This window comes from Ischnura elegans, chromosome 1, assembly GCF_921293095.1.
Source record: "Ischnura elegans chromosome 1, ioIscEleg1.1, whole genome shotgun sequence".
NCBI classification, from domain to species: Eukaryota; Metazoa; Arthropoda; class Insecta; order Odonata; family Coenagrionidae; genus Ischnura; species Ischnura elegans.
Genome location: NC_060246.1, coordinates 168,904,512 through 168,976,600, shown reverse-complemented (window position 1 = coordinate 168,976,600; position 72,089 = coordinate 168,904,512). Strand labels below are relative to the sequence as shown.

Genomic DNA, 72,089 nt, shown 5'->3' with positions numbered 1-72,089 from the left:
CTCGGAGCGTGTTCCTGAAAAGCCCCAATAACCATTCGGACACGGTGAGCCCCGTATGGATGAGCGTGCTACATTCACCAAGGGCCTTTTATATCCTGGGTCCTCGTTTTATGGGCTGTTTGTTAGCTGGAGTCAGCAGCGACGTAAAAAACTATATTGTCATTGGTCTCCATGGCTACACCCTCGGGCGCACGGCACCTTCCATGCAGGTAGAGCGAAGGTGCACGCACCTCGGACGCCTCAATTCAAACGAATGGCCCGCATGGAAACGAATGGAATCGCAGGAATGAAAAAGAGAGGAAAAAGGATGTTCGGATGCAGTGGATCAGGGGTCGAACGAAAGTCACCTCACCACTCCACTGCTCCTCACTTGCATTTATTTACAATAAGTTAAAATTACCTTGCTGGGGTTAAGTCCTCGCCTACTACTCCGAAGGTCGTGGGTTCGAATACCGCGCAAGCCTCCACACGGGGAAGTTACCCCTCTCTAAGGGTGGGTATGGGTGTTCGTGAGGGTTCAGTTAGTTAGTTGTTGTTATCTTTATACCTTCGCGGTGAACGAGTTTCATGGATCTATACACCCTGGGTCGGAGCTCACACTGCCTACATGAACGTATACGTGCTATTCATTTTTTTATATCGTAAAATCGTATCAGTATGTATGTATTTTATTATTTCACATTTGTCGACCATGTCGTGTGGATGTGGGGAAGCTAATCCATGCTGGTGATTTCTCACCCCCCGCCAAACACCCCAGAGGTGGCTCGAAGGGCATTCTGAAGGTGTAGACGAATGCAAAGGTAGACCAGCTCATTTCGTGCTTTCCATTCCACCTGTCACTCACCCACTGCAGTGCGACCACCAGCCAACCACCGCTCTCGCCGGCAAGTTGGCGAAATTCCAGCCTCGCTCCGCTACGGGTGACGACTACAGCGGCAAAAGAGCGGCAAACGCAGGGAGGGAGGCAATTGGAATGCGGGGTCGGGGGCAACCCTTTTCTCCTCGCGAGGGGTGGTCTCCAACCCCTTCACCACACTCCCACCCCCTCCTCCCGCCCCCGACAGACGTTTTTGAATAAGCAGGTCTCCGTCAAGAAGCACCCATCAATCCTGTGGGCTAGCCGTCCAAGGCGCATGCGCAGATATATCCAACGCATGCTCTGGAGTATTGAGAGAATCGTGCCAACCACAAGGTTGTTTCACAGCCAAGAAAGACCCAATCAATTATTGGAAGCGTGACACTGCCATTCGTCGATGGAAAGCGGCTTCGATGGAAAAGTTGGCGGTGGCATGGGCGTGGGTTTGGATACATTTTGATTAACGGGAAAATAAGCGTAAAGACGCGCAGCATCCTAGTAGTCATTTACATAAATGCTTGATGCGTTTTGCAACCGTGTTTTGTCTGCGACACCTCCACAACACCTGCTACAAATTCTCCTACTTCCCTAAACCCTGAAAATCAGCTCCACATTCCAAAGCCAAGAAAATCACCTTTGGATCCAAACAACTTTCGACCGATCAGCCTGCTATCGGCTTTTGGAAAAATTCTAGAAAAAAAAACATTTTGAATCGGCTACTTCGAGAAATCACAGATTGCAAACTAATTCGCAAAGAACAGGCATCCGGCCACTCTACGACACGTCAGATCACATTGGAAAACATCCAATTCAGCTTCAATATCAACAAATATGTTGTTGGTGTTTTCCTGGATCAATCCAAGGCCTTCAATCGAGTCTGGCACAAAGGGCTAATTCAAAAACTCCACTCCTCACCCATTTCATCATACAAAATGTATCCAATCATTCCATTCAGACCGCACCTTCTTCTCATCAGTCAACCACTCCCGATCCGTTCTGCACCTAATCTCATCCGGCGTCCCACTATCTACCTGATATTTGGGTAACAATATAGACATACGCTTAACTCCGGCAATTCACATCTCTAATACCATAAAGATAGCCACTGGAATCAACGCATCCCTCTTCTACGACCAAAATCCCCTCTGCCCTCCGAGACGAAACTTGTGCTGTAAAACGCCACCATTAAACCGTTCCTCAGCTATGCCCCACCCGCTTGACTACACGCAGCCGCAACTCACCTTAAGAAGATTCAGACAACGGAGAATAAAATTCTTCGAAAAATAATTGGCGCGCCGTGGTTCATTCGAAGCCAAAACATCCGCAAAGATTTAAAAATTACTCAAATTATAGCTAAGCTCGAAATTGCTCTGGAAAAATTATCCCTCTCATTCAATAGAACTGGCAAAGCAGTTTTGAAAAACCCCTGATACTATCAGCCTCCATTAAAACCTGAACACCGCCTATCCAAATGAGCCCTTCTCTCATTCCTCTCCATTAATCCTTGAACGCACTTCCACTTTTAAAATGCCATGACTCAAATTAATCCGAATGTGATGAAATTTTTTCTCATGAAACGAAATTCTAGCGAAACGCCGAGGAGACAGCCAAAGCAGCTGGGAACCACTGCGGCATTAAGAACACGGTGATATCTACTCGGACATGCTCTTGTATCTACTAAAATTTGAATTTTTTGAGGACGGCGCTGTGCCTCACAGAGATATGAACAACGAGTCCGACAGAATTAGGCTTAAGAAATATCTCAATACATTAACGGACTGGTTTGACAATCGGCGAAGACAGTATAATGTTCTCAAATGTGTCGAAACGAAAAGACGCACTTTTTCAACGAAAAGTGTTCGAAGCACCGCAGGAACAATTTATTGTACAAAGTTATAAAATGTAGCTGCACCACTATCACATAATACCTGGTGAGCCACCTCCAGGGTGTTTGGCAGTGGGTGATCACTGATCAATCACCAGCATGCCGCGTGCAAACCGCGTGCCACATGCACACCACACGGTCACAAAAATGTTACGCATACGAACAAATAATACTCCCCCATTCATACAAAGGGAATACTTGCCAACTACTTATGCAGGAAATCTGCCAACAAAACTAGAACACTCAAAACATGATCTTAGAATTACTAAGAACTACATCCAACCTCTCATATTATTATTAACACGCTCTTTTATAATAGATTTCATGTCATTTCCACGTTTTAACTTGCTCGCTTTCTTGTTTGTCCTTCCGGGAAAAATCTTGCACTCAAATTTCGATCACTTCCCTGATTAGCGCTGAAATTTTCAGAATAGCTCAGAACTGAAAATGACAATGCAATGTTCTTACACTTTAACCACGATTGGAAGAGTGCCTAGAGTAATATTCAGAAATAAAAATTATATGTGCTTCTAAAAATGGCCACTCAAATCCAACGGAGGCGCTGCAATCATAGTAGGTGCGTTAAAGTATCTGTTTACAAAGCGTAAAGTACCTGTACATTTTTTCTGTGGTTAATCTTCAACAGAAGCCTCCGCTTTACCCTTTAATGACTTGCTCTGAAAGTTGTATATTGCTACGTGAAATTTTCGACTTCGGAAATAACTTCCGCCGTATCAATGCTCCAATCAACATTTGAATAAACAAAAGTTTTGTTACAAAATAATTCAAATTAAAGAAAGAAGTGATCAAATTGAATTTGGAGATGAAAAGATGTTAAAGAAAAGAAAAAAATGAGGAACTGCATAATAATACCGTTTTTTAAGACATCAATTTCAAGATATTTGACAAGGTACGTTGGCAAGATGAACAGTTTCATTAGAATCCATTACAAAAATTTTAACGGCTCTTGATGAAACTGTTGCATTGGTTCTTGAGATCTCCAGTCGATTTAAAAGAATGGGAATGAAATGAGTCCAGAAGAATTGAAAAAATAGGTAAAATAGTTTAAGTGCAAAATGCATGGTGACGTGAAAGAAAGTAAAGAGAGTTAGGAGCAGCACGATAGTACAGCGTGTTAACATTTATATTTCAGGACACCAGGACAAAGCAGGTTGGCAAGATGAACAGAGTAATTAGAATAATTTGATCAGATAAGCGCTCTCAGGCCAACCTGTTAACATTAATCTTAACATAGCAAATGCAGCGCGTGATGATTCCTTTACGGAATATCCATTACGAAACTTGATAGCTCTTGATAAAACTGCTGCATTAGCTCTTTATTTCTCTTGTCAATTTAAGGTAATGGAATTTATAAAAAAAATACTTCTAATTTTATAGTTGGATAAATTATGAATGAAAGTGAAGAGAAATCTATCCATATTATTTAAAGGTAAATGGAAACAAATGTTCTTTTACATGTTTCAAAACATGAAGTGTACGGAAGTAAATAGTGTAATTATGACAATAATAATTTTCCTACTTGATTTAATGTGCTTGTATCATTTAAAGACCATCCTTTCTTGCCAACCAAGTAGGCACACGCATTTTGTTTTAAATAGATTAGTAAACTTTTCTTGCAGCTTGAAATTATAATCATCGTTATCACTGTCGAGTATAAAAGACAATATTTAAAGATAATTTTAAATCGATTGCAAAATTCTCTCTAACAAAACTAAAAAGTCCAAAATAATACTTTTATAGAATAAAAATAACATCTTTTAAACCACGGTTTGTTAAAAAGAAGATAATAACCACCTATGGCCTCTTATATTATTGAAAATTTCAAATGTGATTAATGAAGAGAGAATAATAATATGAGAAAGAATAATAAGTTTTAGAAGAACATTCCAGCTATCAAACACGAAAAACGTGCTGTGTAAATTTAAGATTACATTCGCTTTCGCTAGAAGACAAATCTGATCGATATTGGCCAGCAATCATTAATTTTATAACCTTACATGTGCACCATGTTTTTCGTTTTTGAGAGCTGAAATGCTCTTCTAAAACTTATTACACTTTCTCATCAATCATATTTGAAATTTTCAATAATGTAAGGGGCCGGAGGCAGTTATTTTCTTCTTATTATTAACAAAACGCAGTTTTTATGAAAATAATATTTTTATACTTTAATATCATTTTTCTACATCTCCTATATTTAAAAGACGCACCTTGTCATTCTTCTTTATTTAAACGCCCGAATAGAAACAGCTGGAAGATCATATTGGAGCTTTTTCATTGTGTCTTCACTAATTTCACGCATCAACACAATAATAATTTCAATCAATACATCAACACCTTCACCTCGACTGCACCGAGAACAAATACGTCAACCTATATTTCAATCAGTGGTTTGGAAATACAACTCAGCTCAATTAATCCAAGGAAATCGCCAGGCACTGATCTCATTCCAGCTCGAGTATATAAAAAATCGGCATCAAATACTTGAATACAGTTTTTGAAAAATCCTTAACAGAACAAATAGTCCCTAAAGATTGGAAAACAGCGAACTTCATGCATATATTGAAGGTTGGGGTTAGGGAAAAGCCTAGTAATTACAGGACCATCTCACTTAGTTCCATTTCTTACAAAGTATTGGAATATTCAGTTCGATAATGGGTCATCTAGGTAGCCGAAATCTGTTGGCAAAAGAACGGCACGGATTTAGAAAAGGGAGATAATGAAGAATGCATTTTTCCGGGTTTCACCGCGTCGTCGTTGTCATGGAGACAACAGTTTCTCCTGCATTCCAGCAGGCGTGTTCAGGTCGAAGTGCCGTGTCGGAGAGCCGTGATACGTGGTCTGATTGTGAGCAAGCACTTCGGCCTTTTGGAACTCAACTCACTCTCCTTATTCACGATATACTTACTTGCCGTGGGTGACAGATATGTTCAAGTCGAGCCCTTATTTTTATACTCATTTTTAATCATCCTTAACCGACTTTACTACTTTACTTCTCCCTTTCTCTCCCCTGATCAGCACGGCTTTCTTCCGGGTCGCTCTTGTCTTACAAACCTATCCATATTTCAGCAACATGCCGTACAATCGATGGCCGAAAAGTCCCAACTTGACGCCATCTTTCTTGATTTTTCCAAAGCCTTCGACACCCTTAACCATAAACTTTTCCTGCATAAACTCGCCTCCGGCTTTAATATCCATGGCAACTTCCTCAGTCTCTTGTCCAGTTTCCTCCGTGACAGATCCCAAAGAGTAATACTCGCTGGTATCTCATCTTCCTGGTCTAACGTTACCTCCGGAGTGCCTCAAGGTAGCATTCTTGGACCTTACCTCTTCAACCTATTTATTGATGACCTTGCCCCCATTGTCCGTTCTTCCCAAGTCAATACATTACTCTATGCTGATGACTGCAAACTATTTAAAAAGATAAATAATCTCGCAGACTGTAATATGGTACAGGATGCCGTAAAAAAGACCACAGAGTGGTGCATTCTCTGGAGGCTGCAATTGAACTTTAAAAAGTGCACCACAATGACAATATCTGCGAAGAAAACTCCTATCCTTTTTGATTATGCAATTAACTCCTTGCCTCTTAATCGTGTGTCATCCATGAAAGATCTTGGAATTATTGTGGACCAAAAACTTCTCTGTTCTCTGAACACATTCATGCGATCAAATCTAAAGCCATGTCACTCTTAGGACTACTCTACCGGTTCACGTATATCTCCAGTACAAAGGCACTCCAATCCTACTTCTCAACCATAGTTCTTCCGGTGATTAACTATTGCTACCCAATTTGGTCAATGTCTGCCCCCACTAATCTTGCCACCCTTAACAATGTTACAACTTTTTTTGCAAAAATTGTAAAATTTAGAAACCCAAATATCCGCGAGTCACCTACTAGTGCCGTTTTATCCTCTTTATCCGTCCCTAGTCTATCCCTTCTCCGACTTCAATCAGACATCAAATTCATTTATACATAATACCCTTAACTCCCACTTCGACAGTCCTGACATTGTTTCCTTCCTCAATATTAGAGTACCTTCCCGCCACACCCGATCTACTTCTTTACTCCACATTCCTACACCCAGGCTATCTGTAATTAAGCGCTCACTTTTCCATAGGCTTTCCCTTTTAATAAATACTCTACCCAGTGATATTGATTCGTTTGGTCTGGCACTTAAAAATTTTACTCATCGGGCATTAACATATTTATCGCATATATGACTAGGTAGCCGGATAAATGTTTGTTTTTCTTTTGTATTCTATTTGAATTTGTAATCAAATAATTATTCTCTTATTATTTAATATTTGTTTTTATAAGTGCACTTTAAATTGGCATTATTGCTGTATGTGTACCTATCTCTTTATTAAAATAAAATAAAAATAAATAAATAAATACTTCAGAAAGGCATTTGATAATTTTTGCATTTCTGCATTCAAAGCTCATTCTAAAGTTGGAAGCATACGTTTTAGATATTCGAATCAGAAAATAATAACTCTTTTTTTACATTTGCATCAATAACTAATGTCATAAAGGGCGAAATAGCTTCCTATAGCTTCTTTTGAAAGCCTATAACTACAGCATGTGGCAATATTTATCCGATTTGTTCTTACAAAGCCGTAAATTTGATAAATCCGTACAGTGACCAGAAATGGATGCACTGAATTCCGTTTCCGAGCATTTATAACAGTAATCATTGAAATCAAAATAATTTGCTTGCCATCACTCAATGGTCAATTAAAAGAGCTGTAATCTGCTATACGTTGCTTTAAAATGATAAGACGGTCTTTTAGATATTTGAGTTCAAACTCGGGAGACAGAATTTTGCGACGGATGGAAGTGAGGTGCTATTTTCTCCCGGAGAAGCAAGGACAACGCCACAACCACGGCGACAACAATAGCGAAGGGCCGGCAGTGGGTGAAGGGGGAGGGGGTGAAGTGGGCGCGGAGCAATCTGGGGAGACAAAGGAAGGGAGAGGCGCGCACTACGAAAGGCCTTTCCCTAATCCGGCCCAAACTCTTCTGAAAAGCGTTCGCAAAAATACTTGCGCCATCCCCTCGGGAGCAACCCTTTGGCCGCCCCTTTCACCTGCCCCTACACTCCACTCCTACCTGCTGCCCACCAGCCTCCTCGACACTTTGACGACTCGAAGGGAACTCACTCATATTTCCTTTCCTAAGAACTTCCAAAGGTTCGGAGAAACCGCGGACACGCAGTCAATTTCCATCGCCCAGTCCATGTGCGTACTTGATGGCAGAACCTATGCGTGATTTCTTTTGCCGTCGTATCGGAGTGGAAGTGATGATAAACGAGGTACACCAGAGGGATTTCATTCTTTCCTCGCATCTACCGACAGCGATAGTTTCAAAACTCATCAAATGAATCGCTAAGACGACTAAATGCACATTTTCTTCGTCCATTCACATATATTCTTTTTGCATTTTCACCGAAATTTTAAAACATTTTCACTTTAGAGAATAGTCTTTACCTTTATTTCTTCGAAACAATATATTTAATGCTAATTGTCATGGATTTCATTTTTAACCACTGAAACGGCATGTAAGATTTCCCAAGAAAACATACCCTTTTATAACGTAAGGGCGCCCAAACTTGTTTCGAAATCTCTGAAATTAAGTCAAAACGGAGGAGTATGGTATTAACAGATGATACCATTTTTCATGGCATTGAAATATTCCAATAGCGTCAACAAGTACGTTACTTAATCTGTAATATTTTCCAAGAGAACTGAAAAACCTTAGAAAGGTTAATTCCTAATAAAGTTTGGCCGAGTTAGAATAGCAGCGAATTCACATGAAAATTGCCAAGCCGTTCATTAATTTCCAACAATTTGTAATATTGCTGCAAAGATTCGATATCCCGTCCCAGCGTTTCGAATGCGCTAAGAGATGGCGCGAATGGAATTATGTAGATGGGCCTCGAACACGCCATTCATAATTCTGCCCACATATGTAATTTCAATTTCAGCGCGCTGTGCGCTGGCAGATCTTTCCCAGTGTGTTCGCGTTGTGGTCTGGTGCTGCGCGCACGATGGACCTCAAACCACCAATACCTTACTTTTATCATTACATTCATATCTCATGCGGGGTACGAATTGCATAGTGCATGCTGGCGATATCCCACTCCCTTCATCTACATCTACAAATTACCCTGCGAGCCACCTCTAGGGTGTTTGGCAGGGGGTGATCAATCACCAGCATGCAGCATGCATTTGGACTCCCACATGCACACCACACCGTCCAAAAAACGTCCCGTATAATAACAAACTATACTACTATATGCTGTTAGAAATAGAATATAGAATAGAAATTCAGAAACATGCAGTAAGTTTTACATTGGTTAGTAGGCTACACTACAAGTCATGCAATCTATTTACGCGTTCTATTGCTGCCGTTATAATCTCTTATTGATCGTGGAAAAAATGACATTCGGAATCTGTCTGTTCTGCAATCTATCTCTCTTATTTTATTTATATGATCTGATCTTCCGTAGTACGTTGGCGTCCGCATGATATGGTTAACTTCGTCAGAAAAGACACTGCTCTTGAATTTATCTAAAAGGTTTAGTCTATTTTTCAATCTACGGTCCGACAGAGATTCCCATCCGAGTTTATGTAAGAGGTCAGTTACACTAACAAGACTATCGTAACGACCTTTCACATACCTGGCAGCTCTTCTTTGCACGCGTTCTAACTCTGTTATTAAGCCTTTTTCATGAGGGTCCCAAACACTGGCAGCGTATTCCAAATGTGGTCTAACGAGGGAAAAGTAGCTAATTTCTCTCACTTTGTCGTCGCACTTTCCTAATATTCTTTTAACAAAACCCATTTTACGATTAGCTTGACCGGTTATTTCTCGAATATGTTTATTCCACGATAGATCATTATTGAGTCTAACCCCTAGATATTTCACAGATTCAACTGCCTTTAACTGCGTGCCCCGAATGACATAGTTACGCTGTAGGGAGTTATTCTTCTTCCAGAAATTCATTACGACGCATTTTTCCAAATTTAATTCTAACTGCCAAGCATCGCACCAAGCTTGGATAGCAGCAAGGTCATTCGTTAGTTCATCTATATCTTTGCTGGAACGAATTTCTCTGTAAACTACAGCGTCGTCTGCAAATAATCGTAACTTACTCTGCACTACTTCGCCAATGTCGTTTATATAAAGTAGGAATAGGAGTGGGCCAATGACACTACCCTGAGGAACGCCAGAAGTGACTCTAACCTCATTGGAGACTGCACCGTCTAATACTACTCTTTGGACGCGGTCGCTCAAAAATTCTCTAATCCAGGAAATGACATCTTCGTCTAGACCATAAGATTTCAGTTTTATTATTAACTTTCCGTGGGGTACTTTATCAAATGCCTTTTTGAAATCAAGAAAAATCGCGTCTACTGGAATGTTGTCTTCCCCGGAGACTAAAATATCGTGGGCGAAAAGCGCTAACTGAGTTTCGCACGATCTGCCTGAATCCATGTTGATTTCCCATTAATAAGTTTTGCGCGTCTAGGTGTTTCATTACCGAGCTGACTACGATGTGTTCAAGGACTTAAACACCCTTCTAAACACCCTGGAGATGGCTCAAAAGGTATGTTGCGCATCTAGATTTTGTTCCGTTCTTTTTGATGACGACAGACATACATGCAATGAACGGATGGCTCATTCCGTGTCAATTTAACCCTTTCGAGACGGCTGAGTTTTCGTCTTAGCATGACTGCTGTACCGAGCCCTAAGAAACTCTTCTTTCTCGTGGTACGGAGCATTTTTGAGGGTATTCGTTAAGAAGGGTCTAGCGGATTATTACACCCTCCGAGCTCCAACCTTTTTCGCCCCCTCGCAGCGGGGACTCCGCATTATCTCGGGCAGCGAGGGTTGATGTGCTCCCTCCTTTCCGGGTTTACGACCATACCTGCGGCATTGGTTCGCGGTCAACTTATGGATTGCTTATATGGATTTTTCAAATGGATAATTGTTGATTGCACGTAAATTGCAGACTTTGAATTGAATTCCTCATTTTTTTCTGAGCATTGTCAAATTTAAAACGAAGTTCTACGGTCAATTTTAACGGATTTAATGCATCAATCCTTTCAATGCCAAATATATGCTTCTTAAATTTTTCTTATCGAATTCAAACCTTTCCAAATATCTCATTAGCTATTTCTCCGAAATGCATTACTCGAGGTAAAAAAATCCTTGCAAGAAAAGCTCTTTGTCTGTCACAGGGCAACCTTGGTATCCCTTGGAAAGTACGCTCCACTCGGGCATTCAGAACACCCGTGGAGCTTCTCTGGAATTGCATCCATCAGTATAATTATGTTTTTTCTCGGAATTTTTTAAATCCCTCATTTTGTTTGAAAAATACGCTCCACCACGGGCTGAAATAACTCATGAAGACCTTCTCTGGAATTCCACCCATCAGTATAGAAACGTATTTCTCAGAATGGGTAAAGTTCATTCTCGTTCACATACCCACAATTCTTTTTGATTATAAAGTTTCCCTTCACTTCTGTCTCAGTCGTTCTTGGGTTCAGACGTTTGTGGTTCTCATTCTGCGAGTGATAACTTTACTGTATTCGTCGTGAGAAATCGCCAGTGTTTTTTAATCTCTGTTTGCTGCGGCTGGAATCATGGCGAAGAGATTGAAAACGGATGAACAGATATTGGAGATTTTGACCCGCAGTGGTAGTGAGGATGGAGACCTGTGCTTCGATTCCGAGGACGATGATCTGGGAACGGAGGTTGCCGGTGAATTGACATCTATATCGCTGCCCTCGACATCCAGGATATCGCGGGAGCTGCACTTCTCCGCGGCTACATCTACATCTACATAATACCCTGCGAGTCACCTCTAGCGTGTTTGGCAGGGGGTGATCAATCACCAGCATGCAGCATGCATTTGGACTCCCACATTCACACCACACCGTCCAAAAAACGTCCCGTATAATAACAAACTATACTACTATATGCTGTTAGAAATAGAATATAGAATAGAGATTCAGAAACATGCTTTAAGTTTTACATAGGTTAGTAGGCTACACTACAAGTCATGCAATCTATTTACGAGGTCTATTGCTGCCGTTATAATCTCTTATTGATCGAGGAAAAAATGACATTCGGAATCTGTCTGTTCTGCAATCTATCTCTCTTATTTTATTTATATGATCTGATCGTCATATGTGAGGGAGGTACAGGGAAATTGCGCTACAGTCTCTTCACTCATTAATGAACGTGGCGAAAGAGTGACGAACAATCGAGATAAAGCTAATCTCTTAAATAACTTTTTCCATATTATCTTCTCTAATTTCACGACCAATATGTCAACACCTCTACCTCGACTCTACTAAGAGCAGATGCCGTCTATCTGTATTTCAAACAGTGGTTTAGAAAAACAACTCAGCTCTATTGATCCAAAGAAATCAACAGGCACTGATCTCATTCCAGCTCGAGTGTATAAGAAATCAGCGTCAGAGATAGCGCCTTACTTGAAGATAGTGTTCGAAAAATCTCTAGCAGAACACACAGTCCCTAACGATTGGAAAACAGCGAACGTCACGCTTATATTTAAAGGTGGGGATAGGGAAAAGCCTAGTAACTACCGTCCAATTTCACTTACTTCCATTTCTTGCAAAATATTGGAACATATTATTTTCAGTTCGATAATGGCTCATCTTGATAGCCAAAATCTGTTAGCAAAAGAGCAGCACGGGTTTAGAAAAGGGAGATCTTGTGAAACTCAACTTGCTCTCTTCGTTCACGATATCTTATCCGCGGGTGACAGATATGTTCAAGTCGACGCCATATTTTTAGACTTCAGAAAAGCATTCGATAAGGTTCCGCATTTAAAGCTGATTCAAAAGTTGGAAGCATACGGCATAGATACACACGTTATTGGTTGGATAAAAAAGATTTCCTAAAGGATCGCGAACAGAGAGTTGTTTTGGATGGAGTTAGCTCGGATACAATTCAAGTTACCTTAGGCGTACCCCAAGGAAGTGTTATCGGCCCTCTTTTGTTCCTTCTTTACATTAACGATATAACCACCGTGGTCACGAGCAAAATCCGCCTCTTCGCAGATGATGTAGTAGTATACCGTGAAATTTACGACCTTAGCGATAGATTAGCATTACAAAAGGACCTCGTTGCCGTAAATGACTGGTGCAGTACTTGGGAGTTAGAATTAAATCTTGAAAAGAGTATGGTGATGAATTTTTGGGAAAAGGATATATCTTCAAGAAGGAGCTACACTGCTAACGGGATTCCACTACCAAATACCGAATTCGTTAAATACTTGGGGGTCACCATTACCCGGGATCTTTCGTGGAGTAAGCACATACGTGAAGTATGCGGGAAAGCTAACCGTAAACTTGGATTTGTAAAAAGAATTCTCGGTAAATGCCCAAAAAAGGTGAAAGAAATAAGCTACCTGACTCTAGTGAGGCCTTACTTGGAATATGCTGCTAGCGTGTGGGATCCTTACGAGGTAGGACTAATAGGTGAAATTAATCGAGTACAGCGCAGGGCGGCCAGATTTGTGATGAGTTGTTACGACAAAAAGTGCAGCGTTTCAAGTATGTTAAACGAGTTAGGATGGGAATCTTTACAGGAGCGTAGATCGAAGTATAGGCTTAACTTACTTAGGAAACTCGAAGATAATATTTTCTCAGACGACGTGAAGCATATACTTCGTTTACTATCGTACTATAGTAGACGCGATCATGAGAAAAAAATAAAAGAAATAGACTGCAAAACAGAGAGATTTAAAATGTCATTCTTCCCTCGTACTATTAAGGATAGCAATGTTGTCTCAATTGAAAGGATTAATGGCATCGCTCGCTAGGATCACCCATTGCATGTTTTTTCGTAGTTCTAACCTTGCATGTATTTGCTATAGGAATTACTAACCATTAGCAATTTTTTTATGAATAAGCATGTACATTTTTCTAGTGTGCGTAATATTTCTTTGACTGTGTGGTGTGCATGTGGCGGTCCTCTTGCATGCTGCATGTTGGTGATTGGTCACCCCCTGCCAAACACCCTATAGGTGGCTCGCAGAGTATTATGTAGATGTAGATCTTCCATAGTACGTTGGCGTCCGCAAGATATGGTTAACTTCGTCATAAAATACACTGCTCTTGAATTTATCTAAAAGGTTTAGTCTATTTTTCAATCTACGGTCCGACAGAGATTCCCATCCGAGTTTATCTAAGAGGTCAGTTACACTAACAAGATTATCGTTACGACCTTTCACATACCTGGCAGCTCTTCTTTGCACGCGTTCTAACTCTGTAATTAAGCCTTTTTCATGAGGGTCCCAAACACTGGCAGCGTATTCCAAATGTGGTCTAACGAGGGAAAAGTAGCTAATTTCTCTCACTTTGTCGTCGCACTTTCCTAAAATTCTTTTAACAAAACCCATTTTACGATTAGCTTCACCGATTAGGGAATATTATTAGGGAATAAATAGCTACATCCCTAGTAAAATAGTAAAAGAAGGCAGCGAACCGAGATGGTACGACGCGGAAGTGAGAAAATCATTGAGACGACAGAGAGCGTGTCATGCTAAAATGAAAAAAGTCAGCACGGATTTATCCGCTAATGAACGCGAGCTAATAATTAAAAAATATAGGATGACTAAAGCCGCCACGAAGGAAGCGTTCAGGAATGCGTTCACGAATTTTAAAAGAAAAACACTAGTAGAGCAGTTACAGGATAACCCAAAAGCATTTTGGTCATATGTTAGGGAAGTTAAAGGTAAACGATCTACCGTATGTTCGCTGAGAAACGACAATGGAGATGTGTAGACAAGCAGTTACGATAAAGCCAATTTATTAAATTCCTACTTTAAGAGCGTTTTCACGGAGCCTTCCGAAAACTCACCCGAGACCGATGACAATCCCTGTATACATAAGATGCCAGTTATTGACATTAGTACGCTCGGAATAGAAAATATATTGAAATCGCTTAGTCCAAATAAATCACCTGGTCCAGACGAAATCCCTTCTCGCGTATATAAAGAACTAGCCTCAGAAATTGCCCCTTACTTGCAGTTAATATTCAGTAAATCCATCAAGCAACACGAAGTACCTAATGACTGGAAAATCGCTAATGTAACGCCTATATTTAAAAGTGGAGACAAGGAACAGCCATCTAGTTACAGGCCGATATCTTTAACGTCCATCTCTTGCACAGTCCTTGAACACATCGTAGTCAGCTCGGTAATGAAACACCTAGACGCGCAAAACTTATTAATGGGAACTCAACATGGATTCAGGAAAAGCAGATCGTGCGAAACTCATTTAGCGCTTTTCGCCCACGATATTTTAGTCTCCGGGGAAGACAACATTCCAGTAGACACGATTTTTCTTGATTTCAAAAAGGCATTTAATAAAGTATTCCACGGAAAGTTAATGATAAAACTGAAATCTTATGGTCTAGACGAAGATGTCATTTCCTAGATTAGAGAATTTTTGAGCGACCGCGTCCAAAGAGTAGTATTAGACGGTGCAGTCTCCAATGAGGTTAGAGTCACTTCTGGCGTTCCTCAGGGTAGTGTCATTGGCCCACTCCTATTCCTTCTTTATATGTATAAACGACATTGGCGAAGTAGTACACAGTAAGTTACGATTATTTGCAGACGACGCTGTAGTTTACAGAGAAATCCGTTCCAGCAAAGATATAGATGAACTAACGAATGACCTTGCTGCTATCCAAGCTTGGTGCGATGCTTGGCAGTTAGAATTAAAATTGGAAAAATGCGTCGTAATGAATTTCTGGAAGAAGAATAACTCCCTACAGCGTAACTATATCATTCGGGGCACCCAGTTAAAGGCAGTTGAATCCGTGAAATATCTAGGGGTTAGACTCAATAATGATCTATCGTGGAATAAACATATTCGAGAAATAATCTACATCTACATAATACCCTGCGAGCCACCTCTAGGGTGTTTGGCAGGGGGTGATCAATCACCAGCATGCAGCATGCATTTGGACTCCCACATGCACACCACACCGTCAAAAAAACGTCCCGTATAATAACAAACTATACTACTATATGCTGTTAGAAATAGAATATAGAATAGAAATTCAGAAACATGCATTAAATTTTACATAGGTTAGTAGGCTACACTACAAGTCATGCAATCTATTTACGAGTTCTATTGCTGCCGTTATAATCTCTTATCGATCGTGGAAAAAATGACATTCGGAATCTGTCTGTTCTGCAATCTATCAAATTATACTCCTACATTCATGCAAAGGCAAAACTTGCCAATTACTCACTAAAATTATCTGCTAATAAACGTAGAACACACAAAATATGCTGTTAGAAATAATAAGAAAATTCATAAATATGCAATTAGGAGTACATAAGTTAGTAGGCTACATTACTAGTCAACTAACCTATTTTTATGTTCAGACGCTGCCGTTATATTCTGTTATTGGTCGTAGAAAAAGACATTCTGAATCTGTCTGCTCTACATTCTACCTCTCTAATTTTATTTATATGATCTGATCTGTTGTAGTATGTTTGCGTTCGTAATACATGGCTAACTTCTTCGGATAATACACTGTCTTTGAATTTACCTAAATATAGATACAGTCTAATTTTCAGTTAATGGTCTGACAGAGATTCCCATCCAAGTTAATCCAACAAGTCAGTTACACTAACGAGACTATCAGAACGACTTTTCATGTACCTGGCAGCTCTTCTTTGCCCGCGTTCTAACTCTGTTGTTAAGCCTATTTCATGAGGATCCCAAACAAACAGAAATAATTCTTTCATCGCAATTCCACGGTTTGGTCCATTTTATTTCACCAGCAATTAATTTGAAATTTTCTAAAAATGATTAAAGGTAAATAATTTTCCTATCAAACTATAACTGCGTTTAAACTAACCCGCCATATTCGTCTGGAGATATCGATCAGACATTGGGATGACGATCTGTGTGGGATCATCTGTTAGGTTCACAATTTCACTCGAAACGGACACATAGGTATATTCAAGTTGCAAGGATATTAAAATAAACTCTGCGCGGTAAATATAGTCCTTGCTGACATAAAGTATAATTTATTAGCCCACTGTTTATTTGGAGTGACATTGAACACAAGTCTCACACTACATTCACAGGAGTGATGGAGAGACAAAAACAGGTAGTGACGTAACTGATGCCTTGTTTCCACTACGAAGGGTCTACAGCGGTTAGGGGATGATGGGTAACCTGACCAGCGTTCCAACGGGAAGTTTGTCCGAATACCCTGCCGGGAACAGAAGTTTGGGGGAGGTAAATAGTTGAGTAACGAAATAGCGTGTGATGAAAATGTAGGTTCAAGTAGCTAGATTGTTGCATTTGATCAACATTTATTTAATGCTGTGGCGAAATTGGATCCGCCTCCGGAACAAATGGAAGAAGAAATGCGACGGAGGAGGAACCTGAGGGCCTATATTATAAATAGGTTACGAAGAAAACCCCGGCATTACATTAGAAGAAGTTGACGGTTTGTTAGCAGTCAGGGGTTTTGGGATGGAGATGTTCCCAAATGACCCGATGCTTTTCAAAAAACATATCGTATTCAGCGGGATACATTTCAAATGCTGTGCAATAGAATAAGGACTAGCATCGTTAAAATAAGTACGCGCACGCGAGAAGCTATTCTCGTCCCTAAAGGATAGCGATTGCACTGTACTACCTCAAGTTTGGGTCAGATCTTGCAGTGGTGGAGGTATTCTGCGATGTCAACATAGGCCGCTTTTATACCCGAGCAGCTAAGTCTGCCCACACCTGTTTGTGGCCTTTAAATGTACCCCGAAACCTCCGTTGGATATTTTCCTCTTCATAAATCGAGAGCAAGATCTCCGTCTCGTCGTCTAAAAAATTCTTTCTCTCAGGATTGGCCATCCCCGCTCTTATTTTAAAAAATGTGTACTCGCAACGTTTTTCCTGCCTTCAATACACGAATATTACAATAGTCCCCTTGCTTCAATAATTGCCTGATCTCGTGGTTGTTAGACGAAATACGTTCGTCAATTGCTCACTAGATCAGGAAACTAGCGTTCCCACTACGATTTCTAACCCGCGTTACCTGCTAACCCGCGTCAGCCAACCCGGGTTACAATTCTGACCGGGGTTGGCGCTAACTGCCGTTTCCACAACGATATGTAACCCGGGTCAGCGCTAACCCGCGTAAGAAGGGCGTAGTGGAAACAAGGCATGAGAGAAGGCAACGGAAGTAAGTTGGAGGGGAGAGAGAGTGTGGAGAGAGTGGCACTCGTGACGGACGGATGTTTAGGGACAAAAAGCTCCCCGCCACGCCTATAGCACCAATGTCTATAGCAAAAGCGCTGCCCGCGGCAAAGGGACGACGGCGTCATGGAACAAAGCGAAGCCCTCCGCCATAGTCTTCGATTCGCGACGGAAGGTGGACAAGTGAAGCGAGTCTTCCGCACCGAATGGCCTCGGTCACGGCACGCCCAGCGCCACATACGCTCGCGTTAAATAAAATAAGGGTGCTGTCGACACTCTAGAAGGAGCGGAGATGGACACGCCTTACAAGGCACACAATGATAAAGTCAATCCCTCTTGGAGAGCTTCTCGGGTTTTCCAGCGGTTAATTGTTGGCATGACTGCCGACGTTTCGGAGACCAAATCGTTTCCCGTCTTTAGGGATGTCCAACACGATTTGCGAAACGTCCCGTCGACTCTCATGCCAACAATTACTCGGTGGAAATCCCGAACAGTCTTCAAAGACACTGCACGCCTGAGAAACACCAGAGAAAACTTCCAGATTCGTTCTTTCGATCTTCTTATTTCGTGGCAGAGAGTATATTTATTTCAAACTGTTGTCACACAGTAGTAGCGAAAATTTACAGCGAAACATTTAAAAATCATGAACAAGAGTAAAATGCAATTACAACATAAAAATCAACAATTCCTTTCCGCCAAAAACCGCCATTTCCTTTTCCCAAAGCCCATAGTCCCCTTTTGTTCATTATATATATTAATGACCTCTGCTCCCGAATAAGAGTTGAAATACGTGTATTTGCTGACGACGCTGTCATCTACCTCGAAATGAGTGACATGGCTGTGAAATTCTATCATCGGATTTAAACAACGTTTATTTGTGGAGCCAAGAGTGGGGACTCAAAATCAATCTGAGAAAATAAACGTCGGCGCATTTTTTGAAGATTTCGTCATATTTTAATCATGCTTATGCTGTGGATGGTATTAACATAAAGGCAGCAGACGAAGTGAAATACCTAGGAGTTACGATAACCTCGAACCTCTCATGAGGAACACATGTAAGGAATATTTGCGGCAAAGCCCTGAAGAAATTAGGATTCATCAAGCTTATTGTAGGAAGGTTTTCGGATGAGAAAGTAAAAGAAAGGTGTTATTTCGCACTCGTCCGACCGCACGTTGAATATGAAGCGATCCGGAGGTTCGTCAAAAACTCCTGCAGGCGTACAGATAGCGTTACCCAGATGTTAAGCGAATTAGGCTGGGAGCCGCTGGAGACTAGGAGGCTGCACGCTAGGCTTAGATTGCTTGAACAATTGAGAATGGATATCTTCAAGAGAGACACAAGGAACATAATATTAGAGCCACACTATATTTCCATGTTCGATAGAAGCGATAAATCAAGAAAGGTATTTAGCCTAACGGATTTATATGCGAATTCCTTTTTCCCCCGAACCATAAAGGACTTAAGAAGGATTAGGTGCTTTCCCGGCGAATGCTGTTGATAAAATCTTCATGGGAAATCAGCCGGATAAGATCCTTACCGGGCCGATTTCCCGAGAACATTTATCAACATAAAGGACTTTAATAAACGCCAGACGTTATTTCGTTAGACCATTTCCTTTTTATGTGCAAATGGCTGGTGTCCTAACACCCCCTGCCACACGTCTTTAAGGCGGCTTGCGGTGTAGAATGTAGAGGTACATACCCCCAGCACTGACTTCCTCTTAAGCCTACTTAATATCGTCCTAAACGCACAATTTATTCTCATTTAAGAATAAATCCTATTCACAAATTAAAGGTTGCTCATTGGGTAATAAATTCAGTCCCTCCTATGCAAACCTCTACCAAGGCCATTTTGAACAAATTTTCTTTTCCCAATATCCATTGAAACCTCTCACAGTTTTATCCTCCTGTGGCCCCATGGTAATGATTCCCTCAAAATTTTTATTGCTACTCTCAATTCCTCATCATCTCTTTCTTCCACCAAAACCACTTCTAATTCCCAGATTACCTTCCTTGATGTCAATATCTCTCTTGTCAACAACAAATTTCACACCTCTGTGCCAGAGGTGTCGCAGTGCCGGAGCATCGTTCGGCACTGGTCACAATAGACATAATAGCTGAATAACACCTTTTAAAAGAATATTAGGAAAGTGCGACGATAAAGTGAGAGAAATTAGCTACTTCTTCCTCGTTAGACCACATTTAGAATATGATGCCAGAGTTTGGGACCCTCGAGAAATAGGCTTAAAATCAGTGTTAGAACGCATGCAAAGAGGAGCTGCCGAATACGTGAATAATCGTTATGATAGCCTTGTTAGTGTAAGTGACCTGTTAGATAACCTCGGATGGGAATCTCTGTCAGACCGTAGATTGAAAAATAGACTGAACCTTTTAGATAAATTCAAAAGCAGTGTCTTTTCTGACGAAGTTAACCATACCTTACGGACGCCAGCATACTACGGTAGATCAGATCACATAAATAAAATAAGAGAAATAGACTGTAGAACAGACTGATTCAGAATGTTTGTTTACACGATCAATAAGAGATTATAACGGCAGCGATAGAAACTACAAATAGACTAGATGACTTGTAGTGTAGCCTACTAACGTATGTATGCTTTAATGCATGTTTCCGAATTTTATTATTATTTCTAACAGCATGTGGTAGTATAATTTCTAAGTATGCGTAACGTTTTTTGGACCGTGTGGTGTGCATGTGGGAATCCAATTGCATGATGCATGTTGGTGATTGGTCACCCCTTGCCAAACACCCTAGAGGTGGCTCGCAAGGTACTATGTGGATGTTAAGCAATTTTGTTGACTTAAAATTTCTATTTTATACATTCGTAACCAAAACAAAAAAAATTATAATAATGTAAATAACTTGTAATGAAAGAAAACAGAGTAATGTTTCACTCATAAAAAAAGTTAAGGGGAGTGCGTTTCGGCTTTGCTAATTTGGCCGTGACGTAACTGCTTTCTCCTTATACACCCACAAATAAGCAGCATAACCTTCACTTTAGCAGTTGTCATGCTTCCCACACCAAACGCTCCCTTCCCTAATCCCTTTCAATTCGAGGCCACAGCATTTGTAATAATCCTGATGCCCTGAACAACTTCATTCACAGCCTTTACCGTTCCCTCCCCCAAAGAGGCTACTCAGAGTCCCTCCTGTATAAAAAAATTCTCAAACACAGATGCCCCCCAGAACCATGCATTTGAAACAAACCACTTGACCTTTCCGTCTGCACCACTTACTTTCCTGGAATACAATCCCTGCAATCCATTCTTAAAGACCTTTTCCCAATCTTAAACAAATAACAAGAGTACAGCCAATCTTTTTTCCAAACCCTACTACCACTTTCAGACGACCAGCAAATCTTTCCGATCTATTCGGCTCAACAAGCCCCTCACAAAGGTCACCCACTACTCCCAACAGTATACCTTCGCCTCGTGCTCGTCCCAGATGTATTACCTGCCAAATTTTCACCCCTCCTTCTTTCCCCAGTCATCTCGTACCCTCTCGACCCCCCCCCCCACCCCCGTCTTCGGCCTCTTGTACTCTCAGGTATGTAATATACTCTATTCGATGTAAACACCGTCCTTCCTTTTAAATAGGCAAATCCTCAACTCCCCTTAACCTAAGGATCAACAACCACAGGGCATCATGCACTTCCTCTCACTTTGCGTCCCTCCCGGTGGCAAAACATGCGGCCACACATCGGGATCAACTCAATGATCAGTTTTGGCCTCCCTTCTCCCCACAGACCATCCACTCGAACTTAATTCCATCGAATAAACCTACATACTTCTCGAATACTCCATGGAAACCTACCTTAATCGGTAGAATACTATAATAATAATAATGGCTATTTAAAGCATTTCATCCTCCCGGCTTGAACATCAACAGATAATCCCTTTACCTGCCTCAGGCCCCTCTTCCCCCCCCCCCCCCCCACCCTTTGGACCCTACCTCCCCACTATTCCTTCTTCCTCAGCTCACGTCCAACCTTTACCAATTGTGTTTTTCCTAACTCCGAGAAAGGTGGTAGGTGCCAACGAAAATTAAGAGTATTTGGAGTCTTTTTACCTTGAATTGTATCTTTTACTATGGCTTTTTCATCTACCACAGCACCGTTGACCTCGTCCTTTTTCTATTATAGGCTCCTATCCCATTCTTTCCTTCTCTATGAATTTATTTGTATTTTATTATTTTACACGAGTATTGGCCAAGACGGAAGATTACCGTCCACGCCTTATACGTGAAACGGTCGTAATAGCGAACAGGCCAAAAAATTTCAATTGGGAGGATTGATATAACCTTAGCCGCATATGGAGAGGGTTCCTGGCCCAATATAATGACCAACGGCTATCGCCTTCCGTGAGAAATTCAATTCGGGTCAACAATGGGTTAACCAAACCTATATAACACCGGGACGAGAGCTTTTTCCCACTCATTCTCTTGAAAACGCTCCCAATAAGAGGAGTGAAACGTCGAGTAAGAAAATGTTACCTGCGAAGCATTTCCCGAAAGCAACCAGCAAAAATTTATTTCTATGCTAGCGCTTAGGCGCCGTGTGAATTTTATTAGACGGTGCAGTCTCCAATGAGGTTAGAGTCACTTCTGGCGTCCCTCAGGGTAGTGTCATTGGCCCACTCCTATTCCTTCTTTACATAAACGACATTGGCGAAGTAGTACACAGTAAGTAACTATTATTTGCAGACGACGCTGCAATTTACAGAGAAATCCGTTCCAGCAGAGATATTGATGAACTAACGAATGACCTTGCTGCTATCCAAGCGTAGTGCGACGCTTGGCAGTTAGAATTAAATTTGAAAAAATGCGTCGTAATGAATTTCTGGAAGAAGAATAACTCCCTACAGCGTAACTATATCATTCGAGGCACCCAATTAAATGCAGTTGAATCCGTGAAATATCTAGGAGTTAGACTCAATAATGATCTATCGTGGAATAAACATATTCGAGAAATAACCGGTCAAGCTAATCGTAAAATGGGTTTTGTTAAAAGAATATTAGGAAAGTGCGACGACAAAGTGAGAGAAATTAGCTACTTTTCCCTCGTTAGACCACATTTGGAATACGCAGCCAGTGTTTGGGACCCTCATGAAAAAGGCTTAATAACAGAGTTAGAACGCGTGCAAAGAAGAGCTGCCAGGTATGTGAAAGGTCGTTACGATAGTCTTGTTAGTGTAACTGACCTCTTAGATAAACTCGGATGGGAATCTCTGTCGGACCGTAGATTGAAAAATAGACTAAACCTTTTAGATAAATTCAAGAGCAGTGTGTTTTCTGACGAAGTTAACCATATCTTACGGACGCCAACATACTACGGAAGATCAGATAATATAAATAAAATAAGAGAGATAGATTGTAGAACAGATTCCGAATGTCATTTTTTCCACGATCAATAAGAGATTATAACGGCAGCAATAGAACTCGTAAATAGATTGCATGACTTGTTGTGTAGCCTACTAACCTATGTAATAATTAATGCATGTTTCTTATTTCAATTATTATTTCTAACAGGCTGTAGTAGTATAGTTTGTTAGTATACGGGACGTTTTTGGACGGTGTGGTGTGCATGTGGGAGTCCAAATGCATGCTGCATGCTGGTGATTGATCACCCCCTGCCAAACACCCTAGAGGTGGCTCGCAGGGTATTATGTAGATGTAGATGTAAAACGGTCGGTTTGTGCGAATTGAGATGGATATTAAGTATATTGAAAGCGGAAGGTTCTAGGAGTGAGATATGGAGAAGATAGAAGAGGATCGAAGGACACATTGTGCAGATGTGGGACTCAACCTCGGGCTATTTTGCCAAAGAAAGAGGGATAAAATCAAGGGATTTTGCTTTATTTATAGGCCTGAAAAATGTCACGTTTTCACGGCTAACATTGCAACATTTTCACATTTGACTTTATTTCAAATACGAAAATTTTACCAAGATATTTTCTAGGAGGTAGAAAATTTGGGTTTGATATGCGGGCAGAGTTTTATCCATTCCGATGGTGTTCTCTTCATCGGAAGGGCATCCTCCGAGTTTTCCTATTCATATATTATCATAATTATAGTGGATAAGCTTCCGTAATTAGGAATATAACATATTTCATTGCCTCGTCATTTTCTTCCAATTCCCAGCGGTAGATTTTGCAGTGTTAGCACGCAATCCTGATGAAATAATAATTATCTTGAATTCCAAGTTCTAGGGTAGTATTAGAATAAATGACCTCAATGAAATATGATGTACTAAAATAGTGACGCTAGGCGGGATTCAGTCTCCGAATATTCTTCTCTTTCTTCGCCAACGGCTTGTGTCCTCAAAAGTCTATGGAGGCGGTTTGCGGGGAAGCATGCAGAGTCGATGATAAATTGCTTTTGCACACTAAATCTCTCCCTGTTCTATACACCGAATTCGCTTTATGATTAGCGCGTCCGAGTGAAGTCCACTGCTCCGTTGGGACGCAGTCTCAGCTGCAGCGAGTCTCCAACTGCGCTGATCCCAAGTAGCAGCCCGCGGTGCCTTGTGGGTCACAGTGTAGACTGGAAGCAGGCGAATCGCGCAGTATAAGGAAGGCAGGCCCTTAACTGGGCGATATGTGCACCTATGCGGCCGTGACGCGACGCCCGCCCGGCGGAATGCAATGCCTTGTAGGAAGAGAGATATCTTGTGGAACAGGTTTGCCATTGGATGATGGCCCGCCTTATTTCAATAGAGAAGAGCGCTTTGAGAGCGGTGAGTGGGGTTGGGTGGTGAGGGACTCCCCTTCGGAAGGACTCTCTTGTCTGCTACAACCACGGACGCCCCCCCACTCGAACAGCAATGCCTCCCTCGAGACGATGCTGGTCGCCCTATTCTTTGCCCGTATTTATTTATTGGCGGTGCGATTTTTATGCCTGCCAAAGTATACAATGGAGCCGAGATGGATTTTCAGGCGAGCGAGAGGATGAGTGCCTTCTCTCTCGAGTTTCATTTCACTTCATCCCCTCGACCATCAGCAGATATCCTTGAATGCGCGGCGAGCAGATTGTATTCGGGCGCAAATACCAACAGCTAGTCAGTGAACGTAATATTCTAATGCCTAGAGAGGCTGCGCGATTCGAGCCAACAGAAAACGTGAACACCGTTTTACACCGGGCACGTCATTGCTGCGCCGCGCAATCTGACGCATGCACGCAGTCAAAATTGCGGTGAAATGCTGGAACGAATGCGAGGTGGCAAAATAGCCCCTGCTCCAAATCTCACCTCGGATTCTCGCCTATTTTCAAATATGTTTTCACTGCTATCCTATGCAACAACGTACCGCGTGTAAAGCGGCCTTTACATCGGTTTTACAAGACTTAGGCACTAAAAACGCGGAGACTTCATATTGTAAAAATAAAATTTTTAAAAATAATAGTGCTGAAGTAAAACTTCCATTCGAAATAAACAATACATGCACATTATGGTCATTCGTTTTCCAGGTTTTTTCCGTCATTTAAGAATTATTTCTTTCTTCTCTTCCGGTTTGAAGAAGAAAAGAAAGCAAAAGAAGTTGAATTCCCGAAAAGACAATTCATTGCATCATATTTAAGCGAACACGAAAGTAAACGCTGCTGTCGTCGGAATTTATCAATCAGACAAATCTGAGTAAATAAAAGAGATGTGGGATTTTGACATTAGTCGCGTGCGAGGAGGCTTGCAAAATCATTTCCTCTTACTCATTTACACTTATTTACACTCTGGTTACACACTCACATCAGAGCTACTCGTGAGCACAATGGCACTTCATCACCTGGCACATTCGCTGCTCTGCTCTGTCATCTGGTACATATCACCACTCCAAGTCATCTATACGAATGTACCAGATTATAATCGATGACTAATCGTATATGAATAGCCGCGTCAAAACCTATGTCCAACAATGAAATATACGTGGAATTTACAAGTTGTTAACATTTCATTACCTAATCCATCTTAAATCCATCGACCCCCAAAAAATATGCAGGTTACTATCAAATTCCTGCTAGAGTTTATAAAGAGCTGGCAACTGAGATAGCACCGCTTTTGAACTTAATATTTTAAAATGTCTCGCGGAACATCGTGTTCCTCAAGATTGGAAAACAGCTAACGTTACTCTTTAATATTTAAGAGTGGTGATGAAGAATATCCTAGTAACAATAAACCGATCTCCCTCATGTCTCTCTCAAGCAAAGTACTAGAACACATACAAGTCTTCTGCTCATTAATGGGATATTTATATAGCGAAAATGTTTTAAGTCAAAATCAGTATAGATTACGAAAAGGCATATCTTTAGAGACTTAGCTAGCCCTCTTTTTGCATGAAAATGTGCCTTCTGGGTACGTTCATGTAGACGAGATATTTTTAGATTTCAAAAAAGCTTTTGAGTTTCTCTCGCGAAATCACTAGTTAAGCTAGAATTCTGTAGAGTCCCTCCCGATATCATATGTTGGATTAAGGATTTATAGAACAACCGCGAACAAAGGGGAGTTCTAGATAGCGTTGGCTCGGATATGAAAGTCACATCCGGTGTACCCCAAGGAAGTGTTATTGGTCTCTTATTATTCCTTTTGCATATTAATGATATCACTAACGTTTAATCAATAAAAATTCAACTTTTCGTGGACGATGCAGTGCAGAGTCCGACAAAACTGCGCTCAATAAAGATCGCAATGCTTTAAATAATCGGTGTGATACTTGGAAATAAGAGTTATATCTTAGAAGATGAACTTTTTGAATAAAAAAGTCATTGATAATATAAGGGAAATAGATCGTGGAACCGAGTTATACTTAAGATGTTGATTTTTCCGTGTACAATAGGGGACCATAATAATTTCGATAGTTTATCTCTAGGATAGCTAGACTCGGACTAGGTTAAATAGGCTCTGCATGTGTAGTTATTAAACTATTAAATATTTCTAAAGAAGTGTCGTTCGCGAATTTTCGCCCTCCCAAATCTTTTCTTGGGGCTGGAAAGAGATGATGTTCTCAGGGAGGAGCGATATCTGGACTGTGAGGTGTGTGATCAATCACCTTCCATCTAAATTTCTCGATGAGTGATGATGTTTTGAGGGCCACATCCTAGTCCCCTGTGGCCATCATGCCTCGTCCTCGTGCAATCGAACACCCTTTGTCAATCTGCCACATCTGGATAGCCCTTCGAAGTCCGCTTAGGGTCTCATAGAGCCTCGTCTCGTTGATTGTTTTTATTTCGACCAGCAAGACACATTTTCTATCCCAGAAGACGTTAGCCATAATCTTACCAGCTGATTTCGAGAATTCCACGGTTCGTCATGAACGTTAAGGAAGCGAGCAGTAAATTTTCTGAACCACTTCCGTACAGTTTTCAAGAGTACGCACTTTGGACAACAGAATTCTTTCAATCGGTGATGAATTTCAATCGGAGCAATCACCTTCGTACGCAGAAACTTAATGGCAGACCGCAGTTCACACTTGGCGGTAGCAGCGACCGGGACGCCCATCGCGAATGGGTGCAGTGCGGATAATTGTGTTGCTGATGAGAAACAGTTTGTGCGACGGCAAGACTGCAATAAACACGACAGATTGGCCAGATTTTGCGTAGTGCAGCATGCTGCGACTCCTAGGGTTCGGAGACCTTACTTTTCATCTGCCCATCGTATTTAGTAAACCTCGTAAGCGTGTTTATTTCACCAATTTTCTAGAATGCGAGGTTCCACAAAGCTGGTTCGTAAGCCATTGACGACGACGTGTCGTTTCATTGTTCCGACCCTACTGTGCCCTTTGCTAAGGCTTACGCATAGGGTGATCATATGACCCACCATGTTTGTATTGCAATTATTTACGAAATATTATTTATTCCTGGGGTGGAATGATCTTTTTAGGGCAAGGAATGACTTTTAATTAGAGTTTTACAAAATTGGTCTGTTCCGAATAAATACTGATGCCATTATTTCGCAAGTAACGGCAAGGTAGTGGAGGTGGCTATAATCAGTCACTCATTATACTCATTATTTCTAACAGCATATAGTAGTATAGTTTGTTAGTATACGGGACGTTTTTTGGACGGTGTGGTGTGCATGTGGGAGTCCAAATGCATGCTGCATGCTGGTTATTGATCACCCCCTGCCAAGCACCCTAGAGGTGGCTCGCAGGGTATTATGTAGATGTAGATTATACTGAAAATTAACAATTGAATGTAGTAAATATTTCACGTTACTATCGATTATGCAAAGATCATTTCATAGTTATGAAAAGCAAGTTCCTTCAATTTGAAAAAAATTAAACTGCCACGACGACAAGGACCATTTATGTAGATGTAGATGTACAGCAAAGACTGCTTGACGCGTCAAGTACCTGGGAGTCACGAAAACTTGAAACCAATCGTGGGGAATGCGTAGCATCAGAAATGTTTGTGCAGAACCCTAGAGAAGCTAGTAGCATCCGCAAAGCGTTTTTTGCGAAGGTTTACAGTTGATAAACTGGGAAGGCGGTGTTTCTGTGTATATCTAGCACCACGCAAGCCGACTCAATAGGCGGGGAGAAAATTTCGTATTTTCCTCTGAAACCAGCTTACACATCTGACAGCTTTGATGGATTTGTAAATATTTCATTTTAATATGATTGGTGATTGAGGCTGAAATGTTATAGAATTTCCATGCGTAACTACCATTCCCTTTCCCTTGGTCTACAACCTTGTCGCGGTGGAAAGGCTTGCGCGTTCCTATGACCCCTAGAGCTGCACTGGCGGGACTAATTCTAAATTATTCCCGGTAGGGCCACCCATGCCAGATAGGTCGAAGGGTAGGAATCAGACGAAAGGTAGTCCACGTGATAGTGTCACGTGAAAAACTCTGTTGGAATGGAAGTGGGAAACCCTACCAACTATCTCTTCCCTGAACACATGGAGTACAACCAAATGAGCCTCGGAATCTCATCGCCTGCACATGGAATGTCCGCGCCGAAGGCGCGTCGGAGTAAACAGTACCGGTGAGTCAACCTCACCACAACCAGTCAGACAGAAATTACAATAATACCGTGGCGTGCGCATAAGTTCTGTTGTTGTGTGAAATGTTGTTTGTGTGAATAAGAAACTTAACAACTATGTACATGGTATTGGAAATTGACAGTAAATATATTTATTTTTTAATGATGTTTTGATTTGAAGTATTTATACACATTTTTTGTTGTAATTATTATTATTATATATATTTTTAATAAGATACTTTCGGATTATATCTTATTATTATTTATGTTTTTTTAGACCGTATTTCTTTTTCTTTTTAATCTCTTTTATCATCATTTTTTATGGTCTTTTTTCTATTTTGTTCTTTTCTTTACATATGATTTTATGTGGCTATATTTGTATTTTTTCTCTTTTTTTTAACCCACAATAATCACATCGGAATCTCATCGCCCGGGACCCGTCCGCAAAGGGCGGGTGTCGGGCATGGCAGCGAGGTCGGCAAGGTCCTCGGGGTCGTCAACATGCGAAATCCTTGCAGAGACTTATCATCATCATCAGCAGCAGCTGCAGCAATGAAGAAGGAAGAAAAGAAGACCAAGAAGATGGAGAAGAAGAAGTCGGCTATAAATGTGGGCACGTGGAATGTGAGGACAATGATGAGGGCGGGGAAGTTAGAAAATATCAAAAGGGAAATGGATAAAGGGAGGATAGACATCTTAGGATTATGCGAGGTGAGGTGGAGGGAAGGGGGGGACTATTGGAGTGATGGGTATAGGGTTATATAAAGTGGAGGGGAAGAAAGCCAGCGAGGGGTAGCTTTAGTATTAAACGGGAAGATGGGTAAGCGTGTGGTAGGTATAGACCAGGTAAGCGATAGGATTCTGGTGGTAGAAATTGAGGCGCGGCCCACCAACCTTGTGGTGGTCCAAGTTTACATGCCCACTAGCAATCATAGGGAGGAAGAAGTAGATGAGGTGTATGAACAGCTCGAGGAAATAATTAGAGACACACAGGGTAAGAAAAATCTGGTAGTAATGGGGGACTGGAACGCCTCAGTCGGGGAAGGGAGGGATGGAAACGAAATAGGAGATTTTGGTCTAGGAATACGGAACGACAGGGGAGAGAAAGCAGCAGAATTTTGTAGGAGAAACAAATTATTCATCACAAACACGTGGTCCAATCATTATAAAGGGCGAAGGTACACGTGGAAAAGTCCAGGGGATGCGGGGAGATATCAAATAGACTACATTATGGTAAGACAGAGGTTTAGGAACACTGTGAAAAACTCGCGCAGCTTCCCTGCAGCGGATGCGTATTCGGACCACAATCTAGTGCTCATGAAATGCAACGTAAGATTCAAAAGACTTATGAAAGTTAGGAAGGCGAAGAAATGGAACGTAGAAGCCCTGAAGGGGAGTATGAGGAGAGAATATCAGGAACTAGTGGACATTAGTATACGGGAGATTTAAAGTACCAAGACGGTAGAGGAAAGATGGAATAATATAAAAACGGGAATAGTCAAAGCGGTGGAGAAGTCAATTGGCTACGTTGACAGTAGAAGGATAAAGACGCCGTGGATAACGGAGGCAATGGAAAATGAAATGGAGGAGAGGAGGAAGTGGAAGAACGTGGACACAGAACAGGGCAAAAGAATGTATAGGGAATTGAATAATCGATTACGACGTGAAACTAAGAGGGCAAGGGAGGCTTGGTGGAAAAGACAGTGCGAGGAAATGAAAAAGTTCCAGAAGGATGGAGAAGTAGGCGCGTTGTACGCCAGAGTTAAGTCGCTATCGGGCGGCAAAAGAGGACAAGCCATGTCTAAAATTAAGGCTAAAGATGGGAGGATGCTAACCGAGCGAGAAGAGGTACAGGGTAGGTGGAAGGAATACGTGGAGGACCTGTATGACGGAACGAACAGGGGCCGTATTCTGTAACTCCAAACCGATCGGTGCGGCACCGATTCGTCGGGTGCGACGTCACACCGACTCCCGGTAAGAAGTCGTGCGATTCTGTACGAACCCGATCGGTGCGGCACCGACGAGAGGACGGGAGATCGTCGGTAGCCGTACCGACAGCAAAAAGGTGTCGATACGGCCACCGACTAGTGGGTTTTATGAACTCCCCGGTGCGCATTGTACGTTTTATTTTGTTTTTACCTCATCACCGAGTAAATAATGAGGTTTTCTGCAATGTTATCTTTTTCTGCCCCTTCGAATACGATTTATAATTCACTGTGTCATCATCTATATTAATTACCTTGACAGAAATATAAGATAATGGTTAATAAACATGAGGTTTGCTAACATATAATGACTTTCTCTCATTTATGTTACCACTTAAGTGAAATTTCACTCGCTTGTAATAGGCTTTATTTCTCTCTATCATCATTTATTTGCTCCTTTGACATAAAAAAGATATTTTTGATTAAATATGATTTTTGCCGCAATGTTATTACTTTATATCACTCTGAATAGGCGACTGTTATTTCACTCAATCATCAATTTGGTGTTACTCTCGGCATAAAAATAAGATCTTTTTATTTAAGTATGAAGTTTGCCACAACGGTATCAGTTTCTTTCATTTGTAACAGGCAACTATATTTCATTTCACCGTCAGCCATTGATTCCCTTGACGATAAAAGAAGATATTTCTTAATAGTATGAGGTTTACCGCAATATTATCATTTTCTCTCACTTGGAATGCGCACCTTATACATATGTATTTCACCCAATCACAATTTATTTACTTCCTCGCCATTACACTTCTTTTAATTACACCCAGTTCCATATTTTTATAACAATTTCCTAACTTGTTCCTCTAATATGACATTTACATTTGCTTTTGAATCCTACGTTCACGTTCCATGTTATGTTATTTTCGTCTGCTACGGTGCCAATGGCATAACCTTCCGTTGATAACATTTAGACGGAACTTACTTAATGACAACTATATTACCAAATCATGAATAAATAGCATTATACGGAACCAATATTTTAAAAAAGAAACTACGATCTCAAGGATAGTTTCAATAATTCATTCCAGCAACAGCAATCTCCATCACATACAAACTTTATTGTGATGTTGTAATACTGTTTCCTTCGATTCTGTAGGTACAGCATTACTACCACACATTATATAAGCATTGTTTACAACTTATCCAATATCGATTATCTTAATCTAGCAATAAGTCGTAATTTCCGCAAATAAAAAGATTGAGAATGACGACAACAAACTGTGCCAACGAGTCTTCACTTGTTTTTACCCTTCTTTCATTGGTGGAGACACGTTTAACTTCGGATATATTCGGATTTTCCCTGTTTGGGAAGGAGAGGGAACCGTACCGCCTGGATTGATACCGACGACCATACTGAATCGCTGAATTTGCCGTCGTCGGTACGGAATGATGTGCTGTCGGTGGGCTGGGAAGGGAAACCGACCGGTGCGGTACCGACGAATAACAGAATACGGCCCCAGACCAGAGAGATTGACTCTAGAGGAGGAAAGTGCAGTGGAGGAGGATAATCTTGGGCCGGAGATATTAGATTCAGAAATAGAGAGAGCACTCCGTGATATGAAGGCTAGGAAAGCAGTAGGCGAGGACAACATCCCGTGTGAGCTTCTGAAAAATCTAGGGAAGGAAGGTAAGAAAAGGTTTTTCGAACTAGTGCGCAAGATCTATGAGGAGGGATGTTGGCCGGAGGATTTCGTGAAGACGGTTTTAATTCCGCTTCCGAGAAAGAAGAAAGCTGTGGAATGCGGAGATTATAGGACTATCAGCCTAATATCCCATGCGGCTAAAGTAGTGCTGAGGATATTGAACAGACGAATGGAAGCGAGGGCAAACGAGTATTTGGGCGAAGATCAGTTTGGTTTCAGAAGAGGGAAGTCAACTCGTGATGCAATAGCAATAATCCCTAGTCCCTCGTGGAGAGGAACCTAGAATATGACCAGGACGTATATGTGTGTTTCGTGGATTTTGAAAAATCGTTTGATAGGGTGAACTGGGTAAAGTTAATGGATATTCTCAAGAGAATAGGTGTAGACTCTAGGGATAGACGACTGATACGTAATCTGTATATGGCCCAGACTGCGCAAGTGAGGATTGCGGACGGAGAATCTGGGTGGGCAAGCATTGGCCGAGGTGTGAGGCAAGGCTGTCCTCTATCGCCGGTGCTCTTTAACGTGTATGCTGAAGAGATGGTAAGGGAAGCGTGGGATGAGTTAGAAGCTGGGATAAAAGTGGGAGGAATGATGTTCAAATCAGTGAGATTCGCGGATGACCAGGCGTTGATCAGTCAGTCAGCAAGGGGGCTTCAGACCCTAGTGGATGCGTTATACGAACGTTGCGAGGAGTTTGGGATGAGGATTAATCACAAGAAAACTAAGGTAATGCGGTTTTGTAAAGCATCACGAGCGAGGAATGTGAGACTCAAGATAAAGGTGGGTGGTGAAAAACTTGAGCAGGTTGAGCAATTCAACTATTTAGGCAGTACGTTAGAGGAAAACGGATACAGTAGTAAGGACATCAGGAAGAGAATTGCATTAGCGAAGGAGGCGTTCATGAACAGGAAGGAGCTTCTGAGAGGATCGTTGTGTAAGAGTTTGAAGAAAAGGTTTGTGAAGAGTTTGATCTGGAGTGTAGCTCTCTACGGTGCGGAAACGTGGACACTGAGGAAAGAAGACGAGAGAAGATTGGAGGCATTCGAGATGTGGGTATGGAGAAGAATGGAGAGTGTGAAATGGACGGAGAGGAAAAGGAACGACGAAGTTCTGGATATCTACATCTACATCTACAAATTACCCTGCGAGCCACCTCTAGGGTGTTTGGCAGGGGGTGATCAATCACCAGCATGCAGCATGCATTTGGACTCCCACATGCACACCACACCGTCCAAGAAACGTCCCGTATAATAACAAACTATACTACTATATGCTGTTAGAAATAGAATATAGAATAGAGATTCAGAAACATGCAGTAAGTTTTACATAGGTTAGTAGGCTACACTACAAGTCATGCAATCTATTTACGAGGTCTATTGCTGCCGTTATAATCTCTTATTGATCGAGGAAAAAATGACATTCGGAATCTGTCTGTTCTGCAATCTATCTCTCTTATTTTATTTATATGATCTGATCTTCCGTAGTACGTTGGCGTCCGCAAGATATGGTTAACTTCGTCATAAAATACACTGCTCTTGAATTTATCTAAAAGGTTTAGTCTATTTTTCAATCTACGGTCCGACAGAGATTCCCATCCGAGTTTATCTAAGAGGTCAGTTACACTAACAAGACTATCGTAACGACCTTTCATATACCTGGCAGCTCTTCTTTGCACGCGTTCTAACTCTGTTATTAAGCCTTTTTCATGAGGGTCCCAAACACTGGCAGCGTATTCCAAATGTGGTCTAACGAGGGAAAAGTAGCTAATTTCTCTCACTTTGTCGTCGCACTTTCCTAATATTCTTTTAACAAAACCCATTTTACGATTAGCTTGACCGGTTATTTCTCGAATATGTTTATTCCGCGATAGATCATTATTGAGTCTAACCCCTAGATATTTCACAGATTCAACTGTCTTTAACTGCGTGCCCCGAATGACATAGTTACGCTGTAGGGAGTTATTCTTCTTCCAGAAATTCATTACGACGCATTTTTCCAAATTTAATTCTAACTGCCAAGCATCGCACTAAGCTTGGATAGCAGCAAGGTCATTCGTTAGTTCATCTACATCTTTGCTGGAACGGATTTCTCTGTAAACTACAGCGTCGTCTGCAAATAATCGTAACTTACTCTGCACTACTTCGCCTACTACTACTACGATATGGTTGGCGAGGAGAGGCAGCTTTTAGATGAGATACGCAGGAGACAGAAGGTTTGGATGGAGTTAGTGCTTAGCGGTGAGGGGATGTTGAAAATGGTGTTGGAGGGTAGAATGTTGGAGAAACGAGGGAGGGGAATGAAAAGAATAGGATTTTTAGATAGATTGAAAGAGAGTAGGCCTTACAGTGAATTAAAGAAGGCAGTGCTGGAAGGAAAGGAAGGCTCCCAGATCACCTCTTTAGTACTCCATGGAAACCTACCTTAATCGGTAGAATACTATAATAATAAACTACCATTCATACAATGCTATAAGAATTTCCGTGCAAATATTTGCGCCCCCGGGTGGGCTCGAACCACCGACCTTCCGATTCAGAGCGGATCGCGCTAGCCGATTGCGCTGAGGAGGCTCTTGAAAACAATAATCCTCAATAGTCAACGAGCACATGGGATTAGTCTCAGAAAAACATAATACCGTTAGCTATCACATACTTGCAACATCATATTGTTCGCTGTGTCCGAGGGCCTCCGCCGGGATTAGAACAGCGGCCTCTCGAGTCGGAGGTGGTCTTCCGTGCCCACATGGATTCACTCAAAATACTGTCACTCACGGAAACGTCCCTGAGTGCCACAATAAGGGGGGAACGTCCATTCGGGCTCTAGAAGTGTCTTGACCCTCCGCTCATTAAAATGGGTTTACTAAAGTCGCCACCCGCGTCGCTGACGAGCAGAGCGATCCAAATTTCAGTTTTGGAGAAAATAAGCTATAATTTGGGTTGCAAACAGGTGATGACAAAACCTATCAAATCCATACATTTTTAATCGAATTGCACCCGGTTGCAAAATTCACAGAATAATTGAGAATATCAGAATCATGGCTGTGTTGCGGACATTTCTGAGAACCGATCGAGGTGAGCCCGAAGTGGCCACGATCAGCATTCACCTATAACGGAGAGCCCAGTGCTAAGTTGTTCCCACGGTTTCCCTATTTGGCAGGATAATTCTCTGGCATTCGCAAACGCGTTTGAGGACGAAACTCCGCCTGGATTCGGCTATTACATACCGCCAAAATCTATGTTGTCTGCTTACGATTGATTGGTGGACATGGCATTATTTTTCGATGGCATGAGATCCAAAGAGTGCACATGTGTTTGCGTTGAGTCACTGCGCTCCTTCTCCCGTCCGCTTGCATCGCCATCTGAACAGCGTAGAGCACCTGCGATCGTCCTTGCTGCTGCCCTCCTCACTCACCACCACGGTACACTCCGCCTCCTTTGTCCTCCGCCCTTAAAAGGACAACCCCTCAACGAGCTGGTTTAACCGGACCCCTCGCTCCTTATCTGTGCCCACACCGAATAGGATATGTAAGAGAGAGAGGGGGATGGATGCCAAGGGGTTCGACACAAAAACCACCCTCTTTCGCTGTCGAGAGCGCGCGCGGAAAAACGCCGCCACGGACGGCGATGCTCTCTTTTTTAGGGCACGGGTTTTTTCCGTGCCTTAATTTGGGGAAAACTTTCATTTGGTAATTGGCCGTCCCGCCTGCCTCCATTTGGCATCGAACGCGAGGCCTCGGCGTCGTCCTTCACGTGATTCACTCGACACTACAAGAGCGCGGATTCGATAGGAAAGGGTGTGAATGTGAAATGTTTCTGAGAAACGCAAAAAGAGACAGCATAAACTGCATGATTTCCCATTACTACGAACAATATTCCGCCATTTTATTTTGCAATGTCGGCCTCCGTGGCGGTGGGGATAAGTCATCGCCTACTACAACGAAGGTCGCTGGTTCGAGTCCCGCCTGGATGGGTTGCCCCTTCCAGGACATGGGTGTGTGTTATCGTCTATTGTTGATTATGAAAACTCCCGATTTAAGGCCTCATTTTGCTGTTTTCGGGTGTATTTGAGGTAAATTAAATAAATACATAAGGTCTTTAAATATCGATGCTTATTTTAAATGCTTATACCATGGAAAACTTGATGAAAAAACGTCATATTCACTCGAAAAAGTTGAGTGAGTCACTGGTTTCCAATGTCTAGAGCGTACATATTTTTAAAAGCTAGTTTTGTTCGTTATTTGATAAAGATGGTAAACTTGTCACCGATTATATTGACAAAGCTAACTCTTTAAATTCCCACTTCGAAAGTGTATACACTACTGATGATACTCAATTCAATTTAGACATCCCACATACTGACGAATCGATGGAAGAAATATCTATACAACGTGATGGAATGACTAAACAACTACAATCGATTAAGAATAGTAAATCTCCGGGTCCGGAGGGAATCCCCGCGCGTGTCCTCAAGGGGTTAGCTCCACAGATCGCACCTTACTTAGAGATCATATTCTAGAAGTCACTCTCCGAAGGGAAGTTACCGCTAGACTGGAAAATTGCAAGCGTTACACCCATATTCAAAAAGGGAAACAGACATGACCCAGGAAACTACCGTCCGATTTCATTAACATCGATTATAGGCAAGATACTTGAGCATATCATCGTTAGCAATATCATGACTTTCTTGGACAGACGTAACTTCCTCCATGACTGTCAGAACGGATTCCGAAAAGGTAGATCATGCGAAACTCAGCTCGCGCTCTTTCTTCACGACGTTATAAAATCTGGCGAATCAAAAAGACAAGTTGACGCACTATTTCTAGATTTTAAGAAAGCTTTCGACACTGTACCTCACAACAAACTTTTATACAAATTACAGTCATGCGGATTATACGAGACGGTTGTAAACTGGATACGAGACTTTCTCAGAGATCGTAAACAAAAAGTAGTTCTTGACGGAATTAGCTCTGATGTTGTAAAAGTTACATCAGGTGTTCCACAAGGAAGCGTAATCGGCCCCCTGTTGTTCATTATATAAATTTATGATCTCTGCTCCCGCATTAGCAGTAAAATTCGTTTATTTGATGACGACGCTGTCATCTATCGCGAAATTAGTGACTAATCTGACTATGAAATTCAATCATCGGACTTAAACAACGTTCATTTGTGGAGCCAAGAGTGGGGATTTGAACTTAATCTGAGCAAATGCATGGCGGTATATTTCTTGCGGCATTCGTCCAATTCTAACCATGTTTATGCAGTGGATGGTATTAACACAAAGGCAACCGACGAAGTGAAATACCTGGGAGTTACGATACCCTCGAACCTCACGTGGGGAACACATATAAAGAGTATTTGCGGCATAGCACCGAAGAAATTAGGATTCGTCAAGCGTATTGTGGGAAGATTTTCGGATGAGAAAGTGAAAGAAAGGTGCTATTTCGCTCTCGTCCGACTGCACCTTAAATATGCAGCGAGCGTATGGAATCCCGTGCAGAAAGACTTAATCTGCGAACTGAATAAAATACAAAGGAAGGCTGCTTGGTTCGTCAAAAACTGCTACGGGCGTACAGACAGCGTTACCCAGATGTTATGCGAATTAGGCTGGGAGCCGTTGGAGACTCGGAGGCTGCGCGCTAGGCTTAGATTGCTTGAACTATTGACAATGGATATCTTTAAGAGCGACACAGAGAACATAATATTGGAGCCACACTATATTTCCAGGTCCGATAGAAGCGATAAATTAAGAGAGATGTTTTTCCGAACGGATAGATATGGGAATTCGTTTTTCCCCCGAACCATAAAGGACTTTAATAAACGCTAGTACCAACCCCGTTGGAGTACTTCATTTTTTTATAGCTGTAAACGGCTGGTGTCCTAACACCCCCTGCCACACGCCTTTTAGGCGGCTTGCGGGGTATTATACAGATGTAGATGTAGATTTGTTTGCAGAATGACGGTAAGAAAGTTTAAGGTATTTTCATTATAACGTCCATATTCTTCTGCTCACAATATGTATTGAAGTTACGTAGAAAGTGAACAGAAAGCATGACATTTTTTCAATAACGTAGCATGGATTTCACATAGCATACCATTCGCTATTTTTTAAACATAATACCATGTTGGAACCAAACTTAACGTAGTCATCCGTGGATATCTTTGGCCTCATATAATGAGTGATTCCGTGAACGGATTGTGCAATATGAATTTAAAATTGACACAGGTAATTGATGCTCCCGCAACGTAAATTTTTAGTTTCGAGTTTATAATCAATCATTTATTGTACAAAGCCACAAAATGTGAGCGGTTCCATGTCGGTATTGAGTAGGGCGGATCGCAAAAATCGATTTTTTTCAAATCCATCTGGTCCAATGAAAAAAAGTTGTGGGACCGATCAAAAATAAGGCCTGAAAAATTTGAGACCTGTACGTGAACCCCTGACCCTCGCTCAAATGCAATTTAGGGGGGGAGGGTCAAAATTCGAAAAATATAATATTTTACGGGCATTTCCTACAGATTTTGCCGAGTTACTGATCTTTAAGGACAAAATTTTCGTGCATTTTGACGTATCTGCCACCGTTTAAACACAAAATGCCTAATTTGAGTCCGCGTCCGCGAAGAAAATATTCCAACGCCCACGCAGCATCGCGGATACCAGAGCCGCAGGCCGATCCCTTCCCCTCCACGCTCGCTTCTCCCCCTCCCACGCCTCTAATACAGCAAAATTCATCTCGCGCATGCTGCTAGGAGGTCGTTTATCTTTGATAATATAAATCAGAAGATGGTAGAAGGTAAAAAATGAACCGTAGTGAGACGACTTGTTCCTTATTTGGCGCCTCGTCGCCGTTAAACAAATCGATGTTACCAACTTTTAGAGAAGTGATGAAATATTTTTAGTTCTGCGCACGCAGGAAAGGAGACTACGGTCTATGAAGACGCCTCTCGAGTGGCTATGACGGTTTGGGAACTTATGGTTAGGTTATGCACTTCTATTCCGGTATTGTCCGACAGCTGTGACTAAATGGATTTTGGGTGAAGGCCGCCGGCGTCTCCTCCCCGCTCCCCTCTCGAACGCCCCAGATGCACCAAAATTCACACCAAGTGCGTCTTTCTTCGTTCATCACCATCATCATCACTGGTCAAGTTTCCTAGGATTAGTTTGACGCAGCTCTCCACTCAGTTCTCCTCTCAGCTAATCTTTTCACTCCTACGTATTTCTTCTCTTTCACATCTCTCTTTACTTGCTCCATATATTTTGTTCGAGGTCTTCCTTTTCCATTCTTGCCTTCCACCTGTCCTTCGACGATTGTCTTCATCAGGCCATCATGTCTCAAGATGTGGCCTATAAGGTTGTTCCGTCTTCTTATTAAGGTTTTCATGAGGCTTCTCTTCTCTCCTACCCTTCTTAGGACTTCCTCGTTACTAACTCGGTCGATCCATTTGATTTTCATCATTCTTCTGTAGCACCACATTTCAAAGGCCTCTATCCTTGCTTTCTCCGCTGCGGTCATTGTCCATGCCTCACTTCCGTATAGGAGCATACTCCAGATGTAGGTTCTTATAAATTGTTTCTTTACTTCCATATTTAAGTTTCCCGCTGTAAGCAGGTCTCTCTTTTGGTGGAATGCTCTCTTCGCCTGGGCTATTCTGCTGATAATTTCTTTCTTACTTCTCCCGTCACTAGTTATCTTGCTTCCCAAATAACAGAATTCATCCATTTCTATCAGTTTTTGCCTCCCTATTTTAATGTTGGTCTTGACTTCTTCTCTTCTGCTGCATACTAAGATCTTGGTTTTCTTCGTGCTTATTTTCAGTTGATATCTACTCATTACCCTACCCATATTAATCAGAATATTTTTCAAATCCTTCTCTGTTTCTGCTATAACGGCTATGTCATCGGAAAATCTTAGCATGCTTATTTTTTCTCCATGGATATTCACTCCCAATGCCTTTTCTTTGATTTCCTTCATGGCTTTTTCAATGTAAACGTTGAAAATTACGGGTGACAATGTACAGCCTTGTCGAACTCCTTTCTTAATTCTTGCTTCTTCACAGCTGGGCCCTGATTTTATCACGGCTACTTGGTTTTTGTATAAACTGTGGATGATTCTTCTGTCATTATATAGAACTCCGATTTCCTTTAGGATTCCAAGCATTGTGCTCCAATCCACGGTATCAAATGCTTTCTCTAAGTCCACAAACGCAACGAATGTTGGCTTGTTCTTTTCCATTCTCTTTTCTATGAGCAGTCTTAGGGCCAATATTGCTTCCCTTGTGCCTTTGTTTTTTCTGAATCCAAATTGGTCCTCATCCAAGTACTCTTCTGCTTTTCGTTCTATTCTTCTATAGATGATCCTTGTCAGTATCTTTGATGCATGTGTAGTAAGGCTTATGGTCCTAAAATCTTCGCACTTCTCCGCTCGTTTCTTCTTAGGAATAGGGATTATAATGTTTCTCTCGAAGTCCTTCGGTATCTCACCTGTGGAATACATTTCACTTATGATTTTGTATAGCTGGTTCAACGTCTTCTCTCCTGAATTTTTGATTAGTTCTGCAGGAATGTCATCAATGCCAGACGCTTTATTTATCCTGAGGTCTCTTACAGCCGCATCAAATTCCGATCTTAAAATTTTGGCTCCCATGTCATCGACATCCACTTCCCTCTCGTTTTCGATAGAATTCGTTCTGAGGCGACATCCTTTGTACAAATCTTCCAGATATTCCTTCCATCTCTTCCCTTTTTCTTCGTTTTCAATCAATAGTTCTCCGTTTTTGTCCCTAAGGGTATTACATCTTACGCCCCTTTCCTTAAAGTGGTTCCTCACTATCCTATAAGCGGCCTCTACTTTTCCATGTTTAAGATTGTTTTGCACGTCTTCGCAAATGCTTTTCATCCATGTTTCTCTAGCCTTCCGCGCTTTACGACATATTTCGTTCCTTATCCTCTTGTAACGATTCTGTCCTTCCTCAGTTTTCGCAGCCTTGTATTTTCTTCTTTCTTCAATGAGATCTAATACTTCCTGCGTGATCCATGTTTTTTTCATAACGACTCTTCTTTTACCAAGAACTTCCTCAGCTGCCGCCTGCAGACCACTTCTAATGGTTTTCCAACTCTCTTCCATTGGTTTGTTGGTCGGATCCTCCCCTATTTTATTTTCTACAGCCTCTTTAAAAGCCAGTTGATGCTGAACCTCCCTCAATTTTTCAACCTGCCATATGTTTTTCACGGCTTTCTTCAACTTTTTAAATTTAAGGTGGCATTTCATCATAACTAGGTTATGGTCACTATCGATATCTGCCCCTGGATAGCTTTTGCAGTCCTTCACCTGGTTCCTGAATCTTTGTTTCACTAGAATGTAGTCGATTTGGAATCTTCTACGGTCTCCTGGCATCTTCCACGTGTATCTTCTTCGCAGGGAATTTTTGAATAAAGTGTTGGCAACCACTAGCCTGTGCTCCGTGCAGAATTCAAGTAGCCTTTCTCCTCTTTCATTTCGGTTACCCAACCCATATTTCCCAGTTATTATTCCGTCTTGACCTTCGCCGACGACAGCGTTCCAGTCCCCTAAAATAATAAGATTTTCTTCCCCTCTTACCTGCTTGATAACTTCCGCTATATCTTGGTAGACATCTTCTACTTCTTCGTCTTCATAATCTGACGTAGGCATGTAAACCGGTACCACTACAGTAGCTACGGGTTTACTATCTATCTTCACCATTACTATCCTTTCATTAAACTGCAGGTAGCTTTTAACACGCATCCCGGCGCTCTTTCTAAGCATTATGCCTACTCCAGCATTACCATTTAGCGATCCCGTGTGTATCATTCTGTAGCTTCCACTCCAAAAGTCTCCTTCCTGGGGCCACTTCATTTCGCTGATGCCTAATACATCGAGGTTCATTCTTCGCATCTCCAACATCAAGTTCTCTAGCTTACCGCAGGTACGAAGTGATCTGACGTTCCATGTTCCTATCCGTAACATTCTATCTCGTTTGACCGATGTACCCTCTGAGTAGTCCCCGCCCGGAGATCCGAATGGGGGACTAGTTTACCTCCGGAATATTTTACCCGAGAGAATTCCATCATGTCATTATATAAATTGAGTGGAGTAGCTGTGACTCCTCGGGATGATAATGTGGTGGTTTCCCCTTGCCTTCCACATCGCAGTACTACAGCCGTTATAGTAAATGTTACCACGCCCGTAGTGGAATGTGTGTCGCTGTACCGACCAGTATGGTCTCCACCTTCGCACATGTGAGGAAGAGCTGCTGCCCTCTCCCCCGGGTGATGAGAGGCATAATTATTGGCGGCCCCCAGTCGCCAAGTCACGGTATCTTCACAGGTTTTGGTATCTTTTAAATGGCCTACCTTGCCCAAGGGTAGCCCAATACCCCCTCAGAATACCGCCGCTTTTTGTCCACGACTGCTTATTCGACGAGAGAACTCGCTTATCTCGCAGCTAACCTCTATATCTAAAGGTCGACCCACCATCCGCAACCCGGTGGACGCACTCGGTGGCTTTAAGCTCAGCCGCGAGCTTTCTTCGTTAGTCTTACTAATATTTAATGTATCAGCATCGTCCAGTGAGGAATAATCACGAAAGAATTACTCAATTACCTGCTTTCCAGTCTGTATTTCTTATGTTAGTGTCATTCCTCGTCTTTTGCTGCTGTCAACAAAGTTTTGGTAAATTCTTTCGCGAATCTCTCGTCCGTATGTATAATAAAAGGAATATTGAAATTCAAATTTGAACTTTCATCAATATGTTTTTAAATTCCACTGCGCTAAGCTCAGATATAGCCGAAGGAACCGGAGTCTCTCTCCAATATATCATCAGCGGGTAGTCCTTTACGTCGATATTAAAATCCAGCAATTAAAAAAATCTCGGATTGGTCGCCAAACGCATCCTTGCAGAAACGCAAATTGGGTCCCTAGATTACCCTCCCAACGTTTATGTCGCAAATCCAAGTCAACATAGTGCAATTAGCAAATAGACCGCTGTAAGGGATGAACACGATTTGATGCTTTCCCGGCGAATGATGTGGGTAAACTCTTTTCGGGGTTCAGCAAAATTTATCCCTTAGGGTGAGCCCCAAGTAGGAGCTTGAAACGTTGGCCATTATGGAAAAATTAACCCGGTGGGAATCCCGAGAAGAGTCTACCCACTCTGCAAGGGATTTTGGAATTATGCTTATAGCAAAGGAATGATGCCTCCTTTTTGGACGGTAATAGCTTGGAACCATGATAATCAAGTCCTTTTTAATTCTGTGTATCTAATTTTCACTCGGAAAGGAATCGATAATCGCAGATTTTATAACTTTTACTAATCCTCCGACGGGGGAGGCAAACCTCCAAAAGTGGGAACCTGTTTCTTCAACTACCACCACACATTCCGCTCTAAACTTGTATTGATAAGTCCTCTTGCCTTTTTTCATCAGACAAGAGTGTAGTCTTTCATTCCAATAAAATAAGGCCCTTTGATGACACCTCTCTTTTCTTATTCACAGTATTTAGGATCTTTTTCTGTCTACGTAAGTAATTCTGGTACACTACCTTTGATGTATTTTACGAAGTTCTGACTTTTGCGTCCTCTACAGTTGCGGGAACGATCATTGCTATTGCTTGGTTCTTGCATATACCTCTATCACAGTTGGCAGTCGCATTTTCCCCGAAGAAGTTCCAATTTGAGTTCATAGTCCTTAATGTTTATTTCATGAGGAAAGTAGAGATACAAATCGGCTAATATCGCCAGTTTAATTTTCTTCGGATGAATTGATGATGAAAATTGTTGATACCAGTTTCCCGTACAAGTATTGACGATGATGACTCAACGCTCTCCTACGATTCCCTTTTTTCCTCAGTTGTCGAGTTTTTTTAGGGTTCAATCCAGCAGCCATCATCTTTCTTTTCGTCAGATTGTCCCTCAAAATACTTCTTCATTGGGGGAACCTTATGCTCCTCCATGCACTTAGACGCAAAAATATCGCATAATTTAAAATGTTCCTTTAAAATTTTTTGAGTCTTATACTTCAATAAAACCCTACTTCTGGACTATAACGATTTTCTGTAAGTTTTAGTACTTCCTGTGGTACTGCTAAATCCATTTAGTGACATTCATAATGGAAGAGAAGCGCGTCACCATAGTTCGCACATCTTCATAGCCACTCGAGAGGCGTCTCCTTTCCTGCGTGCGCAGAACTAAAAATATTTCATCACTTCTCTAAAAGTTTGTAACATCGATTTGTTTAACGGCGACGAGGCGCCAAATAAGGAACAAGTCGTCTCACTACGGTTCATTTTTTACCTTCTACCATCTTCTGATTTATATTATCAAAGATAAACGACCTCCTAGCAGCATGCGCGAGATGAATTTTGCTGTATTAGAGGCGTGGGAGGGGGAGAAGCGAGCGTGGAGGGGAAGGGATCGGCCTGCGGCTCTGGTATCCGCGATGCTGCGTGGGCGTTGGAATATTTTCTTCGCGGACGCGGACTCAAATTAGGCATTTTGTGTTTAAACGGTGGCAGATACGTCAAAATGCACGAAAATTTTGTCCTTAAAGATCAGTAACTCGGCAAAATCTGTAGGAAATGCCCGTAAAATATTATATTTTTCGAATTTTGACCCTCCCCCCCTAAATTGCATTTGAGCGAGGGTCTCAAATTTTTCAGGCCTTATTTTTGATCGGTCCCACAACTTTTTTCCAATGGGGATAGATGGATTTGAAAAAAATCGATTTTTGCGATCCGCCCTAGTATTGAGTCAGACATAATGATTTAAAGTCGCCAGCTGTGCCGAAAAGTGTAAACAAAGTACCGTATATTTACAAGTGTAGGTTGGCTAGAACAACACCTGATATCTATTTTCGAAATAGTCTGTCAACTGATTGAGATAAACAACCTTGCGTGCTGCAGCTTTCTTGAATAATCATTCCTTTCTCGATTATATTCCTTTCGTGCACCTGAGAATAATTGGCGGATTTTCAACTTTTTACACACTTACAACAGTTTCTTGTGACGGGCACCGGAAATTTCATAAGCTATACTATCACAGGCATCTACGTTTATTCGATCCCATCGAATACAGATTATCTAATGCATCCTATCATAACATTCAGTAACACTTATCATTATTCACCGTAATTCGGTAAAACACAATTGCGAAATAACATTGATTTCCTAATGTAAATTCTGCTAACTGCCTACCTCGCGGTTGCCGCCGCTCTGGCGGTCAAAGTTGTAACTTCAATTTCTTCTACATCTACATAATACCCTGCGAGCCACCTCCAGGGTGTTTGGCAGGGGGTGAAAATCACCAACATGCAGCATGCAAGAGGACCGCCACATGCACACCACACAGTCATAGAAATATTACGCACACTAGAAAAATACACATGCTTATTCATTAAAAAAATGCTAATGGTTAGTAATTCCCAGAGAAAATACATGTAAGGTTATAAATATGAAAAAACATGCAATGAGTGATCCTAGCGAGCGATGCCATTAATCCTATCAATTGAGACAACATTGCTATCCTTAATATTACGAGGGAAGAATGACATTTTAAATCTCTCTGTTTTTCAGTCTATTTCCTTTATTTTTTCTCATGATCGCGTCTACTATAGTACGATGGTAAACGAAGTATATGATTCACGTAGTCTGAGAAAATATCTTCTTCGAGTTTCCTAAGTAAGTTAAGTCTATACTTGGATCTACGCTCCTGTAAAGATTCCCATCCCAACTCGTGTAACATACTTGAAACGGTGCACTTTTTGTCGTAACAACTCATCACAAGTCTGGCCGCCCTGCGCTGTACTCGATTGATTTCAGCTATTAGTCCTACCTCGTAAGGGTCCCACACGCTAGCAGCATATTCCAAGTGAGGCCTCACTATAGACGTTGACTTGAACATATCTGTCACCCGCGGATAAGATATCGTGAACGAAGAGAGCAAGTTGAGTTTCACAAGACCTTCCTTTTCTAAATCCGTGCTGTTCTTTTGTTTACAGATTTTGGCCATCTAGATGAGCCATTATCGAACTGAAAATAATATGTTCCAATATTTTGCAGGAAATGGAAGTAATAAAATTGGACGGTAATTACTAGGCTTTCCCCTACCTTTAAATATAGGCGTGACGTTCGCTGTTTTCCAATCTTTAGGGACTGTGTGTTCTGCTAGAGATTTTTCGAACACTATCTTCAAGTAAGGCGCTATCTCTGACGCTGATTCCTTATACACTCGAGCTGGAATGAGATCAGTGCTTGTCGATTTCTTTGGATTAATAGAGTGAGTTGTTTTTCTAGACCACTGCTTGACACTGCACTGCTTTCTAAACCACTCTTTCGCGACCATTGATAACACAATCGAGATGAGAGATTACCGTCTTCTTATAGAGTTCTTGGTACTGACTTATGATGACGACCAGTTTTCATCTCACTGGAGTATTCCAAAACCGTCGGCAAGTTCTCAATCCGTAAGATTTTCCAAAACAAAGACTTGAAAACGCCGTCCTGTATAAAGTTTGGTCGTGTTTGCATTCTCGTATCTAGAAAACTGGCCTTAGCATGGCAATTGGCATTCTGTTCATTGATCGCCGACCTTTTATTGGTTAGCATTTATAACTATCAGTTTCATACCTCGAAAAATTTCATTTCATAATTTTGTCCACTTTTTTCGATTTCAGCCCAATTCGCGGTGTGTAGTCGACAGCAGTAACCAGGATGTCGTTCACTCAAATCCATTGGGAATGATACTTCACGAACACGAAGAAAATTTCCACATTCAGCTGTTCTGTGGTGAGGCAGCAATGAGAAAAACGCCGAAGTTATCGTCCTCTCTTCGTTCGGGTACAACCGCGAATTGTGCGCGGAAGCCGCTCTCTAGAGTTATAAAACAAAGACTCAAGGTTCATGCACAAGTCCTAGACGCAGCTGAGAAGCAGTACTCCCTCGGCATGATTTCGTGACGTCATCCACTCCTCGGGGAAAGGGCTAAGGACCGTGGTTTTTCGTCGCAAATAGATCGAGATGTCGGCATCATCTTCACCAGTCTTGAGATTGGTTTGGCCAATTCCTCTCTCCTATACACTTTTCTCCTATACTCCTTTTCATAGCGACTTATTCCTTCTCTTTTACATCCTTTATGCCAACCTGTGCTATGTAACTCATTTGGGGATGCCCCTTAAAGTTGTCCCGTCTCCTCCCTAGGATTTTTGCAAGATGTTTCTTCTCACCACTTCCTCTTTACGTAATCGGTCGATCCACTTCATCAGAGAAGACGACAATGTGTCGGAGATCGGAATAATACGGGTCTCCTTATCTTCAAAACTCAATAGAGCATTCTATGTTTTCAGGGAAGACGGATTTGGTGGGGTTTCCCGCTGCTATTCGACAGTGTTTTTCCCGTGACACAGCGTCGATAGCGTTTCGACCTCTCTCGCATGGGTGCAAGGAGTAATCGAGAATCACTCTCGTCACCGAAGCTGATCGGGTCATAAGGACGCGCAAGCATTTTTACCGCTCAAGGTTGTAGCCGAGGAAGAATATTAACCCTGAGCGGCCACTGGGGTGACTCGTTACCCCTGTCGCAGAAAATGCGCAATTAGAGGTCAAAAACTTTTGAAATTAAAACAAATAACTACATCTGTCGGCGGTGGACAAGTATGACTTGTGACCCCATTGCATAGGAACCCGAGAAAAGGCGAGGGGCTCACCGAGCGATTCATATGTCGATGAGGGCCTCAATGTGGCCTCAACCATTGCTCGAGTGAGATTACTTTTCGAAACAACTTGTTTGTGGCGTCAAACGACATAATAAAGGTGAGTTTTAAATATGCTAGTGAAAAAACTCAATCCTGGTCGTAATGAAACCACGTCTCCCCGAGTGAAATAATTCAGTTTTATGTTTGCATGATGTAGTTTATCGAATAAATCTAGTGTAAGCCTATTAATGGAAAACACGTGGATTCTGCGTAATGATACTGCGTGTTGGTTGTTTTGTCATCTTATCCCGCGTGAGAATCCATGAAATATAAGAACACGTATGTGTAAATGCCTAGTAAGAATGTGCGCGTGTGTACATCAGGGGCGTCCGAAATGTGAACACGCGTGAAATGGCCAGTATAGAGGAAATACACTTGGATTAATGGCGGAGGTGATGGCGAAAGAAGGAACTCGGGCTGGGTGTTCGTGCTGCAGAAGGCTGGCTTCCGAGGAACATCGCTTGCCTCTGTGCATGACGTATGCTACTCAATAAAATGTTTTTGTGCAAATATCATGAAAAAATATTTTTCACTTCTCTACAAGTAAATGTATACTTGAAGCAAATAAAATCCCAAAAATTTATAATGTGTGATTTTTCCACTTTTTCCGACACTAATTTTGCAAAATAAATATACTTTTTGCAGGATCGGCGGATACTGTCATTTCATTATAGTAGTGATACAATTTTGGCGCGCAACTCGAAACTTTTAGCCCTTAATATTGAAAAATAGCGGAATAACCATTTCTTTCTGAAAACCCCTTTTTTTCGGAGTTCTGATATACATGACCAGTACCTAGAGCGCTTTCTTTAAATTGACCGATGAAAATCATTAGGATTGTTGAAGAACCGTTCAAAAAACATGAAACACCTGGTTAGAAGGCCTAAAATAGGCGTTTCTTTTGTACAAGTAGGTTTTTTTCGTCGTGGGGTAACTAGTCAGGCCGTGTGAGCGCGAGGTTTGGCCGCTATATAAGGGTGTACGGAGGGGAAGGAGGGAAAAAGGCATGAAAGGAGACAATGGGGTTATTGCGAAAGAGGGAAGTGTGAGTTGGGATGGAAGAGAGGCTGTGGTTACGCGCGATATGATCCATGTAAACCTATCTTACATGGTGGTATGAATAATTATAAATAATTAATAATAATCGCCATCGAGAAATAAAACAAATTGTGCACGAATCCATTGGAAACAAATACTTCCTGATACAAATTACAACTCAGATGCTGTGTATATTCCATTAAATAAGGACGGTCATTTTTCATAACCTTCAAGGATTAAACGGAAGAAAAGCTGCCTCGATTATTGTACGAGTTGAAGATTATCAGTACATACATATATCATATTACATAGTCAGTAAAGCACGTTTGAAATGCAGGTGGAAACGCTGCAGTTGTAACGACGAATTTCCATATGATAGATCATGTTGAATACCATTTCACTGGAGCAAGATCCACACACACTAACGAATAATTATTCATTAAAAATTCCATTTCCGAGTGGCATTCTTGGATGTTGGAAAATCTGATTATGCGACTTAGCAGTACAGACAAATCGATGGTTTATTAAAAATTCAATACTTTTCCCCACGCATATTTTGATTTGAGTGGCATTATTTTTATTCTAATTGCCTTTTTTCATTTCAGTCATAGTTAGTGCGACAATTTCACCAAAGAAAAGCATTCGCTTTGATCAGAATACATCATCATCTTCTTTTCCCCTGCGGATTGGATGAGTTCACTTGTAAATGACTCCGTATAAATTATAAACGAATGACATTTCGTGAGTATTTCCTGAATTGAGAGGAAATATAAGACGAAAATTATTGTTGTTCACATTCACCATGGTTTCAAAAAAGTAAATGTAAACAGCGAGGTCCTTAAATTGCGAGAATGTTGATGAGCAGGAATTGAAGATGTATTATAAGGATCACTGTCTGGAAGAAGAACAGGTGAGTATAAACACCATGACGCATTCCAAATTATTATTATAATTATTACCTAATAACTTTGATCCCCAGGATAATAATTCTTTAAATGGGAAGCCGTTGAAAGTTAGCGTGGCTTTGGCATGTATTCCACTTAGATAGCATTTAAGTAATCGGCATCACGCACGCCTGCGATACGATTTATGTGAAAAATATGACGTATTTTACGTGATTATATCAATTAATGTGATGAGCGTAAATGATGTGATCTATACGGATTCTGTGCCTATTAACATCCTGAGTTTGGTTAAACGCAGCTTACCGCTCAACTCTACTATCTGCCAACCATTTCTAATTTAAGTATATCTTCTCTTTTACTTCCTTCACAACTTGTGCCATGTAAGTTATTCTGGGCCGCCCTTTTCCTTTCTTCCGCGCACTTGTCCTTCGACGATTTCCTTTCCTGGAAAACCACGCATTAAGATATGACGGATTAAGGTGTGCCGTATTTTGCTTAAGGTGCTAAGAAGACCGCTTTCCTTGGGCTCTCATTCGTTCCTTGCCAATACTTACTCGATAAATATTACTAGAAATTTAATGAAAATATACCTAAAATATTAATATCCCACCAAAGATAAATCTATCGTTGCTCGAATGTTTTTCTTCCAAAATTATATGTAATTTGTGAAAAATATTCATCCAAAAGTAACAACTGTGCACACATTTCATAGATTGTTTGGATGATAAATGTTATGATATGTGCTAGGATTAAAATTTAACCTTTTTTGTTCACAAGCATTGGTTGAGAACGGCGAACTACATGTTTCAAGTTTCCTTCACCTTCACAGATCCCACAATCCGAGGATGAGATCGCCGCGAGGGAATATCTGTCCAAGAGAAAAATCCTCGAGCTCTTTCACTTCTTGATGGCACTTCTGTTGTCTGAGCAGCCAGGTACCTTTCCGATCATTAGAATAGATATAAGTACATTCATAGCGGCGTAAATAAATCTGAACAGGAAAATCAAATGCCAATTACATTTGGAATTAAATTCTCTCAGAAACAAGTTTTTCGATTTTCTTCGGCAATCATTAGAGGGGATAAGAACAGTTGATGACTAGGCTAGGACTAAGGTAAGACTCACTCTTGTTAGCCTATTCCTCAGTGGCATGCCCATTGATGGTCGCCTAAGACAATCGAAAAACCGCTTTCGGAGATAATTTTCTACGATTTTTATTTTAAATTTGGGTTTCCTGTTTTCGGGCATATGAAATAAAGACAATTAGTAGCTAATATGAATTATGGCAATACATAATGGATATACAACTAAATCTCCATGGAGATACAACGCTATCGTATTAAGCATGCCGTAAACTTGTGATCGTCATGGATCATTCTAGCAAACATGGATCATCAGCGCGAAACCACTCATAGAAGACCTTTCTTGTTCGAGGCAGAAACGAATTTTCGTCCTTTCGGCAAAACATGCCTCTAGTTCGTTTATTGTTTCCGTCGGACCTCGAAACACAGTGAGATTTTCAGATTTATTTGACTTAACTGCGCGTTTCGTCAAAAATTGCTGACGATATGAGCAAACACAGGACGTTAAGAGGCTTTTATGAGAATTATCCTGGGAGCCGCTAAAAAATCGGAGGCTACCATTTAGGCTTCAATTTCTTCAAGTGTTTACAACTGTAAGAACTGATGTCTTTCACAGCGACACAGATAACATCATCTAAGAAGCTCACAGCATTTCTAGGTCCCACAGAAACGATTAAGTGATAGAGATACTTCACCGAGCGGATATCCATTGGAATTGATTTTCCCGCGAACAATAAAGGGTTTAAAAAATCTAGGTGGGACTTAGAAACAGAAGTCAAACATCTCCATATTTTATTTTGTTCGTCAACGGCTGGTGTCCAAACAGCCCTCGCCTATCGAGGCGACTTGCGGAGTTGTATGCGAGTAAAGTGTTTTCCTCAAAATGTAGATGACCCCTATGTCCGGATAATGGAGTTGTTGGAGCAGCTGATATTGTTTCGTGAAGGCACTCTGGAAGATCCGCCAATGGTCTTCCATCCCCGACACGTGGAGGCGATATTTGAAGCCATGGATCCAATTAACAAAGGAGTTATAAGCAAACAGCAGCTGGAGAACGGTGAGTCATAACATTGCTAGATCCAGCTGACTATAATTTGGGATCAGCTGAGTTCATTCTGTGCTTATGTAAATTTTCCTTCGAATTTAAACCCCATGATAGACTTTAATTTTTGCACAACCAATTACGAATCTTTTTAATTATCTTCCGTTCCACACTTAGTTATTTATCCAAAAATTGGTTAGTATTTTTAGAGTAAAATGGAAATATCGCTCAGCTCTTGAATACCTACACATACTTTACCATCGCATTGACATGCGGCATGCGTCCTCACATACCGTCAAATGAGAATGCGAATATCAACACCCAGTGACCATGTATTAAATTATTATACAATCAATTTGTTGACACATAATTTCAGAGATGTTAGAATGAATAGGCAATTTTGCACTTGAAACGTCGCATTCATTGATCTCACGTGTCGATTGAATTGACGGGGCAGAATAGTGTCCAGCAATGAATGGGAGAGCATCACTTCACTGATCGCTCTCTTTCGTCATTTTCTGAACTAGCAGTGCCGTGGTAGTTTGTTCCATGCGCTTCTCTGCCGCTTTTTGTTTACTCAAAAACGTGCGTCATGGAAGAAGACATCTCAGGATGAGTAATAATAACATGTGGAATTGAGGACGAAGTAATTAACACCCAAGCATTCACTAAGCAACTCACAATCATCAATTTCAAGTGTTGCCCTTTAGTCTTACTTCTCCAGGAAAATCATAGACAGCGTCCTCCTCGCGTTCATTTTTTTTGACGCCTAAGAGCCATTATGCTAATTTTTCGTTTAGTGTCCGCTCAAATTCTTCGCTATTTTTTCTATGAAATAGAGTTGAAGATGAATTTTCCCTAGCTTCACGCTACATACGCCTTCAATGACGTAAGGGGACTGCTGTGTCACGAGAAGTGCAACTTACAATTAAGTTCTTAACACTATGTTTTTAATTCATCCCTGATTCTCACGCCCTCTTCATTCATGCCTCGCAGGGATGTTCACCGTGGGCCTCACCGGTTTGGACTGTCTTCACAGCATGACCAGCCTCATCGATGAGATGTTTGTGTCGCGGGAGTTCGCCGTGGAGCAGACGTCAGTAACCACCTATTCCCTATCCACCTACTACCTATTCGGAGGGAAATGGGTCACCGACCGCGCGTGATTTTCCAAGTTTGCTTTGTTGCCGCGAGACTCGAGACATTCTCGTCTCGTTTCGTCTCGAGACCGTTGGGTAGCATTCGAGACAAGAATCGGGACGAGACCACTTTTTGACGAGACGAGACCACTTCCACGAGACTCTTAAAAGTCTCGAAATACAGATATATGTCCTTAATTGGTTTTTCGTATAGCTTTATCCCTAAAACTATGTCCTTCTGTTAAGACGAATTAGCGTCAACTTTTTCATTTAGCATTAAATTTGAAATATAATTCAACAATAACTTTTCGATAAATTATCTAACTATAAAAAAGTTCCTTCTTATAGTTTGCTTGCCAGGGGAAAATGATGGCCCATTTCGAATTCCGCAGAGCACATTACCTCAGCAGAAAGTCGGATGATAATTTAAATAACTATGTACGTCTTCCTGCGTGATTTATCTTCCGAATTTTGCGTGGATATTAAGCATAATGTCGCTAAATTGTGTTGAGGGTGTTAATATTAAAAGCGATAACTATAATTAACTTTTTTACTTATTTTGTTAACCAAAAGTCAATTTAATCAAAAAGTCCAAACTGGATCATCTGATCGGCATCTATTCATCTACCATTCATTCTAACTCCATTCATCATATTTTCTACAAAAACACCAGTTAGGGGAGGGAAATTTTATTTCAGCAGCATGCAGTCCATTCTAAAAGGGGCCAGAAACCCCTATCAAAATGTATTTGCAGATTTGTGCGAAATTAGCGAGAGGGAAAATCATCCGCCCTCACCAGGGTTTGATCTCAGATCCCTCGATTTGCGGCCAAGTTACTAATTACTCTGCTTTTTGAAGACATATTTATTTATTTCCTATAAAATATTAATAGCGATTTCATGCCTTCAGATTTCTTTTAAATGTTTCGATGATATTCTGTTTTAAACCAGCGAGTCAGGGGCGGTCTGGACAGGTCGGCTTGTCGGCGATCGCCGAGGGCCCCGAGCTAAGGGGACGACCCATTTTCGACGACCCAAGGAGAGTCCTCTGGGTCGTCGATAATGTCATTGTGCAATTAACGCTATGAGGGAGTTGTGTAGAGAACTAACATCAAGAGGACTCGCTTCGGGGGTCCCTCAGAGTCCTCTTGAAGAATCGGCCGGCATGTGCTGGGGCGCTGATAGCGTCTCTTCTCCCTCTCCTGTCCCACGCTTCAGCCAAATGCGACGACGAGTTCGTGTGAATCTCCCTCGTGAGATGAGACCAAGGTGGCAACCTCAAGTGCGACAGTGTATATGCCAGTGTATTCTGGGGACCACTACGGATAATGTGACATTCTATTTTTTCCCTAATCCACTCTTCCCAAAGTCTCCAGTTCCGTAGCGAAACCCGATATCCCCGCAGGTGTTTCTGAGTAGTCGATACCCCAATTCATTCGTCGAGAAAAAATATCAGATTACAATGTCTGGGTATAGTTACGCATCTCACTTTTATAATTTTTTGACTAAGGGGTATGTATTACCGTGGGAATCAGTGCCAAGTAGTTCTCACAGGACTGGAATTAGGGAAGAAAGCGTTGTTGGAGGGGGAAGTTGCGCGCGTGCAGCACAAATATTCTCTATTTTTCCTCATATAGATCGTAACCCCCTTAGTACACCTTAATAGTTCAGTGAATGCTGGTTTGGTTAGTGAGAGAGTTTCATCGTTCATGCTGTGTAGTGTTCTTTCAGGCAGTGTATTGAAATGCTCGTCAGGTGTAATTCCTGTGCGTGGCTATCTATATACTATAAAGCCCAGTTACGACCACTAACTCATACAAATGTTTTGGGTGAATTTGACGAGATACGACAGAAAGTCTTACGGCGACCCCCTCTAAAATTATTTGAAACCCCAGGAAAAATTATGACCGCAAGTGAGGATGTGCCCGTTCTCTCTTGGAACGGGTTTCAGCTTTCCGCCCTTCGGGCTCTCAGCCGTTGCTGCTGGTTTGTACGCGGCTTGCCGCGCTGGTGATTAATTTCTTTGGAAAATTAATCTCTCGTAGGGGGCTGGTGTTCGGCCAGGTTCGTTGCCGAAATTGGCCGCCTGTAGGTGTCCCACCATTGTGGGACGTCGTTTGATAAGCTTTTTATAATTGGGACTGTGCTGTGGGCTGCTTTCTCGTAGAACTTGAGTGCCTCTTCTCTCATCCTTGAAGTCAGGGTTGGCTCCTCAGCAATCTCGTGCAGGTAGTCGTTTCCTAAACGGGGCGGGATCTTCAGGATGGTTCTTAATATTTTGCGGATGCGAATTTCTAGTTGGAGTTTGTCTCTCTTTGTTATGGAGCCGGACCATATGGGTGAGGCGTAGAGTAGGCGGGGTATGAATATTGCCCTATATATTCTGAGGCGGTCTTTTAGGTAGATGTCCTCCGAAATCAGTAGGGTTCTGAGTGTGATTTGTGCTGCGCGTATCTTCTGCAGGATGTTTGCGACGTGGCGGTGGTATCTGAGCTTTTCCTCGAGCTCGACACCTAGGTATGAGGCGTGTGTCTTCCACGGGATAGTTTGTTTCAGGAGGCGTAGCTCGGGGACTTTGGCGGGCCGTTTTCTTCCGCGAAATAGGACTGTTTGAGTTTTTGTCGCGTTTAGTGCAGTGCGCCACTTGTTGCACCAATTTTCAGCCGTTTTGAGTGCAGTTTGGAGACGTTTAGCAGCGCCTGTCATGGAATATGATTTGCTTAGGATGGCGGTGTCGTCAGCGTATAAGCTGACGGTGGTGTTCCATCCATGATCTCGGGGGAAGTCGGATGTGTAGACGGAGTACAGATGTGGGGCCAGGACGGAGCCCTGTGGGACACCGGCTCCTATTGTGCGTTCAGATGATGGCTCTCCTCTCCAGGAGACTCTGAAGGATCGGGATTCCAGAAAGCTGCGAAGGAGTTGTTGCTGCCATTCAGGGAAGCCGAGGTTTTGAAGCTTCCAAATGAGTCCTTTGTGCCAAACCTTGTCAAACGCTTTTGACACATCTAAAAATGCTGCCGCACACACCTGTTTGGAATTTAGGGCGCTGGAAATGAAGCTCGTCGCGTGGAGTAGAGCATGGAGCGTTGAGTGATCCCTCCTGAACCCAAATTGGAATGATGGCAAGATGTTTTTGTCTGCTAAGAATTTTAGCAAGTGTGGCAGCATTAATTTCTCTAGGAGTTTTCCCAAATTGTCTAGGAGAGAAATTGGTCTATAGCTGTCGACTTTCGAGGGCGGCTTTCCTGGTTTTGGTAGGCATATGATTTTAGCCTTCTTCCATGCTGCTGGGAAGTAGCCAAGTTTGATGCAGGCGGAGAATATGATTGCTAGGAAAGATGCAGCTCCGATGGGAAGTTGCTTTAGGTGCTCGTGTCGAATGGCGTCCGGTCCTGGCGACTTCTTTGAAGGCAGTGATTTTATTACCGCAATTACTTCCTGAGTGGAGATGTTAGGCGGATTTTCTTCTGTTGCTGGCGGATGTGGAGTCTGCTCCGTGAGGAGTTGGAGATCCGCTGTGTCGGGTGTTTGGGGGTTTGGCTTGAAGGCGTTCTCCAGATAGTCTGCCGCTGCTTCGGCTTTTTCCGCTTCGCTGCAGGCCTGGCCGTTTGGTGTTTTTATAGGTGGAGTCCGGACATGTTTGCTCTGCAGGGAGCGGGCCATTTTCCAGATGCTGCCATCTTCTTGGTTCAGGGACGCAAGTTTATTGTTCCAGGCTTTCTGGCGGAATTCGCGAACTTCTGCCGCAACGTTTCTTTTGAGGGTTTGGTAGAGGCGTTTGGTATCGGGGTTTTGGTGCTTTTGGAAACGTCTCCGGGCTGCGTTTTTCTTGTGGATGACTTTTGTTATGCTGGTGGGCAGGGAGAGGTAGTCAGGGACTTGATGTCTGGTGAGAGGAATGCAGGTATTTGCGGCAGAAGTTATTGCGGTTGTTATCAGGGAGACTGCTTCGTCTACTTGCTCGGGTTCGCCCAGGTCTGGTTTTGATGGTGGTAGCAGGTCTACAGAAGCTTCTGTGCAGTGGTGGTGGCATCCGGGTAGGTCTCAGCCCGATATAGAGGAGGACCGGGAGATGGTCGCTTTCTAGAGCTGTTGTGGTGTGACAGGAGAGGGACATGTTGGTTTCCGTAAGTAGAAATATGTCCAGGACATCTGATGTTCCATTTGTGTGGTAGTGCGTCGGCTGCCTTGGTCCAAGCGCCCGAAGTTTCTTTACATTTAGCCATTTTCGGAGTTTGTCTCCTCTTGGGTTTGGAGAAACAGAATGCCAGGAGCCGTGTTTTGCGTTAAAGTCACCTCCTATCAGTGCCGGCATGTTGTCTGGGAATAATGCTGCGTAGCTTTCTGCAGGGAAGGTTTTTCCAGGTTTGTGGTAAACCGCTGCAATTTGGAAGGGGCCGGACGGCGTGTCAAGTTTTACAGCCGTGACTTCAAGTGGGGCAGTGTCTTGGAGACTGATTTCGTTGCCTTTAAGGCCATCTTTAAGGAGAACGGCCGTTCCCCCTGCTGCGTTATATTCTGGTGGTTTGGGTTCTCTGTCGTTCCTGATGATGGTGTATCCTGGAAGGGAAAAATTATGAAAACACTAAATTTCCCATTATATATCCGTCTTTTCTCTTAAAATTGAGTATGGGGATCAGTTCAAGAAATTACCACCAAAATCCAATGGCAGCGCGGCGATCAGATACAAACAAAACTTCATAGCAACATATTTGTTTATGCTTTGTTTATGTTTTAAAGTTAGAAAAGAAGGTAAAGGATTTAAAACGAACAGAGAGAGCCACAATTTAAAACGAAAATATGATGAAGATAAGGTAGGAAATTTACAAAGTAATTTTTGAAAAGTCAATTCCTTAATGGCTTCTTTCCTCATGAATAAAACTTTGTTTACATCAAAGACGTTTATTCAAACGAAAAGAGGGGATATATAAGGTAGGAAATTGCTCGCTGTTTTTGATAACTTACATTCCTGTCTTGCTGCCGATACACGATTGCAGTCAAAATATTTCTAAACAAACCTTCCATTAAAGATAGGTGGATAAAAATGATTTTATTTTCATTGATTGTTACTGCGATAACGTTTTCTTTTTTAGCGTTCTTTTTTCCGTTAATATCCTTTTTAATTTGCAATGTTATCCTGTCATGTTCTACTCACCAGAAGATTTATATGAGGATGATATTGGATATTAAAGCTTTTTGGAGATGTTTGTGTATCCCGTCTCATTAAAACTTTAAAGAGAGGTATTCCTGAAGTGGTATCATTCGCGATCATGATAAATAATCTTTCGATAAAATTCGTCATACTAGCCAAAATTCATGCGAAGGATCCCCACTTTGCGTATTTGCACTAGATATTGATATTCAGTTTTTACGTAATTCGTAATTCTATTGTGTGTATCATCCCCTCGTAAGCCTACAAAGGGAAACCGCAGCAAACCATACATTATTCATATTTCAAAAATTGGTCGAGCAATGTGAAAAATAATTTAAAAACTTTTTTTAAAATATTTATCATGGCAACCGATTAGCCTGGTCGATAATCTGTTATTACGCGTGGGGGGGGGGCGTGTTCAATACCCTATGCAGGCACATTTCTTCTCCGATGTTTTTGTATTTATTTTTAAGGAAACCTACATTTAACTCCTAATTTTATGATTTTCAATCATTAAAATGGTTTTCTGGAAAATCTTTCATCGACTCACACGACATTGGGTTTATTATGCGTTTGATCTTAGTTGTTTTATCAAACTAATAGGTGTCATGTTGATATTACATATCGAAATACATTTATCAAACTTGTTTGGTAAAAGTGACAGAAATATTCAACGCTCCATATGAACAAAAATTTCGACGAGTTTGATCAGAAACTGGTATTTTTAATTAACTTTTTGCAGTGTTTCTTCTACAAAAACTTATTTCCATATTGTAACCTACGTTCCATACGCTCGTTTTACTTGAAAGTGTAAATAATGCTTATATCTACTCTAGCCAAATGAAAAGTAGACGGTCCTCCAGTAACAAATGGCAGACAAAAAAGTATAAGACCACCCATAGTGACCATAACAGGTCGCAGGCCCCGCGAGGAAAAGCGAGTTTTTATTCATAATTGGGGATCCTACGAAATGGGTATAGTATTGAAAGGCAAGAAAGAGGCTCGGAAGTCTGTTTGTGTGTTAGGTTATTGGTAGGGTGGATCTCAAGGGCCTTTTATTGCATTCGTACCTAATGGAAAGAAAATGCCATAACAAGTGGTGCTGAAGCTAATTAAGAGACTATTGAATTCCGCAGTCCTAAATTCATATGTTATTCATTGGGAAAACACGAATGAAAAATGGCCCCATCACTTCGCGTGCAGCAGGTTGAGGTAATATTTTTTAAATATCGATAGCTAAGTTCTCACAAAATGTATCTCAAAATCGGCCGGTATCTAAAACAAAGAGTAACGACATTAAAAAATAAAATAAAAGCAAAATTAAACTCTTTGTTTGCAAGTGAATGCTTCTTTTTCAGTTTTATGAACTTTTGGTCTTTAATTTCAATGTACAATTTAAAAAAAATTAATCGTTTTTCTGCTCTCCTAAAAATTTCTATTTTTGAAGTAAGTGTTGTTAGAACTTATCCATCGATATGCAACTCCGTACGGACAGTTTGGACATGGCCGTCACTCCTTTGACAATTTACTACCAAGACTCACTGAAAGACATTTCGTGAGGAGAATTCCAGCTGCTGTAAATAAAACCCCCAAAGGAGGTGTGCAGTTAGTGCCAATCATGGGAAAATAAGAGACAGCGTGTACTGGTGTGAAAAATGTGCAGTAAGCTTATGCATAATGGCTTCCAATCATGTCATACAAAGCAGAATTACTTAGGTAAAGTCATTTGAAAATTTCCATTTTGACGTTTAAAACAACAGAACCTATGTGAAGTAATAAGAGAACAAAGTCAAATAAAAGGGCGAAGTTATGAATTTTCAAGTAGCGAAACGGGTTATCCTTTCGAAAATATCCAATTTGTTATGAAATTTTCAACCTCAAATCATTAAAATACATCTTGTAATTGTAAAATAATGCATGGAATGTTATATATCTCGCAGATAAATAAAAATTAAATTTAAATCTTTGAAAACTGAAAATGTATTCATTATTTTAGAGAACAAGATGCATAAAACAATAAATATATATTAAAATTTCTTGAGAAATTATCATAAAGTAGCGCATTATATAACGAATGTTTACAAAAAAATTTCCACGATACTGATCATACGTCATGAAAATTATTAACTATTGAATGATAGCATGCCAAAAAGGCGAAGTCATCTAAATCTTATCCGGCCGCTGTGATGGGATTTAATTAAATGCCCGATGCGCTTGAGGGGTTAACATTATTTTCACGTTATTTTTTTTAAGCCTTCGGTGGATTTCTCTGTATTAAATTCGTGTCTGCATTCCCGTTTTAGAAAACTTTCGTTTTGTGCTACGAGTTTATTCATTGAGTATCAATAAAAAAATAATTTTACAATCATTGACGTGAATGGTGTCCATATCAATATATATTTAAAATTTATATTAATGGCTTTCCTATTCAGCGATTAAGTACGCAAAGAAAATTTTTAACGGCTTTTTATGGTGCTAAATTTATTTTGGGGGTAACGAGACGAGATGAGAGTTTCGTCCGAGACTCGAGACCGAGACGAGACTGGGATTCACGAGACGAGACTCGAGACGATACCCGAGGTCAGAAAACGAGACTGGGACTCGTCTCGTCTCGCGGCAACACTATAATTGGTGCAGTGCTTAGTCGACCTTCCGCCTCTCCATTGTCAGAGCAAAACCAAAGGATCGCTCTTCAGTCGCCCTTGCCAAACAAATGAACACCGAAGCTGAACAATCACCGATACAGTGTTCCAGCGACGTTCGTTGGGGCAAGCCTGCGTCGGAGGTAAAAAAATATGCACCTACAGTTACTTGCCCGATGTCGAGGGCACTCTCATGGTAGCAACATTTGTAATTGCACGTAAATGTTTAAGCCTTTTGGTCATATTCTTCGAGGGGGTCGAGGTGGGTGGGGGCGGATTTCGGCTGTTGTCTCGTTTTGTCCATCACTTTCGGAGGCTCCTTGGGCGCCATGCAACACCATATCTGTTATCAGGTCTGATGTCCGTAGAAAAGTGGTTTTTAAAATATTTATCTTATTTATTTACCTTATAGATCTTTCAAATATCTCCATAAATGACCCGCCCTCCCCTATATCCGCCGATGGGAAAGTGGCGAAGGTACGCGTGGTAAGGCATTTCCCACATTTCTGATTCTTCTCGAAATGAACGAAGCGTCATCAATCGCCTTTGTTTCACTTGATTATGAGTGCCTCCCTAATGATTCTCGCCCCCTTATCATTTCCTCTCATTAACTCTATTCTGCAATCGATATCATAGCCTTGGGCGCACTGACCACTACAAACTACGGAACGCAACAGAGTGTTGAAGGTGATCCTCGGAAAATGATCCCCTCCTCCAAATAGCGAGGCGAAACTGTCGCCGGGGAGATGCCTAACGTGTTTCCTTCCTAAAATGGTGTGCCCACTCCAATATGGATCACGCAGCCTAAAGCTGTCAAGGAACGGAGTAAGATTCGTGCGAAGGTCCGAATGCATTTGTATCGAGCAAGCGACCACAAGAACGTATGGCAAGGGGTTATTCCACACCACAGTGGCGCAGCGAGGGGGGGGGGGGGGTTTGGGGATTACCCCCCCTCCCTCCCCCCCCAGAGCTCAGAGAAATTTTAAAGCTTAATCCATTTTACTTAATTGGAGTGCTAATACTAATAGAATAGTGTAAGGATTAATAAAATATCCCTCAGAAAGTCGTAAAACTCACCATTTTGAACCATTTATCTTAATATTCGCACATACCGCTTATCCTGGTGCGTATTCCATACCCCAACACACCCCGGTATTAGTTGCACCCAAACCCCCCCTGTCTTAATTTCGCCCATGCCACACCAGGCATTCACGCAGCACTCATGCTGGCCTTAATCAGAATTCCAGGGAACCGCGCGTCATGACTCGACCAGAACGTCTCAGTGAAGGCTAAAAACGCGTATAATGAGTATATTTCAGAAACGAAGAGCAAGGATTGAAGAAAAGTTGATGGAAAGTACGTGGCTAGGGTGGTAGGAGGAGCTGCTGACCGCGGATGAGGACGCTTGCGAGGTAGGGCAGGGAGACCGGAAACGGCCGAAAACAAGCAAAGGTGGAGAGAGAGAGATAAGCGAGGCCCTTAACACTTACTTATCACCGCAGCGACGGACCGCAAACAGTAAGAGCGGCTCGGTTCACATGGTAATAATAAATACATTGGTCGTATCGCATTCACATATCGCCGGATGTTTGGTGAGGCGAGCGCCTCTTCCTCACTGATGTCAACATGTGAAAACGTAGAATTAACGAGTAGGAAGGTGATTTTAAAACATGGAAACGCAGAAAAAGGGACACACGCAACATCCTTTCCTGGTGCATGCGTAGCAAGGTTTCCGGGTTGACCTCCGCGTCGATTCATCTTCAAGACGACAGTTTCGACTTCGTACCTGAAGACGCTAGCTGCAACGCCGGCGAAACTGTCGTCTTGAAGATGAATCGACGCGGAGGTCAACCCGGAAACCTTGCTACGCATGCTGCACCACCCCGCGAAAGTCTCCATCAACATCCTTTCCTGGTGTTTTAGTGGGATCGCCCACTATTCTCAATGTACTACGCACATCCTATCGAACTGCCGCACACTCATTATTGAAATTGAACAGGAGTTGTTTTTGAGTTGGCTAGGTTCTTTTTTCCGGAGTGAACTTCTACGTTCCTCATGTACCAATCGTATTACTTTTCACTCCATCTTCCATGATTCACTTTCGGAATTAGCGAAACACGAATAATAAGCGCACGAAACACTTCTCAACAAATGGCCATCACATTGCGCGACACTTCACGCTAATGTTCAAGTTAATTCAAAGTCGACAATCGAGCTAATGTTCGCGCTAGTTTCACTAGGTGGCGCATTATTTTTCTCTTTGAACGCCGCCATTGACGAATGGGCGCTGGATTAATCTCACAACAAGTGCTCTCTACGCATAAATTCATTGCTTTTTTCAACTTGAAAGTTGACTTGAGGATGACAGTTTCGCCAATCATTCCCGCCATCATTCTCACGTCGGAATGCAAAGGCCTTTTGTGACCTGAAGATGCTGTCGGGATTTCCGGCGGCGGAAAGCCAAATAACACGATGGAAAGCCCGGAAAGCATACAAACCAACGATGAAATACGCCCTAAAAACTCATTTGGATTAGCTGGAATTCGAACCGGGATCTACCGATTACCGGTCAGGGAAGAAAATGGTTTGGTTGTAGCATATATCAGTCGGGAGATCTCGGTTTGAATCCCAGCATTGCCAAATGATTTTTTTCAAGGCGAATTTCATCCGTGGCGCATGTAACTTTGCACCCGCCCGAGTGACTGCGTTCAAAGTGGTACGTTGGATGTAGCCCCGGAGAACATGAACATCGTATTAACCACGCACATATCGCGGAGTATTTTGCCTAAATCAATGGACCATTTGTATTTCAGGAACAGGCGCCTGAAGGAGCAAATGATGCAGCTCGTTTTTCCAGCATGGCGGCGACCATCTGTGAGTCCATTTTTATTCCATATCCATCTAAATTGACACCAAAAATAACACCTATTCATTTTACCTTCGCTTGACTTGTGTTTCCTCGCGGTAAGCACTTTGCTCTCTTCGATCCCTGAAAGTACGCACTGTATAAAATAATAACCGCTGACAATCATTGTCTTTCTAAGCGAATGTGTTAGTGCCGTGCTATCTTGGAGCGCTTTTAGATGGAGGTCACGCTACCTGTGTTGTGTTCACGCATTGCTTCGTTATTGTGTGGCTATGCCTGTTAGGATTATGTTGCATACTGCGTGCCCGTGATAAGGCACCCCCTTTCAAACACCTTAGACGTGGCTCGCAGGATATTATGTAGATGTAGAATATTACAGTTGAATTGGGTGGCATTAGATAATTTTCATCCAATCCATCAATGGACTAGTTCACCAATTTTCTATAACTGTGATTGACATTATATATAGCTGACGAAGAAGCCTGAAGTGCTTCGATAGCTTCGAGTTTATTTATTCAATGTGAGTGTTTCTTTTTTGTGTCTCTGTGTTTATCGATATTAACTTGAACTATTTATATATATATGGGAATTTTTCTATGTTTCGATAGGTCATCCACTCCTCGAGCTTTTTTCCTGCGAAGCATCGAGATGGCCTTATCCCGTTCCCAGATAATTTTCTGACGTCACCAACTCATACTCAGCGTTTCATCACGTCGGTACTTCAATATGTGCGTGGACTTCATGTCGTTAGTTGTTCTTTACACTCTAGGGGGCGATTTTGTCACTCAGTGAAATGCTCTCCCCGATTGAGTTAACTAACCAAAACGCTAATTACGTCATCAACTCATCCAATGTGGACGATAACCTTTACGGTTTCGATTTCGAACTTATTCGAGAATGAGGAAGATTATTTTTTGGGGCAGCCGAATCGGTTCCCAATGTGTCGTTGGACATAATGTCGAGATTCGCCCGGTGGGGAACCTGAGTAGCTTTCCAAGACGCTATTAACAGAAGAGGTACATCAAACTTTTTAATGTCCAACGTTAAAGGTCTGAAAGGAGAGTCCCCAGGTGAAATGACTTCGTGATTTTTAGACGGTATCCACGAAGACTGCGATTATATAATTTTCACTGAAATAAATGTTTACGACTGAACTTACCTCTAAATAGCATTCGGCACGCGTTACCGGAAAGCGGGAGAAACATATATGAGTAACATCCTTTGCTGACAAACTGAAATATTTCAACTCAACAGTTTTAAGCACTTGAATTTACCTGTGCGGAGCGCACAGCCGTTTATGCAGATAGTCCAGGAGACTAAGAATCGCTTGTGCTGCATGTAATGAATTACATGCTTGGAATGAAAATAATTCTTCAGTGGAATGTCTGTCGACCAACATCATTGTGTTTCACAAACTCAAAGGCTTCAATTATAGAGACATCGCAAACTTTTAATGAAAACAAACGCATTGGAACTCGTATTTCCTTTTTTTATGTAAAGGACTGGTATTCTAACATCCCCCGCCACACGCTTAATGAGGCGACCTGCATTAGGGTAGTCTGTAGATGCAGATGGTGGACAGAAACGATAAAATAAAACTATTTATATTTCGACGAATGGATAGGTATTGGTGTTTGTTCTTCCGGATAAATGGCGTTAATGGATGTTGGGTCAAACTCATTCATTGTCAGTCGCCATGCGCATCCGCTTTTCTTTCCCTTCATTTTTCTGCTGTCCCTTGCCATACGCCTGCTGAGACTGCTTGCGGTTTAGTATTGCAGGTGTAAATGAAGCACGCCTCAGGGGATTAGAGTTTGCACCTCCAAGCGACTCGAGTGCACTGCGAGGTTGATCTTTGTTGTGCGTTGTGACCGCGCTGGATAATATAATGGATAATAGAGCGCGCACATGTTTTCGCTTCTAGGCCACTTCCTCCGCAACAATATCTCGTTCACAACTTCTCGCTTGATAGTTCTTATCGTATACGATTTGGGATTTTCGGAAGGAAACGGCCTCGTGTATCTTGGATGGCGTCATATGTCTTAACTAGTCGAAAAACTTTCCAGAGTGCCGACGAACGCCAACGTGATAGCCAAGACGTGAACGGCTATTTTTGCTGAGTTCAAACAGGGTAAAATGAATTATTCTTTACTTCAGGAACTACTACGACGATTCAGATAATTAATTCACTAGGGATTATCATATATTTTTATCTATCTCAAAAAGCATACAATAAGCCCTGATGAAGAAGGTGGCATAATTCACTGAAACGTAGGATTAATTCCGAGGTCGTCACTAATACGTCATTCTGATAAGTCGTTTGAAATGGTGAGTATTTTAATAGTTATTTTGTATTTAAATCCATTTTAAGTGACAGATTACTCACAGATATCATGGATCTGCATATTAAATTAAAATTAACCCTGATAGAGAAAAGTAAAACCGCAGAAACGTCGGAGAAATTTTGAAGTAAAGATTTGGTGATTTTAAGCCACTTGAACTGACCATCACCTCAGAGAGATGATAAGTAAGTTTAAAAAGTGGTTGCTATTATATTATATTTATTTCAATTATCACAACCACGAATCCACATTCCACCATTGAAAGCGCTGTCACCTACCGCGCACTGAAATGCATTTACAAGAGTCGCCACCCGTGTCTCAAACAGCTAAGCGATCCGAATTCCACCGGAAATAAGCTGTAATTAAGGGTGTCAGCGAAAATTTATATTAAATATCATTAAATCCATCAAATTAATAACTTTTCAATGTTATTACTCACGAGTGAAAGTATTTTAATGCGAATATTAAGAAAATAAATGGATCCCTCTACCCCTCCCCTTTAAGCGAAGCCATCTGAGAGTGTCCGAGCTCTCACGAGAGCTCACCCGATAACATAAAGGGAATGGATTGTACTTAGGACTTCCTCGTTCCTTAATCGATCGAACCATTGGGCCCCAATCATCCTTCAAATGGATGCGCCGAGTTAGTAAAGAGGAAGTCCCCAGAAGAGGAAACACTGATAATATTCCCATTGAGAAAATTTATTAATGTTTCCTTAAATTTTAAGGAAACTTATTTTTCGGCGTTTTACACATGCAATCCACTGCAAGCCGGTGGTGGCAGCACAGACATTGGTGGAGAGGCGATAGGCTGTAGACGGCCATGTGTGTCTCGTGTTAACTCCCGATGATTTTTCATTTAAATTTAGCGATGTCCTCGATAATTGAAGTATTTGATCTTGTAAAATAAGTTGGTGAAGACAAGAAATCGTTCGTTTCCGGCCATCAAATTAACTGAATGCAGTACAAGCGATACATAGTCAGGTGTCAGACACTATTTTTATTTTGATTTTAAACGGAATTTGAAGGTTTCAGCGTTGGCCTCGGCTCATGGTTCTTGGGCAGCCCTCGACCATTGCTCCGATGTGCACTGCGCTGTTGAGGCAAATATTTCCTCAAGAGTACTTGAGAAAGTTACATCGAGAACGGGAGGAAATTTTATTTATATGATAGTTGCTAACTTAAGTAGAACCTTCAAATTGTACTTTATTGGCTAATTATAAGAGTACTGGGGATGTGTATTATACGGCGTGTCCGAAATTAAGAATAGACTACATAAGCCTAAATAGCGATGATAGTTAAAAATCGGAAAATACTATCTGCATATTACAAATGTCGTCGAGACAAAAAATTGCTAAAAATGTCCATGTACTATTATAAACACGGTAAGGTAAAACGTGGGCACGTCAACAGAGTGCTATTTGAGACGCTAGCAAATTAAACCGGCGATGGAAGTCCAATTGATGACGCTATTGAACACGCGACTCGCCCCTGTTTATAGAATAACCCCTCTGAGCAGCACACAAATCCATTCCGAAATCACTCACTTCGTGTTCTTTCTGTGCGTTTGTCGCAGGAGGCGCCGAGTCTGCTGATGTTGGAGGCGCCGCCCTACAGACCCACCTTGCCGCTCATCCTGGACTCCACGTCATCGAGCGGCTCCCTTCTGCACCCAGAGGAACAAGGGCAGCAAGATGCGGGTGCAGGGGCAGGCGAGGAGGAAGGTGCGGACGAAGAGGCTGGACCAGATTGGAAGGAGGGTGCGGTGAATTCGGAGGGTGTGGAGGAAGGAGCGGGTGTGGAGGAGGACGAGGGGGGTGAGGGAAAAGGTGCAGGTGTGGAAGAAGGTGAAGGTGTGAATGTGGATGCGGGTGTGGAGGAAGGAGCGGCTACTGGCGCGGGTGCGGTAATGGAGGAGGACGAGTGCTGTGAGGGAAAAGGTGCAGATGTGAAGGAAGGAGCCGGCGTGGATGTAGAAGCGGGTTTGGAGGAAGGAGCGGCTACGGGTGCGGGTGCGGTATTGCAGGAGGACGCGTCGGGTGAGGGAAAAGGCGAAGGTGCGGAGGAAGGAGTGGGTGCAGAAGGCGGTGAGGTGCGGGAGGAAAGTGCGGGGGCGGAGCAGGCGGCAAAGGAGCGGCAGTCGGGTGCGAGTGCACGATTTGATGAGGGAGCAGAGCTGGTCGGTGGTGCAGAGTCGGGAGCGGAAGGCGTGGAGGCAAGCGCGGGTGCCGAGGCCCCTGTGGAGGGTGCTGAGGAGAAGGGTGGAGCGCAGGAGAAGGTGCAGGCGCGGCGGTCGAGGAAGTCGAAAGGCGTGTCGTTTGCAGCGGATGAAGGCGGCGACGCCACCAACCATTAAGACTCCTGACGACCCCTCCACCTCACCCATCGCCTTTCAACGAATGACAGCATCGCATCACATCCCACGTCTTCTGATGCTTGGCAATGATTCGGAAAGCTCCAATACTCTTCGTTGAAATCTTGGATTGAAATATTTGCTACATCATTCGTGCAAGTCGAGTATAAAACTGTCCTGTTTGCCTTATCATTGTTATTACTAATTTACAATTGCATTGCCATGATATGCGCATTATCGCAACAAAATGAACAAAATCTACGAAAGGTAATTCTGCTGCAATTAATGTCTGTTACGCAACAAATGAATGGTACGGAAATAAAATTCGCTTGTCGCATTAATTTGAGTGAGCGTGATTCCCTCATCCTGCTATGATGTCAATACTTCCCTTTATCATTTAAGCCGTTCATGCATGTTGTCACTTTTGGTGTTGGCCGCGCCATGATTTTCAAATACCAAATAACAGCGTTCTTTCTCTCTCTCTCTCTCTCGTCTTGTTCAGAGCTCTTAAATGCATTCCGCATCGTGGCGCATCCACTCTCGTCATACTTGGGGCTGAGGGGTGGGGGAAGTGGATGGACTGCTGTTCTGTATTCATTTCCCGATTTTAAGGGAGGTCGGAGAGCGCATTAATACGAATTTAGGTTTTAGTTTGTTATATCCTTCTCAAAAGCCTTCCAAAACAAAGATTAGTCACAATACTCAGCTATTTCTTAGTTACATTCTGGTTTATTCATTTTTTTCAATGTATTATCAAATAGCCCCCAAAACAATTATCAGTCGACTCAAGTCAAGTGTGTGATAAAACTCTCAAGGAGGCCTAACGAATGTGTAGAGGTAAAATAGTTTTGCATGTAAAGTATTCGAAAAACAACATTCTACGATGTAATTGTGCTCAATCTCATTCAATACAAGATTCTTACAGGAAATAATAATTGAAATTTGAAAGTTTTAAGCTATTATAATTATTTATATTCGTCAGATGCTACGCATGTACCATGGTTTACCATGGAAGCGAAGCTTTGACGTGACAGCATTCGAAATGTGGTGCCACCGAAGAATAAATGAGGATCAAATGGATCGACCGTGATGAGGAAGTGCTGTGAAGAGAAGGAGAGAAGATAATCACAATTAGTAAGAGGACGGGGCAATGTAGTTGGCCAAATTTGGAGGCACGATGAAAATGATGGCAGAAGGACAGGTGGAAGGGAAGAGTGGCAAGGGGATCGGCATTCGTGGCGGAGAGCGGAAAGGAGAGAGCTGCGCCAAACCAATGTTTACTTTCTTGGCCGTAAGTGGGGAATATTTTCCTCAAACGAAGTCGCTCGTGAGGATGGGGCAGTGCAAGTTGAAAAGGGGTCTCGACACGAAATAACATTGAAACTGCTTGGAATACGATGCCCTCCACGTCACGTTTTTTGAACTCGGTGTGTAAATATACGCACCGCGCGTTGGAAACCACGCCCCGCTCTCTACCACTGGAAGTCAGAAATCGTTGAAAATCCAAAGGGTTTTTTCTTATGCCCAGGACAATTCAATGATTCAATTCAAGAATTTCGTTGGAGACTAAGGACAAACAGTGAATTATTCCTGGCTCCCAGTAATATCTATAAATAAAAGAACACACGGCTGAGCTTGAAGCCATCGACTGCGTTCACCAGGTTGCGGATAGTGGTTCAACCTCTAGATATATTGAGGTTAGCTGCGATATTAGCGAGTTTACTTGTAGAATAAGCAGTCGTGGACAAAAAGCGGCAGCATTCCGTGGTGGTATCAGTCCATCCCTTAGTAAGATTGGCCATCTAAACGACACATTAAGCGTGTGAAGATGCCGTGACGTGGCGACGGGAGGCCGCCAACATAAGGAACTTCCATAAATTTCAGATATAATAGAGATCCTCAAAACTATATGAAAAAATATGTTTGCTTATCACAGTGAAAGTTTTTTTATAATTTTTTAACGTGGTTTGCGATATTTAATTCATCAAAGTTCAAGAGAAATTTCAAACGCAAGAGAGAATCGAAAAATGGAAAGTTGGCTAATCTGCATCTGAAATATTTTGTAGCACATAATGAAGTGAAATTGTCATGCAATCAGTTCGTATTGGCAAAAGCGTATATTTATGTGATATTGTATAATATGTTTGTATATATTATTTATATGATGTTTTGGTAAACGAGACGCACGTAGCACGTAATATAAATAGTTAGTCAACATCAATAAACATAGAAAAACAAAAAAAGAAACACTGACACGGGAAAATAAACTCGGAAGCTTTCGAAGTACTAACTTCTTTCTCAACCTCTGTTAGAAATTGGGAGGAAAGGAGAGTGTTGGAAAAGGGAAAAGAGGGGAGAGGTGTTTAGGGAGAGGGGGTTAGGAAGAGACGTTAGGATGCGACGTTCAAACCCGGAAAGCTTTTGGCTTGCAAGTGCCAAATGCACGCCAATTCGAGGGTGTGGAGATTGAGGGCGGAGTCAGTGGGAGGGAGGGAGGGAGGCAATGACTGAAACTTTGAAGCATTTATTAAAGACGGAGTCGTGCGACAAACAATGTATAGGTACTGATAGAGATGCGTGGGGGGATCATGGACAGGGGGAAAATCGGTAGGCATTTAAGTTTGGGGAGAAAAGAGGCAGGGGGTGGAGAGAATATATTATTATAATAATCACAACGCCGCCGCGGCATAGGACTAATGGGGGAGGTATTTTTTAGCGCGCGAAACTCAGGAGAATTTTAGAAGTCATTTTCTGGCATTTAACTGAATTTTAAGCGGAAAAATTATATCACGGGAATAAGTACTTACTGAAGTAAATCAATACTGTCTATAAAAAGTGAGCACTTTCCCTATCATGCCTCTCATCACCCGGGGGAGAGGGCAGCAGCTCTTCTTCATTTGAGTGAAGGTGGAGACCACGGTGGTCGGTACAGCGACACTCATTTCACTTCAGGCGTGGTAACATTTACTTTAACGGCTGTTGTATTGCGATGTGAAAGGCAAGGGGAAACCACCACATTATTATCCCCAGGAGGCGCAGCTACTCCACTCAATTTATATTATGATAAGATGGAATACTCTCGTGTAAAATATTCCGGAGGTTAACTGGTCCCCCATTCGG

General features: G+C 41.9%; 1 protein-coding gene across 2 annotated transcripts; it reads left to right on the top strand.

Annotated features, from left to right (window-relative positions):
• The first annotated feature begins 50,252 nt into the window (after window positions 1–50,252).
• On the top strand, window positions 50,253–69,310 carry LOC124173615 (fibroin heavy chain-like). Of its 2 annotated transcripts, XM_046553039.1 has the most exons (6): window positions 50,253–50,355; window positions 51,180–51,285; window positions 52,322–52,489; window positions 53,471–53,570; window positions 64,223–64,283; window positions 68,193–69,310. In XM_046553039.1, the coding sequence occupies exons 1-6, from the start codon at window positions 50,320–50,322 to the stop codon at window positions 68,970–68,972; spliced, it is 1,251 nt and encodes a 416-aa protein (XP_046408995.1). In that variant the 5' UTR covers window positions 50,253–50,319; the 3' UTR covers window positions 68,973–69,310. The 2 variants fall into 2 exon arrangements, with proteins under 2 accessions (XP_046408995.1, XP_046409003.1); XM_046553047.1 differs by lacking the exon at window positions 52,322–52,489.
• The last annotated feature ends 2,779 nt before the right edge of the window (window positions 69,311–72,089 follow it).

Bases quoted from the DNA above. Each gene is read 5' to 3' on its own strand.
- LOC124173615 (XM_046553039.1), top strand. From the start codon at position 50,320: ATGTATTATAAGGATCACTGTCTGGAAGAAGAACAG. The intron at 52,490-53,470 runs GTGAGTCATAAC...CATGCCTCGCAG, and splicing joins CAAACAGCAGCTGGAGAACG to GGATGTTCACCGTGGGCCTC. The intron at 53,571-64,222 runs GTCAGTAACCAC...TTTGTATTTCAG, and splicing joins GAGTTCGCCGTGGAGCAGAC to GAACAGGCGCCTGAAGGAGC.